This window comes from Papaver somniferum, chromosome 1 (assembly GCF_003573695.1).
Source record: "Papaver somniferum cultivar HN1 chromosome 1, ASM357369v1, whole genome shotgun sequence".
NCBI lineage: Eukaryota > Viridiplantae > Streptophyta > Magnoliopsida > Ranunculales > Papaveraceae > Papaver > Papaver somniferum.
Window position 1 is genome coordinate 93353935 of NC_039358.1, and position 72089 is coordinate 93426023.

General features: G+C 36.9%; 4 protein-coding genes across 4 annotated transcripts; 1 reads left to right on the forward strand and 3 right to left on the reverse strand.

The window, feature by feature from the left end:
• Positions 1–22853: 22853 nt before the first annotated feature.
• Positions 22854–24141, forward strand: LOC113331351 (cold-regulated 413 plasma membrane protein 2-like). The gene is made up of 4 exons (XM_026578067.1): positions 22854–23194; positions 23329–23436; positions 23556–23626; positions 23718–24141. Exons 1-4 carry the CDS (start codon positions 23019–23021, stop codon positions 23969–23971), a joined length of 609 nt encoding a protein of 202 aa, XP_026433852.1. The 5' UTR covers positions 22854–23018; the 3' UTR covers positions 23972–24141.
• Positions 24142–24640: 499 nt separating this feature from the next.
• On the reverse strand, positions 24641–25986 carry LOC113294628 (putative pentatricopeptide repeat-containing protein At5g13230, mitochondrial). Its single transcript, XM_026543015.1, has one exon. The coding sequence runs from the start codon at positions 25500–25502 to the stop codon at positions 24840–24842; it is 663 nt and encodes a 220-aa protein (XP_026398800.1). The 5' UTR covers positions 25503–25986; the 3' UTR covers positions 24641–24839.
• Positions 25987–26134: 148 nt separating this feature from the next.
• Positions 26135–29173, reverse strand: LOC113294622 (replication protein A 70 kDa DNA-binding subunit C-like). Its single transcript, XM_026543009.1, has 9 exons — positions 28685–29173; positions 28295–28571; positions 28099–28198; positions 27888–28012; positions 27623–27810; positions 27362–27513; positions 27151–27271; positions 26868–27050; positions 26135–26745 (listed from the first exon to the last, which is right to left on the reverse strand). Exons 1-9 carry the CDS (start codon positions 28703–28705, stop codon positions 26611–26613), a joined length of 1302 nt encoding a protein of 433 aa, XP_026398794.1. The 5' UTR covers positions 28706–29173; the 3' UTR covers positions 26135–26610.
• Positions 29174–30187: 1014 nt separating this feature from the next.
• On the reverse strand, positions 30188–31683 carry LOC113294620 (pentatricopeptide repeat-containing protein At2g15690, mitochondrial-like). Its single transcript, XM_026543005.1, has one exon. It carries the CDS (start codon positions 31540–31542, stop codon positions 30226–30228), a length of 1317 nt encoding a protein of 438 aa, XP_026398790.1. The 5' UTR covers positions 31543–31683; the 3' UTR covers positions 30188–30225.
• Positions 31684–72089: the final 40406 nt, after the last annotated feature.

Genomic DNA, 72089 nt, shown 5'->3' on the forward strand with positions numbered 1-72089 from the left:
TTTAGATATAAAATCAAGGTAACAGGAACCAATTGATAATCCAGACTTATATTCCCGAAGAACATCCTATATTAATCAATCACATCTCTACAATCCTTCATGACTACACAAGCGGATTGTCGAGGAAGCACAAACAGTGAGACGAAGATGTTTGTGACTTCTTTATCTTGCCTATCGGAGAACTCTCACAATCTCAAGCAAGTAAATCGATTTTACTCGTACGATAGAAGATGCAAGATTAGATCACACAACTACGATAAAAGTAGTATCGGTTTGGCTTCACAATCCCAATGAAGTCTTTAAGTCGTTAACTCGATTTTAGAGAAGAAACTCAAGAGTTAATAGAGATCGACTCTAGTGAGAGCACTAGTAGCACACAGACGTGTGGGGATTAGGTTTGCTCAATGCTAGAAGTCTCCTTTATATAGCCTTCAAATCATGGTTTTGCCTTAGGTACAAAGCAAACTCTATTCACCGTTAGATGAAACCTGATTTAGATTCAAGCCAATATCTCTCAACCGTTATATCTAAAGACATAGCTTGTCACACACACTTGGATACACGTTTACTGGGTTTGAGAAAAACCATGCCCAAACGAGTACACGTATGTTGGTTCAACATGATAACCCAAAAGGTCAACCATATGAGAATCTCATATTAATCGTGTTCTTCTTCACCATAACTAGTTCAATTGACTCAAATGAACTAGTTAAGAGTTGTTTTACACAAGACACAATTGAAACAAAGATGATTCGATTCGATTAGAATCGGCTCATGAACATTATAGCCACGGTTTGCATAAAGCATTCCTTAATAATTAATGTTTCATGTTCAGAGCACATCTTTAGATCATAACCTCTTAAGCTCAAAAACAAGTTCGCAGACTTAAGTTAATCGGTTGAGTTTTCCAAACTCAGCAGAAATTCTCGGGTCGAGAATTTCCGCCAGTTCGCGGACTGAGTTCGTGGACTTAGTACACAAACGAGTTTTGGAAATCCCAGCAGCAATTCTCGGTTGAGAACTTCCGTCAGTTCGCGGACTTGGCAAGCCAATTCAACAATCCTACCGATTTCTCTTGATCAACAAAGTTCGAAAACTATGGTTCGAGGAATACATGGTTATATAATCTAAACTCTCATTTCAATCATTGAAACATTCTCAGAGGGCGATATTCAGTCGTGAAGAACAACAAACCTTTCTCGTCAGAGCAATTTCCAAAGTGATTGAAACTTTCATGACTTTCGTCACTAGGTGAAGATAAACCTGATCAAAGTGAAACGCTTTACCAACACATGATTTCGAGTAAAAGATAAGCAATGAATACTCAGCTCGAAATATCAAGTGTATATGATCTAGTCTATATAGCATACGACTTTTGTCTCATAAGAAGTAGGAGAAGAATAGATAGACTTTCGAGTGATAGATAAGTTCAAGTCTTCACATACCTTTTTTTTTATGAAGTTCCACGGTTCCTTGGTGTAGATCTTCGTCGTTGTCGTTGAATCACCATGAAGTCCTTGAGCTCAACTACACTTTTCCTATCCTAATCTGAGACTTAGCTAATAGGATAGAAATCAAGACTTTATAGTTTTGATCACTAACATTGACAAACATGCTTGATATAGCAACGCATGCGAGGTTGACTGAGCTATGATCTAACAGGAAGTACATGGTATCAGTTTCACTATGATACCTTTCGACGAAGCAATTGACTGTCACAGAATCATACTTCACATAATTTTCAACCAAACAATATAGACCAGACTCCCTTACTAATGTTTGGACCTCTTCACATTCCTTAGACAATCTCAATGAGACGCGGCTTGGTTTCGGCAAACACGCACAACCTTCTTATGATCTTACAATTAGGAGATAAAATGATTAAGAGATTTTACATAAATACAAAACAAAACATATGCACAACAAAAAATATTCTTACATAGGTTTGATAGATATTACAAGCCCACGTGTCCTTGGAGACAAATAACATTCTCGGATCGTCAGATTCACCCCAAATTCTATCACGATCAAGGTCAGGTATCATGTCATTAGTATGAGGAAGGTGCGAACCTTTAACTTTTACTTTTCCTTTTCCCTTTCCTTGTGTCGGTTTTTGACTTGGCCCACCATCTTCCTCTAAAACTTGGCTTTGGGTTGCTAATTGACTTGCATCAACCTCATTATCTTCCTCCTCACTTTCCTCTTCATCCTGCTCATCATCTGGATCATTGTGCTCAACTGTTCCAGTAGGTTCACGAATTACGAGTCGACTACAATCACCATTCTCCCATTTTCCCCTCTATTAGAGCCTGCCCCGAAACGCTTGTTGCGACCTTGTTCTTTCCCTCGAGGAGATAGAGATTGAGGAGTACCAAGACCATCCTTCTTTCTTTTCTTAATGCCAGCATCTTTAGTTTTTCCTTTGTTAGCTTCCTTTGCTCTAGCCCTACAACAAAAAACACACGAAATGAATATAAGACAACTCACTTTCATATATGATGCTGGCATAGATATACTGAAAAATGGCTTAGAATCATCATTATCAGCATTGTGTAAAATTATTCTACAATGTCGGGACCAATAAACGGCATAGTAATCTAACAAAATAACTGTGACGGGACAAGATGCCGGAATTATCGAATAATTGTAGACAATGCCGGTATTCTTAGGTAATTCCAAAGAAGTTCCTTGATACCAAATGAGCACTTCTGGCACATAGGTAAGAATTCATATCCATGCCGTAACCCAGTACCGGCATCGTATGCAACCTAAATTCTATGCCAATACTGATAACAAATTCCTAGGGTTTCCTGTATACTAAAAGTGGACTCCCGACATAATCGAATAAATTTATATCAATGCCGTGACAGACTACTGGCATTGTATTCAACCAAAAATCAATGTCGGGAAAAAACATTCAGTTTCAGGCGTTTCGGTAACTCAATACCGACATAGTATTCATACTAAAATCAATGCCATAATTGTCTACCGGTATTGCCTTCAACCTAAATTCAATGTCGTTATTAAGTACCGGCATTGTATTCATACACATTTCAATGCCGGAACTCATTGAAACTAAATTGTTTGAGTGAGGGTTCGCGATTCTAACTTAAACCCACTGTTGTGAATCGATTCAAACACTTATGAACTAGTTCAACAGCAATTACCTTCTCACAGAAGCCATGTTTACGAGAGGTTGATTGTCCGAGTTCTCTTCTTGTTCTTCTTTTTCTTCGGCAATCCGATTGATTCGTTCTTCTTATTTTTGTTGAGCAATTGATTTCGATTTTGATTGCGGGGGTTTCTGTCATGGAGGCATAATTATAGATAGATTGGGTAATCGACGAAGATATTTAATGAGGGATATGAATTTGATTTTTAGATTTTAAGTTTTAGGGGAAAGGGTAGTATAGTCTTTTCATAATATTTTTTAATTAACCAGAGGGTATTTTAGTATTTTCATACCCAAAAATCACCCCTTAGCAGACATTATTGGTTGGGGGAAGTAATTTATATCCCCAATTAGTTTTAGTATCCCAATCGCGCGTTCAATATTAATTATGTGGTGGTACATTTGAAAGTATAATATCCCGTATTAATGGGATTGTGCCGACTGAAATGCAAAATGTAACTTCAGTACGAATATTGTACATGTAATGAGTTGGTTAACTCTATTGTTTTCTATATCTGATAGGCATAGAAAGAGTATAAGTAAACCCAAACCTAGTTGGAAGGCACCAGAGAATAACAACCTTAAGATTAATATCGATGCAACTTGGGACTCATCTATAACGCCCTCAAACTATGCTTTAATTTTACGTAATGTTGTAGGTACTTTCGAAGGAGGAAGAGCAGGACCATCCATCTCAACAGACCCACAAGAAGCAGAAGCAATAGCAGTGTACCAGGCAGCTGTTTGGCCAAAGAAAAAGCGAATTGGAAATTTCAACATTGAAGGAGATTGCGAAAGCTTATTCAACTACTTAAATGGGAAGAACTCTGAGGTCTCTTGGAGAAGTAGAACTCTCTTAACAGAAGCAGCTAAAATTACTAGCGAATGTAATAATTTTTTGGGTTATCATTTTGTTCCTAGATTAGGTAATGAAGTAGATGACACACTCGCTAAGTATGCTAAAAATTTAAACTCTGTAGTGAATTGGGATAGCATCCCTCCGTCTTGTATCCTTAAAAATCTGACAGTAGATAAATCAAACATAGGGAGACCACCACAACTCTCTATATTAGATGGCTCTACTTCGGATGTACTGGTAGCGCGCCTTTTGGAGTGCTAGTTCTTTCAATGAAATGCTTTACTTTAAAAAAAAAAAAAAAGTAAGTAAGGGGGCATCAAATAAACTTACTAAGATTACACATCTAATAGTTTGACAAAACATGGTCCCAAATTCAACTGCAACGGGGATAAGGGCCGAGCTAGGATTTAAGGAAGAACCAACTTTATTTTTTGGGCACCACTAGTTTTTTGAGGGGGGCCATGATCTTCTAGGTAAGACATTAGACTTAAAGTAAAGTCGCCTCTTATCCGAACATTTATGTTAATACTCAAATTATTCTATTTAATTAAGTAAATGTAATGATTAGTAAAGTGTAATAATCAATTAGTGAAATGATTAGTTAAATTATCTAGTTAAGAAGTTAGTTTTAGTGAGGTTAAATTAATAAGTTGCGTTTTCTTAGAAGAACGATTTTTGAGGGAAGAAGAAGTTATTTTTGGAAGAATAAAATGGAGATGGATGATTTCGAAATAATGGTTTCGGGTACTCAGGTAAACATCAAATTTAGATAATGCTCGCCAATACTTCCGAAAAAATGATTTTTTTTTAAATAAATTTATTATGTCAACAAAGTTCGGCTACAATATCTGAAAAACAGGTAGCCAAACTCCTTTTTAAGTGTAGTCCATCTAGTGTATCTTCAGACACAGGTATCCGAACTGATCTTTAATGGAGTTTTTGCTTTGTTCAGATGTCAAGTTTCCTGGATAGGTAGCCGAACTTTTAGGATGAGATTTACAGAGTAATGTTCGGTTAAAAAAATTGTAATTCAACCGAACTCTTATGTTTGTAATACAGAGAAGAGTTCGGCTTTGAAAAGAAAAGTTTGCAATTTAACCGAACTCAAGAGTTGGCTGTATATAGAAGAGTTCGGCTACAATATCTGAAGAACAGGTAGCCAAACTCCTTTTTTAAGTGTAGTCCAGCTAGTGTATCTTCAGACACAGGTATCCGAACTGATCTTTAATGGAGTTTTTTCTTTGTTCAGCTATCAAGTTTCCAGGATAGGTAGCCGAACTTTTAGGCTGGGATTTACAGAGTAATGTTCGGTTAAAAAAAATTGTAATTCAACCGAACTCTTATGTTTGTAATACAGAGAAGAGTTCGGCTTTGAAAAGAAAAGTTTGCAATTTAACCGAACTCAAGAGTTGGTTGTATATAGAAGAGTTCGGCTTTGAAAATAAACGTTTACGATTTAACCGAGCTCAAGAGTTGGCTATACAGAGAAAAACTTCGATTAGGATTTTTTTTTCCGATTCAACTGAACTCTAAAGTTGGTTACATAGAGAAGAGTTTGGTTACACAATTTTTTTTGCGATCAACCAAACTCAAGAGTTCGATTAGGAACAAATTTATTTGCCTAACCGAATTGTTCTTGGTGTTCTTCGTTTCTATCAAGTTCAGTTATAAAATTAGGTTTCTTTCAAAAATCTCCTAACCGAACATGCTACTGCAACTACCGTTTTCACCATTTTTTGATGATTAACACTTGATTTCTTCAATCAAAAAGAAATTAAAAGAGATGGGTTTGCAGGAAAATATCTGTGGATGTACACTTTAGGAATTAAAAGAGAAAAGGAAGAATAAGATTATCATTTTTTTTTAACTTTTGATTTTTCCGGTGAGTTTTTTTTTTTTTTTTGTCAATGGTTTTGATTAAGATTAGATTAGTATATTTGATTAGGTTTAGGGTAATTATTAATTAGTTATAAATAAAATTAAGGAAAAGGGTGTGTAAGTCATTTCATCATTTTAGGACACCCCGTATAAGTGTGAGGTGGACATCCCGAGTAAATCACGGTCCCCCTCCAAAAAGGAGTGGTGCCCAAAGAACAATTCTTACGAAAATGAAGTGCAAAAAAATATACCACACTAGGGGTACAAACATGTGAGAAAAAATTATACCTCAACAGACAAACAAATAATTGTTATTAGGATTAGTAGCCAATTGGCCTGGGAAACATGGAAAGTCGTGGTCTTTTTTTCATAATGTTTATACGATATGCATTTGCAACAAAAGAACAATCACAATGGTTTCAATCGTATTAATAACAAAGAGCATCGAGAACTAAATACAAAAAAATAAAACGCGATATCATAAATGTACCAATTTCTTGTATCTGTTAGAATATGGAGAAATGGCATTCGGTTAACATCCAACCATTTTGATATTTAGTCTCCTTGAAAATGGAAAATCAGATATGCCGGAAAGAAACGGGTTTTACATTATGGTTTGCCAATAAATTTGTTAACACTAATCGAAGATTTCTAGCTTATCCGCACTTTCGGGTATCAATTACGTATTTGCCAGAATTTCCCTTATTTTTGTCGTATCCATTGATACGTATGAAGATAATCCGATACTAATTGATATCAAATAGAAAAGACATATAAACGTTAAGGCAAAGATAAAAAAAAAAATTATGCCATTGAATAGAAAAAATGGATCATTATTATTTCTAATACTCGCATTAGATATTTATTCTATTAAAAGTATTAGTTTGGAAACATCAAGACTTCTTACATCTATGTTAGTTTTTACTTTTTACACCTTGTTAGAGCATAGCTCGGTTGAACTCACCAAGCGTTAGTATGTCAAGTTTGGTTGTCATATTTTAGTATCATAACTCATTTAGAGTCGCTTGATTAAATACTAGAGTCAACTTCGTTTTGGTTAGACTAGAAAGTCTAGGAATGTTGAGACATACAAGTATTACTCCGAAGACCTGAAGAATGCGAAGAAGTAACGAACTAGAATGACGACATCATCCTTCCACTTGAGGTTAGTAATACCGAATCGAACTTGTTTCAGTCCTAACGTATCTTTCAAGTCGTGCATATTGAAAACATAACTGCGAAGCTGTATATACTATATATATTGTATATTATACTCTAGTGATGTGACATGATCATAATAGTATGATCATAGTGTTAAGAAATTAGACTACGTAATTGCCTCCCATGTAGCGCTTGGTTTAACGTCGTCAGCCTGACGTAATTTTTATCGTCCGTACACCAACAATCTGAAAATTTGGTAATCCTTCCAAATAACAATCTGCAGTTCAAATAACATCTTCACAAAAACATTAACATAAGATATAAATATTGAAGTTATCACTTTATTGAAGTTTCCCCCACACTTATTCCTTTCTACACTCGGAAGTGGATATAGAACATAGAATTTAAGAACTTCAAAAGGTTCCTCAGTTCGGTGAACATGCATAATACTCGAATCAAACACATCAAATGGTGGATACTTAGAAGCAAAATAATTCGTTAAAACTTTGGAAGCACACAACTCCAATCCTAAGTGAGGTATTTTCTTAAAAGCTGGGTTAACAACTCTTTCAGAAACTATTTCAATTGAATGGAAATGATCAATAGATATAGAATTATGCAAAGGATTAGACAACCCTTGAATCGGATCCTCATATTTCTTAATTAACAATGAATTATTTACCTCAAGTATATCGTGGTCCTCTATCGAACTATTATCATCTAGCTCAATTGGGTCTTTCACGACTTCAATCAATTTGGTTTCATTCTCAATCTCAATCTCTTCAACACCCTCGTTATCTGAATCAAATTCCGCTCTCAGAAACTCTTCTTCATTACAAATTTTGGGGTATTCTGTATGAGTCTCTGTCGAGGGAATAATCGGGTCTACTTCTTTCAAATCAACCGGCCTGAAAAATTATAATCTGAATATTCATTATAACGTTGATATGTATTTGAGTATGTTACCTCGTTCATAACAATGGTTCGGTCGTACCAAGGCTCCTCCTTTTGAATAGGCGAATGATCATTATTACGATCCGGAGATGGAATAACTTAATCACTGTTACAACGATTTTCAAAAGGTTGCTCATCCTTAAGAATTTCAGAATTAATTTGGTTTTGAGGCCAAATTTCTTCTTCATTCCTTGTCTCACTGAGCTGAGCAATTTGTATCTTTAAGTTGTCCACATTCCTTTGAATTTCTTGGAGCTTCTCATGTATTTTTTGTTCCATGGTATGGATCCCCTGTTGTACCAGTTTAAGACACGATTTTGCAAAACTAGAAATTTTCTTATCAAGAGCATAACTATCCTCCCATCCTTGTGATTGCTCACTTACATACCCATCATAAGGTTGTTGATATGTATGGGAATATCCATAAGGTTCCATGGGATATTGACCATAACTAAAATATTGGTTTTGATTATACCCATTTGATGGTTGGTAGTTATCATAAGATTGAGATTCAAAACCATACCGGTTATCACTTTTGTATGTGTAATCTTGTGCTCCGTACATGTTATTTCTGTAAGAAAACATGACGACTCAGAAGAAAGAGAAAATCAAATCAAAAATGAAAAAAAGCTAAACAAATAACAAATCAATTAGCAACTGCTCCCAGGAAGCCGCGCCAAAATTTGTATGGGTTGTCGCAGACTCAACAAATTTCTCACTAATTAATTGTATAGCGGTAGTAAGAGATCGTTCCCACAGAGAACTGTGTAATTGATATGTTATTTGAAATAGCAAAATAAAGTAAATAACAAAGGGGGTTTTGGTTGTAAGATAAATATAAATACAATAATAAAGAAAAGAGATGATCAAGGAATCCTTCGCCGTTACCAAGTGTTAACATGATTAGAGTACTTATAGATCTATCTTTCGTTAGAAACATTCATCACCAACCGTAGGAAAGCAGCTAGAGTAGTGTTATCCCCAAAGTTCCTTTGTAACCGGATACCTAAACGCTCGCATATCAAGTTTTATCCAACTGAACCACCAAGTAGTAGCGCAAGGTGTAACCCAATCAGAAGCTTTAAGTTATGTGAACTTAGATTGATCCTAGGTCCACTTATTAGTGTTGTCTCCGCACACGATTTCTCTACATAATCCCTCTGAGAGATCTCACGTTCTCTACTTGTGTAAGGATTATTCAACAATTACATGGATATCCTAACCCTTTACTAGCAATAGAGTTGTAGGATCAGAATTTCGCGACAACGATACGCTCGCGAAATTCTTAACAACGCATTACAAAAATGTCGCAGAGCACTTTGAGAAACGACACAATAGGTGATATTAGCTTAGACATAAGAAAAATGTAATAACTTTGCGAATATTAGAAGATCTTCGAAATTAACATTTGCAAGCTTGCGATATCTTCGCAAGCCAGATCCGAAATTAGGGGAAATCTTAGTTGTATATGAGCTGCCATCCACTAGGTAGCATCCTATATAAAGAGAAAGGTAGGAGAGAGAAAAGGAACTTGTATTATTATTATCTTCTTATTCTTACCCAAAAACCAGAGAGAGGGAGAGAGCTCCAAATACTCATTAATGGAGTCTCAATGTAATTCATATGTAATTCAATGATTATAGTAAAACCTAACCCCGTGGATGTAGATCAAATTTATCGAACCACGTAAATCTTGTGTCTTATTTTCTATTTTCATTATCTTTATCTTTATTTTCATATAAAATAAGTTTAGATCTAGAAATTATAGTCATGATAATACAAGGGGTGTGTTGTAGGATTTCCTGCAACTACATTTTTGGCGCTAGAAACAGGGACGAGTAAAGGATTTATCCTTCCTGTAACTTTTTGGTTCAAGAAATTTTCATGAAGATTAGATACTGTTCATATTTTTCTAGATCTACAAAGTTTAGGTTCAAAATAGAAATTTTATGGAAGAAATCACACTTTCAGGGAGTAAAAATCATCAACAATTCAAAGACATGAAAAGAGTGAGAGAAAAAATTAGTTGTTGTGGTGAAATTTAAGGAAAAAATGGAAGTTTCAGTAGAAGATTTTCATGTTCAGGAGATGAAGGCAAATGTGAAAGAAGTTAAGGAAGGACGAAGAAAAGATAAGAGGCAAATGCTGCAATTTCTATCACAAACAGAAATTCGCACAGATGGTTCAAAGCTGAGCGAACAACAAATAGGTCACGGGTTCGAATTCACAGAGACACATATTTTTCATTTTCTTCTCATTCGCATGGGAGAATAAAAGAATAAGGAAAAATTTATGTGCTAATTTCGCAGAGAGGTTCTTGCACAATTGGTCCATAGAGCAATATGTGTGTTCGTGGTCGCAAGTTCGAATTTGCCTGCGAACATAGTTTTCTTCTTTTTTACAGATAGCGAAAAAATGAATAATTTCGCAATATTGTTTCATTATTTCGCAAACAAGAGGCAACACAATTGTTCATCTGCGAAGTTAATGAGTTCATGGTTGTGTGATCAAGTCCCAACACCTGCGTATTTTTTCGCACATATATTTCTTTGATTATTTCACACAGAAGAGAGTTGATGATAATTTCGCAGAGATATTTCGCAAAGAAGAAGCTTGCACAGTTGGTCAGGAGGCATGAATGTAAACAGCAGGTCGCGAGATCAATTCTTGCTTCTCGCATGATTATTTTTGTTACGCGAAATTTATACATAATTGCCTCTCACACAGTTGGAATTTGATTACTTCGCAAGAACTCTGATTATTTCGCAAGAGAGGCTTAGCACAGTTGATATGGTGTAAGAATATGCAAGTAGCAGGTCGCGGGTTCAATTCTTGCCTCTCGCATCTATTTTTGCTAAGCGACATTTATACTTCATGCAAAGTATTTTTCGCGCGAGATTGCCAACAACAGCGAATCACATAAAAGCTAAGTACCACTTTCCTTGAACATTTTACTTTTACAGAAAATAAAAGATTTTTGATTTGATTTACAAAAAGCGATTCAATCGCACGATTACAAAGATTTCAAGATTTCAAAGATTATAAAGATTACTAAGATTTCAAGATTACAAAGACTTCAAAATTACAGAAATTTCAAGATTTCAAAATTACAGAAAATTGAGAAAATTCAATTTATATGTTTCTCTAGAATATTTTTTTTGCAGAGAATAAAAATATTTTTGATTTGATTTACAAAATGCGATAGAATCGCAGAATTACAAAGATTTCACAACTACAAAGATTTCAGAGTTACCATGTATTAGAATTTCTCTTGAATATTTACTTTGATTCAAATGATATGATATTATGAGAATGAAAGAATGAATGAAAGAGATGACAGAAATGAAAGAATGAATGAAAGAGATAACAAAAATGAAAAGATGAATGAGAGAATAAAGAAACGCGAACATTTCGCAGAAACAAAAGACGCAAAAATTTCGCAGAAACAAAAAGAGAAAGGGGCGAACCTTTATGGCGTACACCCTAGTTCGCGAATACAATTTCGCAAGAGGCAAATGTAAGACCTAAAGTACGTACTATATAAGTGGGTACCTGTTGCATGGCTCGGGGAAAGGCTACACCGCCACCGAAACCTGAGTCATGGAGATTTGGGGTCAATAAAGCCCATCCGGGAGAGCCACCTTGGATTCTCAGCTTAAGCTTATGACTTAGGTTGGGAGACTAAGGTAATAAGGACTCTCCAAAGGAGTGCAGAATATGATCAAGGCGCCGAGGTACACGGTTGAGTCAAGAGTGCCAGGGGCGTCTGGAGCGTACCTTGCCATTCTTCACAAGTCTTGGCTTGTATTGCACTCGGCCCGAAGAAAACCCCACTTAGGGTGCAGTCTTGTAACCATAAGCTTTATAGGTAAAAGGGACAAGAGGCTGCGAAAACAACTGGTTGTTGTTAAGACCGAGATAACCTTGTATGGTAGAAGTACGCCTCCTTGAAGGGGCAGCCATGGGGGAGATAAGGGCGGCACCCTCCATTAGGGAGCTGATAAGTGTTTTAAGACGCAAATGTCATGAGGCTTTTTACTCTCAAGGGTATTAAGGCTTGTCATATTTGTGCGACAATCCTGAAGAGGCAATAATACTAGAGAAAAAGATAAGACGACATCAATGGGTCAGTACATGAAGGTGTAAGGACGTCCTGCGATTTCGTCGCAAGGCGGCAATGTCATGGGGCTTTATTTTCGCAAGAATATTTAGGCCTGTCATATTGCCGCAACAATCCTGAAGAGGAAATAATACAAAAGAAAAAGTTAAGGCAAGATCAATGGGTTTTTGCATGAAAGTACAAAGACGTCCTGCGATTTTGTCGCAATGACAAGAGGTGGCAAAATAAGACCTTTAAATAGGAAGGAAAAATAAGACCACAGAAGAGAGTACGCAAATAAACTTGCGAAGATGATTATATGTAAGCAAATAAGCTTGCGAATATGTATATGGAAATGAAACTGAGGCAGTGAAAATACCGCAGACTTGATACTATGATCATACTGTTATGAGATACTAATAGTGCATGAAAAAGGAAAGATGAAACACAAGTAAGAACTTGTGAGGAACAATAACTACAGAAGAGGAATGCATACACTAAAGAAATGCCATAGAAATGGAGAATGAAGGCAATTTAAAGCTACATCAATTTTAGCGTACAAAATGAGCTAAGTAACACAAACATTAGCTATACATTGCAATAGGTAAGCATTATTTCCTCTTCAGGCAATTTAAAGCTACATCATACAAGCATCATAAAAGCATTGCATAAGCATTTCATAGCATAAACATCGCATACACATTTCATAACATAATCATCACATAACATATTCGCACAAGTACTTTACAAAACTGTACGTAATAATATTGCAGAGCTTCGCAATAATGTCGTAGAATTTAGCAGAATTATTCAGGATTACTCAGAATTTGACAGGATTATTCAGAATTTCGCAAGATTATTCAGAATTTCGCAAGATTATTCAGAACTTCGCAGAATGATTCGAAATTTCGTAGAATGTGTCAGAATTTCGCAGAATGTGATTATTTAGAATGATGTGATTATCTCGCCAATTATTTCGCACAATTATAAACAACTTGAAGAGATTATACTATCGCATGAGCACAAAACATGAGACAGAGGCAAGATAAGAATGAAGAAACAATTCGCACATTCAACATTTTCTCGAGGATTCTACCCTCATAGATAAAGAACAGAGGCAACTGTGGATTACCAAGAAAACATTTTATGTTCTTTATCTTCTCGGCAAGAATCACCAAAAATGGAGTAATAATTTCGCATGAATAGAGGCAATACTTATTATTCTCATTCAAGGACGGATACTTCTTATATTTCGAGGATTGAATACTTCTTATACTTCTCAAAGGACACTTCATACTTCTTATATATTTCGAGGATTGAATACTTCTTATACTTCTTCAAGGATACTTCATACTTCGCATACTTCAAGAGATGATACTTCTTATTTACTTCGAAATGCTCTGGAACTTCACAAAAGAATAGAGGCAAGTACGTACTTTTCAAGTCCAGTATTCTTTCGATCGTTCCTTCATCAACAAAGATCAAAGACTACTCCAACAACACGTATCTCTCTCCAACAACTACAACAATGGATTTTTTCCTGAAGATCGCTCTTCAAGCAATATTCAAGAAAAAAGAGGCAAGATGTAGGATCAGAATTTCGCGACAACGATACGCTCGCGAAATTCTTAACAACGCATTACAAAAATGTCGCGGAGCACTTTGATAAACGACACAATAGGTGATATTAGCTTAAACATAAGAAAAATGTAATAACTTTGCGAAGATTAGAAGATCTGCGAAATTAACATTTGTAAGCTTGTAATATCATCGCAAGCCAGATCCGAAATTAGGGGAAATCTTAGCTGTATATGAGCTGTCATCCACTAGGTAGCATCCTATATAAAGAGAAAGGTAGGAGAGAGAAAAGGAACTTGTATTATTATTATCTTCTTATTCTTACCCAAAAACCAGAGAGAGGGAGGGAGCTCCAAATACTCACTAATGGAGTCTCAATGTAATTCATATGTAATTCAATGATCATAGTGAAACCTAAACCCGTGGATGTAGATCAAATTGATCGAACCACGTAAATCTTGTGTCTTATTTTCTATTTTCATTATCTTTATCTTTATTTTCATATCAAATAAGTTTAGATCTAGAAATTATAGTCATGATAATACAAGGGGTGTGTTGTAGGATTTCCTGAAACTACAAGAGTTTAATCCAATTGTACAATTGAACGATCTAGAAATCAATCATAAACCCTAAACATAGTGAAAACAAACGATGATGATTAAAAAACTTAATAGATTTGTATTAATAATAAAGTTTCACGCTTAGAACATTGAATGCATCCTTAATCAACGAAAGATTTAGCTACTCATATTACAAAGAAGATGAACAATGGTGGTTTCCCACTAAAGGGGTAAACCCTAGGTTTTGATGTAGAATAAATCCTAGCTTGTGATATGAGTGTTGATGGTGGATTTTCATTTAAGGATAAAATTGTAAAAGCCGATATTATGCGCTGACATCTTGCAAAGGATAAAGCCATTAATGAGTGATGAATACTTCTTCACTATACTAATTCACCTAGAATGGAGCATGTGGCAACAATCGCAGTATTCTGTGAATTAAATACACAAAATTCATCCAGGATGGAGCATGTAGCAACAATCCCATATACCCTGTGAATTTACATCATTATTAATTAATGCATGACCAGCCTTGTATTTCCTGTGTTGTTCCCGTTGAACTCTCATTATTAGTGCAGCATGATGACTGAGTGTTGCTCTCAGCAGAGTAACACGAATCTCCAACTATTAATAGTGAGGCATGCACGAAATACCCGTACAGGCTACATCTCTCGGTGTGTTATACTAGCCCGATTGAGCATACATCTCTCGGTGTGTTATACTAGCCCGATTGAGCATCTGGACTGTCCATATCAGTCTCAGAAAAAATCACGACCATCCAACTTCACCAGCATGATTGGATGGCTTAGGTTGGATCCATAACCCTCAAGCAGGTATTGGAGCATTCAACAACGGACCAATGCGTACCCCGCATGGTTGGCCTCCCCAAAAGGGTAGCATGGCTTGCCAATACGTCCAGCCAAAGCAGCGTGGACGAGAAACCCTAAATTAGGGTCTGCGGCACATTATATGTGTTGCAAATCAGTCTCAACCATCCATCTTCGCAGGCATAGATGGACGGTGTAGATGTAGATTCAAAGGGGCCATAGCATATCAACACAATCACCATGGGCCCGCCTACATACATGACCAATCGGTCAAGACCAACCATAGTTGGTCGTCCCAATTCGTGCGCCCAAACAAGGCATGACGCACGACCGGCAAAACCCTAATTAGGGTTTGTATCGATCACGAGCGTCCATTTTCACCTGATCGAATGAAGGGTCTAGGAGTCGATTAAGCAGGTCCAGTAAGTTTCAACACGATCACTGTGGTCCCACCTATCTCCACACCCGATCGGTCAAGGCATACCATGCCCAGTCGTCTCGATTCGCACGCCCAAACTAGGCGTGGCCACACTTCTCAATCGCAAACTGATATCGACCACTCAACTTCACCGGACAAATTGAGTGGCTTAGATCACGTTTCTATGGGGCAGTAAGGTATAGGCGTGTATACCAGCCCGCCGTCTGCACGCCAGACTAATCGGCCAAGACCAACCAAGCTTGGTCATCTTGAAACGCGCGCCCTAAGTAGGCTTGTCGCGCGGCCTTTGTGGCACAAAGCTTCTGTCGCAAATCGATCCTATCCGCTCCTATTTACCAGATAGATTAAGCGGTCTAGATCACACATTCATGGGGCAGCAAGGTATAGGCGCTTACACCGGCATGCCGTCTTCACGCATGCACAATCGGCCCTGCCAAAAAGTGTTCCCAAGCTTGGTTTCGACCAAGCTGAAGATTGATGCTTGCGCACCTCTTCACAAACCCTAATTCCACTAACGGTCGCAGATGAGTGTCTCAGAGATCATCTCATCCGTTCAACTTCACCTGCTTGGTTATACAACCCTGGTCAGGAGTTAACTGGTCAATGAGGTGTCGTGGTGATTACCATCTGCCACTCTACCACACTATGTGGTCGGCCAAGGGAGGACTTGCTTGCGCAACCTCCAAACCATCACATGAAGTAGGCTGGACATGATGCTTTAAAACGCTCAATAGCGATGCTTCATACATGCTGAATATATTCGATGCAGTACCTGCATAGAATACACACGATATTTCATAAATATCGACTTCCTAAATAACTTAGTTATTTAATCCAGCATCACATGCTACTTTCTGTGGGTCCACGATCCACACACTCGAGCATCAATCATGTCACAAACTGGGGGATACATACTGGGGTATTGGTCTGGCAGTTTACAGCGTGCAGCGCACAACGCGCCATCACAAGAACGTGTCAGGAAGTCATGGATGGTTAGTGATGATGGGAGAAGTGGGCAAGACTGGTCGTGTGACACCAACACACAACTCCACTACTCCATCACTCCACTTTCTCCACTTCCCACGAGATACGAGGGTTAGGCTTAAAGACTTGTATAAATAGGTTCTCCTCCCTATTTTCCAAACAAGACAAGACAACAAAAACCAAGTGTTGATACAATCGTATTCAAACACCAGAACTAATAGCTTACACTCTGCAATCCAGTTCGGTCTTCCGATACAAGTCATACATAGACAACACCTTCACAATCTCAACACCTTCTTCGCTTCCCTCCCTAAGACCAACCCCATCTCCTTTACTTTGTGACCGAAATAAGTCTGGAACGACCATTTTTTGGTTTAGGCCGGACTTGCACAGATTGATTTCTCGAATCACAAGCACTCCCGTGCAGTGCATTTGTTTAGGGTTTAGATTCATTTCTCATCCACACACCCCAAATTACCAAAACTGGCAGAAATAGTTTTCACCCATAAACAATGTGATTATGATAATCTTTGGAAGGCCTATACCTATTTATATAGGTTTACAATACTTGGCCTCCAAGTATCCTAGTCGGTTAAGGAACCCGACCCTAAATTACGAAAGAAAGACCTTAACGCCGGTTCTTATCCTTCAACAGTTTGCGTACCAGTTTGAAAACTTAAATCTTGTAAGAAAATACAAGAAAATAAGTTTGCATACCAGTTTGCAAACTTATTTTTCAGTTACTCCCATTTGTTAACTTTTATGACTTCAATTTTCGATAAAACATGTTTTGCCCACAACTTCTTCCCCCGAACTCGGAATGACCTCATTCTTTTTGAATTATTTTCCTATTTCAATTCTATTAAATATGGTGATAAGAAATTCTTAATTTTAATAAATTAATCTCAGTCTTTGACCCGTCTCTTGATTTTGAGCGTTTTGCTCCTTTTCGTCGCACTTCTTCAACTTCTCTTGGACTTGGGCACTTGGATACTTGGAATACTTCTCTTCTTAGATATTTTTAGCACTTTGTAGCTCCTTTTTGGATGATTCACCTAATTGAGAAAAATAAGAGAAAACAAGAGTAGTAATAAGAAAATATGCAAGAATAATAGCTAAAGCAAGTTTGGAATGGACACTAAAATCATATGAAATATGCACTTATCAAGCATATTAAGCCAAAATATGAAATAGAGGACGTTGAAAGTGAAATAAGAAAATACAGTTGGTGGCATAGTCAAGTTTGCTGTTGAGAGTTATGTGGAAGTGCGACGACATTTGGCACCAATATCATGGAGTAACGCAGCAAGAATGAAGATGTAAGTTCATCAAGTATATGAGTTAAGAGTAACTCATAGTTAGGAAGAACATGATGATGTTTTTCCATTACATTAAAGCCTACCAGTTTGAAAGAACAACGAGGCATGTTAGTTTCAAAGGCGCGTGAAGAGGATACCTTGTCCAAAGTGATGGTGGAATGTCCAGGATTATCCTAAGTCATGACTATACCAAATTCATGTATTTCAATCAAGGTGTTGTGGGAATGCAAGCAAAGAACATAAAGGCGTTGGTTATTTGGCATAGTGCAAGTCTTAGAAGGTGAAGTTTGCAATATGATTTGGAGGCTAAATCTAGTGAAAGTACTGATGTTTGCAAAGTGCAGCAAAGGCTATAGGTTATGGCGCATTCCAAGAGTGGTATGGAAGCATAAGGTCATACCTTAAGGCATGGCATGTATTGGTGAATGCGCAACATGATTGGAGAATTAGGCCAAGTCTTATATAATTCATGTTGACTTGCGTGGTGCAGTTAAAGTCGTAAAATGAAGGAAAAACACAATGGAACTGATCAATGTGATCAATTTGGGAGAATCATTACGTCCGTATACTTAGGCGCAAATGATTCAAGTGAAATTCAAGCCCAATTCAGGTAATTGGCAAGAGGAATTTTCGGGTTACATTTGGGTGTTGTTATGCGATTGTAGTGGGATTTGGAGCATAGGCCAATATGAAAACAACAATACAAGTTAGTAGGATCAATGACAAGACAATAAGCTAAGTGATGGCATATGGTACTAGGCTGAAAAATTTTAGCAAGGAAAAAGCCCAAGCAAGTTTTCTGATTTCTGAGATACCTCAGAAGCGTACAAGTCCAAAGAATAAGTATAGCGAGTATACTTGGTTGCGTTCAACGAGGACGTTAAAAAGATTAGGTGGGGGAGGTCTATGACCGGTTAGGCTAGTGATGCACAATGATTGCGCGTCACAGTATAGCCGGACAAGTCAGTGTCCGACAATGATTGCGCGACACTCCATAGACTATCAAATGCTAAAATGGCAAGGCCCTGTAGGGCCAGTAAAGTGCAAAGGTGGCACTACACTGTAGAGTCATTGGCCAAGTAATGAAGCTTATCGGCTGACATAATAAAGCTTCATTGAGGAAGACAAGGCAGGCCAAGTTGACAAATGAAACATGTGATGTTGGCATTGATGCATATCCATGGAATTGAGTTGTCCCAAACTCAAGGATGATTCAAAAGTGAAGAATAGGCCAAGATTTGGCTTATGCATTAGTCTAAGGATGGCCAAAGCTTGGACAGTGCAAACAAGCTAGTGATGCAAGAGTATGCATCACTATTGTCGAGCAATTGGCTAAGTAAAGCAAGAATAACGCATATGATCATATGGCACATACTGTCCTCAGTTGGAAATCATATTGGCATTTATTTGGACTAACCAAAACGTTTTTTTGCAAGTTCATATCAAGGCCATATGCAGTGGTGCACAAAACTGGCGTAAAAGTGGCACATTATAGCTCAAGTGTTGGTTATTGGCTTTGCGAGCACGCCAATGAAGTGAGACAAGTTGGAACGGTTATAAAGTGGGTTTATAACCTTATTTAGAGTGTCCACAACCGTTTGGGACATGTGTTCCTTGATTGTCACAAGTTGGTAAAGCCTAGTCAGTTCTGTACACTTTAGGCAGTTACGGAAACTACTTGGACACTTGGCTGTCCAAAGCTTGTGCAGGTGGTTGCACAGAAGTTTCGGCCTAATCCTAGTAGTATAAATAGTCTAGGAATCAATAATGGTGGTGTTATTCAATGGAGAGAATAACTACTGATTGTAGGGAGAGTTTGGCATTCACCAAAGAGGGTGAATGGTCTGTTTTTGGTCCATGAGATGGGCTATTGTATGTAATCTTCCTTAATGCAATAAAATGGGTTTATTGTGATATATATTTATGTTCTTATATTGCTGATTTGCGTGAGTTGATCAATCAGTTTGATGCATGGAAAACCTCTTATGCTTATAGGGGTATAAATAGTTAGAGAGAAAGAAGATGAAGACTTTCGTTGAGTAAAGCCTTAAGAGTGGAGGCAGATATATAATTTGATGCTAGTATGCAAGGCTGAGTACTTGTGGGTGAACGTAATTAACTAAACCACAGAGTATTTCCGGTCATGTCACGTGGAAATTGTATGCCATTAAATGGCCATGTGACACAAGATGTGGCCGTTAATGTCATTTGTCATAGCATGGGCCATTTGGTATGAGAGGAATAGAAGAGTTACGGGTAAGAAAATAGGCAGGGAGGAAGACGAAATAATAATCGAGATCAAAAGATGGATATTTCAAGAAAGACTGTCCAAACAATATTTGTTGAGGGATCTAATGTGGGAGTCAGTTATGAATTGTAGATGAATTTGGATTGTATTTGGGTCATTTAATCCAGTTGCTGGTTGCTTTCTCTTTTTACTTTAATAAAGCTTTATCATTTATTTGCAATAGGAACACGTTATAGTCTCGGAATGTGCTCATTTTTAGTAGGTATATAAATATTTGCAAGAGGAACACGTCCCAAAATATTAGCTTCAAATCCTCTACCATTTCGATTTTATTAAAGGAAAAAAAAGCATCTAAAGTGTTAGATAATATAAGAATTATGATGTGAGCGGATCCATCCTCAAGAAAGAAACAAACTTGTGAAAACTACAGGGAGACCCACTTTTTAGATTTTTTCCACTTTAAAACCCACGCCCAAATATCTGAAGGCGCACACCCATTTTTTAGGGAAAAATTATTTTCGAACCCAAAATTATTGAAACTAAATTTTATCGTACTCTTCTTTCTTCTTCTTCTTCTTCTCTCTTTCTCTTCCATCTCCAGATCCGATCTAATTTCATAAAAATCCGAAATTTCTTCATTGAAAACAAGTTTTAGCTGTAGATCTATGATTATCAAACCTTGTTTTACAAACCCATTTAAGGATTTTCTCTGAAAAAGAGAAACATGGTGATTTTAGCCTAATTTGGGTTACCCTTTGTGGATGAAATTGAACGAACATCTACCGTCCAAACCATGTTTTGATTATATCATCGAATGAAAGCTCAAGAACAAGTTCAATTAAATCATATTTGAAGCTCACGTAATTAAGATCTTCTCATCTTATTTTCGCGATTAATTTTCTTGATTTTGAATGGTTTGAATCGCTAATTGAGACTATTTCGATCACTAGGGTGATTTCTGTATAGAGAAAGTTGTGAATATGTGTCACTTTATGTGACTTGGGATGTATAAATACATCAACAATCCGTCGTACAATTGTAGGCTCAAAAAGAATAGAATCACATACACGTCTCACTCTTTTTTGTGCTTTCTTCCTGACCAGAAAATCAAACCCAGGCCAACACTTTAACGGCCATCGACTTGATTAAGGCAAGTGTTTCATAAATCAATTTCTCAATCTCAATTTCGTCAAAAACGAGTAAAAACCGAAAATATACGTATTTTATTTTCCATGAGATTGCATCCGTCTTATGTTTATCCAAAACATCCACTTTTTTTTTTGAATAAATATAAATTGATGGATGTTTAAATTGTATTAACCTTCCATAACCTTCTTTTCTGTTCTGAAAATGGATGCATAACCTGTTACGCAGCTATGAAAATAGATGCATAACCTGTTATGCATCTTGAAAAGTTGTTGCATAACTTGTTATGCAGTTCAGAAAACGGTTGCATAACACGTTATGCAACTACTTTTTTCTTAGTATTGAAACCAATAAAAAATAAGGCTACATAACTTGTCATGCACCTACAATAATATCTACATAACATGTTATGCAGTCGTGAAAATGGATGCATAACCTGTTATGCATCCAAAAATATGACTGCATAACGCATTATGCATTGAGAAAATTGTTGCACAATCTTTTATGCATCGACAAAATAGATGCATAACTTGATATGCATCCGTAAATATGGATGCATACTGCATTATACATCAATTTTTTATGTACGCACCAAAATCAACCAAAACAATGGTTACATAACTTGTTATAGATGCATAACTTTGTTATCCAAATGCATAATTTGTTATGCAGTGGAGAAAAATGGTTGCATTATTCGTTATGCGTCTGCAGAATGTGTTACGCATCTTTTTTGGTGGTTGCATAATGGTTATGTATCAAGTTTTCAAAAAAAAAAAATGCCTAAAATGATGATCACCTCCGATTTTTTCGTGAAAAACAAAAATTTGATATTCTTGTTTGTACTCGTTGGTAACTCTCTTAAAAAGATTTCCAACGATATAAAATTTGTAAAATTCCAAGGCGCGGATTTTTAGATATGTTATATCTAAGTTGTGTTGCCAATTATACCCCTAATGCATAACCCGTCATGCGGATGCACAATCCGTCGTGCAGACATTTTTAATAATTTCATATAATTATGGGTGTCACGGAACTAAAAATTAATTGTGGGATTGACAATGAGAATATTATTTTTCTTGGACCTGCGCCTAATTTTCTCAACAAACTTTAACATTTATGGGGTTTTCGGGGTAAGCCCATCAAGGCCCAAATGGTCCTCCAGAGGAAACTTTCCCGGACGAGATGGTCTTCTAGGTAAAGGTGGTGGGAAGGCTGCAAGACCTCTGTTCTTGGTGTTGAAGGCTCAATTCCCACATGCCTTGTAGAAAGTCTGCGTCAAGAATGGTGGAATTTTTTTTCCACTAATTTTTTTTCTCTTTTTGTCTTTGTTATACACCTACCTACCACTAACCAAGATGAAAGCTTCTCAGAGAAATGGGACCTAAGAGGCCAACTGAAACTTAAATAAATCGTGAAGGTGGAACAACACCTTTATAATAAATGGCAATTATTGGCATTAATAATCTCATGACTCTTATCAGTGTTGCATTATATTCGTTTGATGTGGATTTGCGCATATCTCTAGACCAGAGGCACTATACCACCAACTATGGAGCAGTACCAGTACCAAATAAAAATAAAAAAACATCTCGCGACCTCGTCAAGAAAGGAGGGAATTCGGTAGGCAGATTTGATTAATGAATAATGATTTCCATTGCGAACACCTTATAAATAACTGGCATTTGAGTTGCATCTTCGTACACCAAAACCAGCTTACAAAGAAGATTACATACAATTCTAGCGTCTAGTCTTATTCTTGTAAGGTTGGTTTTTAAACTTCAAACGGGTAGAGAAATGGTGAGGACCGAGTATTTGGCAATGAAAACTGATCAAATTGCAGCTGAAGCACTTAATTCTGATATGAAAGAACTTGGGATAGTAGCAAAGAAGCTTGCTAGCCATGCAATGAAATTGGGAGGACTAGCTATTGGAACTGCCGTCCTGCAATGGGTTGCTGTTGCTGCCGCTGTGTAAGTTTTCTTCCATCATATATTTTTTTCACTTAGTTGCTGGGCTAACTGCAGCCACTTCCCAATTTCAAAATGTTCAGACAAAATCCAATATGTATCATCTAATTTGTTTCTTAATTGTATAATCTGCGCAGCTTTTTGATGGTTTCGGCCGAAACAAAGTACAAGCCGAATATCCTGACTGCGCTTCTAGTGCCTTATATTTTCTTCACTCTTCCTTCAACATTGTTTATCATTCTAAGGTAATTGATCAGCATGCATAACTCGTTTGCCGTTCATTACTGTTTCGGTTGCATTTTATTGTTTCCTTCCATATAATACCAATTGAAATCTGAACCGAAACATTTCTCTTCTGATGCAGCGGAGAAATTTCAAAAGGAATCTCTCTACTTTCGGTCTTGTTGCAACTATTTTTCCCACAACACGTTCCAAGTATGTGATTTACCGTTTAACCAAGTGTGTGACTGAAACTTGAGCTGCTGGTGGTTCTTGGTGACTAACGGTTGTTATTGTGGTTTTGCAGATTGGCCTGGTAAGATTGGATCAACATTTCTTGTACTAGCGCTCGCTCCTCATATAATTGGTGAATCTTTAAGAGGAAATTGGATTGGTGATCTCATCTCTATTGTCATCGCCTGTTACCATTTGCAAGAACATATTAGGAAATCTGGCGGGTTCAAACAGTCATTCACCACACTCATTGGTTTGGCTCATATAAGTGGAATCATTCTAATGATTGTTTATCCTATTTGGTCTCTTGTGCTACATTTCAACTAGAGCTTCATTCCTCTCTTTATCTTCAGCAACAACAGCTTGTTGTTTAAATTTCTGTTAAATTTTTTTGTGTAATTAAAATATTATCATGTACTTGCTCCATTTCATAAGATCAATGGGGCTGCTATTTTGCTTCAATACAAAATAAACTTTTAATCCTGCAGGTTCTACAATTTCTATTTTGCAACCTTTTGTAGCTTAATGTACGTGAGTCTGTCTCCTAGTTAGTAAGCATTTCTCCAGGGAGTTAACCAATTATTCACGAACGAAGAAATTGAAATGCCCCACATATGTTTTAAAGATCCATTCTTGTTTTCAGGATTTGGTGAGATCACTTGCAATGGCATTTTGCATCTCTTCGTCACTTTTCTTCGTGCACTCAAGATCCATGCTTGTTTCCAGGATTTTGTGATATCACTGCATTTGCATTTTGTATCTCTTCATTACTTTTCTTCGTGCGCTCCACTCATGACCAACTAGTTCTGAGTGGGGATGCCTACAGACTGATAATGGTATATGAGCTAGACAGTGCATAAATGGACCAACAGCCTAGCATGCCCAGTTAAGACAATTGACAGGAATTTAATACAGCATAGCAGAACATGACCAGTTCTTTCAGTACTTTTTTTGGGCATTCTGGAAAATCTTAATGCCAACTAAAAAACAAGCCTATAGCAAAGTAACATCTTGGATTGTCAAACATTTTACCATGAAGAACAACAAGAACACAGAAGTACAAAGGACTGCTGTCTGCTAGCTAGTCTTAAACAAAATATTGCAGAGAAGAATCAGAAGATGCAGTATTTTTAGCTTCAAGCGCTTAGGTTACAAAATGTATGCCAATGAGATCAATCTTCCTTTGTTTCGTCACTCAGCCTTTACGGGATTTAGCATCTCTGGTTTTTCCACTATGTCCCCGGTAAGTACGAGTAGGCGCAAATTCTCCCAATTTGTGACCCACCATACGCTCCATGATATGAATAGGCAAATGTTCCCTTCCATTGTGAACAGCGATGGTATGGCCGACCATTGTGGGTATAATGGTAGATGCCCGGGACCAAGTTACTACCGTTTCTTTTTTCCCCTTCATGTTGAGATTGTGAATTCTTTTAAACAATTTGTAAGCAACAAAGGGAATTTTCGGTACTGACGAAGTCTCGCTGTTTTGCTTCGAGCCCAGGTTGTTCTTTGATTTCTTCTTTCTCCAATTCAAACCAGAATCAGATGCAGCAGAACTCGTATCAGTCGATTGATTTGAGCCAGTTGTAGAGTACTTTCTTAGAGTCTCCCACAATATGTTACTTTCTTCACTTGGCACTACCACATTGATAAAAGCCTCCGCTTCGTCGATCTTTCCCAATGTTCCAAGAAGCTCAACAATGATTACATAGTGTTCCAATAGAGGAGTAATCCCATAATCCTTCTCCATTGATTCCAAATATGTTATTCCTTCTGCCAATGCTCCTATGCTTTGGCAACCAAGCAAAACTCCTGTAAAAGTTAACTCATCCGGCTCAAACCCACTTTTCTTCATCTCATCAAACACGCTAAAAACCTCTTCAGCTCTCCCACTTTCAGCAAAAACTCATAATCACATTATTCCAAGAATCCAAATTTCGTTCAGGCATTTCCTCAAGCACTCTAAGAGCATCATCAACACTACCCAATACACTAAACATTTCAAGTAACTCCACAAAGACAACATTACTTATACTAGATTTTCTTGAAGAACCCATAACGTAATCAAAGATTCGTCTTCCAGATGCTAATGAATCAGATACAACACATGCTTGAATGATTGATATTAAGCTATCATTGTCTAAACACTCACCCTATCATCGATAACATCGATGATTCTTCCCTCTTCCCAAACTTCAGTGGAATCATCATCACTGTGAGTATCCGGATGGTGTGATTCTGTGTTAGAGGCTTTAGGAACCAAACCAAGTAAATCTCTCTTGTAATTAGCTTGCAATTCTCTCTTAAAACCAGGGAAAACACAATAAACTGAGTGAAACTTCAACCTATTGAATAAACACGGGACGTTATTGTTAGGAAACTGGGTTAGATTTTTATAAGTTGAGATGCAGAAATTTGTAGATCTAGGTGATATTTTAGCAGTATGTTGCATCATCATTGCTTAAACTAAGAAATGGAGAAAGAGTATGATTGAATTTTTTTTCAATGTAAATCGGTTTTGGTTAGACTGTTATCTAAAGAGTCTTTGGGGTTCAGAGTCGACTTGGGGTGGCCTTGTCCCGTGGGAGGACAAATATATACTGTCAAAATCGGGGGCTTATATCGGCCGCCCAAAATTTCTTAAGAAATGACTGAAAGCAAGAAGAAGTACAACATAGTATAAGAAAAAATGCAACCAAATAGAGAAGGGTTGTATGCTCATTCTTCAGCTTTTATCATTTTTTGGTCAGTAGTTACTCCAATCTGTCTCACGCATAGCCTTTTTGGTGGGTTCCCTTCACATTCAGGGCTCTTTTGTTCGGTCTTGATAGTATTGAGTTAACGTAATATACAAGTACTTGTTATGTATAACTTGTAGAGTTTGGAGTTCCTAAGATACAAGAAATCTATTGAAAGGAAACTCTACAACTTATACATAACAAGTACTTGTATATTACGTTAACTCAATAGATAGTACTGAGAATATGTTTGTAGGTCTGGGAATTCTTTGGTTCAGTGCTTTCTGCATCACTAGTTGTCACCCTTTTCCCTTTGGTTTCCGTTTCTTCAACGCTGATCCCGTCAGTGTCCTTCATTTCCTTTAACCAATATGAAATGAGGTTAATCAGTAACTTAGTAACTTGTGGATACAAATTGTAGTGGTTCATCGAGTAATTGGAGTTGCCACTATGTATTGAACAATTATCTAGAAAGATAGTACCTGAAAATTTGGTCCAGAGTTCATCATTTCTGCACCTTTAGCTTCACCATTATGTATTTGGAACATCTTTTGGGCAGTGAAGGTTTTGACATGCTGTTTCATGTTAAATTCAGTAAGCTTGATCTGGAATTCCAGCTGATGGTGCAGATAAAGGGTTTCAAATTCCTTTGCAGGATGATCTCCCTGTATTATCATATACAATAGTTTAGAATTTCAAAACCTGTATCGAGTGACTAAGTGTAAAAAACAGTATATACTCGAAAATGGATGGATGAATGTTGACCTGCTCTATCTTTGACATGCCTGTGGTGGGGGCGGCCAGGATCAAGTTTTCCACCTCTCTGTCGAATGCTACAAAGCTAGTCCTGCCTGTGGAGTCCTGCACCTCCATTTCTAGATGGTACCTTATATATTTTTTATGTTGTTCGTCAAGCACATTTCAATTATCATAAAGAATTTGTGGATAGTTCATTGATTTGTTCGGAATTACTTACCTAGGCACCGCTGTGACCTCCATTTGACATGTTGTGCACCAAGTCTTATTGCCACGTATCTCTACCTTCTTGCTGCACTTTTCACAGGATGAGTAGGACCGTAGGTCAAGGATACTTTGGATAGTAGCTCTGCAACTGAAGATGTTGTTCTCCTGAATGCATTCATTTTCAGATAACCAAAAAGAATTGTGAAGCCATGATTAAGTTGCCGCAGCTATAGGTACTACTAATTTGTTTAACAATGAGTAATTTAACTATTACCTGTTTTTTGGGATCCCATACAGCATCCTGTAATTCCAAAATACTTTTTCGGTTTTGAATTGCCGATTCGCCCACCATGGATCTTCCCCTTATCGGTACAATTGACCTCTTTGTCAATTGCTCGACTTCGGGGATAGATAAGTTGTAGTAGAGCTTTGTCGCATTTGTGGAAGCAAGTGAGTACTTGCCTGTCAATGTCGCAAACACACTTTAGTTAGAAATATTATAATTATCCAATTGAACTTATTGGGAAGCCAGATTTTACCTCTAAATTCATTGACGTAGGTTGAAACTGCTATCAAGATGACTGGCTTCGAGTGGCTCTGGATAATTTCTCTACTGATTAGGGCAGTTGAATTTTCCCACAACGTGATTTTTATCACCTTGCCCCTGTCATAAGATTGTTTCATGTCAATAAGGCAGGTAATATATGGTTTAGGATTAATTTTCTCTGTAGATAAATAACAAGTTCTTACCTCATGTTTTCAATGCTGATTTCCCGCTTTGTTATTTTCTTTCCATCGTACCGAGTTACAACTTTGACAGGGGCGATAGACGACAGTTTTCCGACAACATCTGCAATACATGTTCAGATTTTAAATAAGAACAACCTACAAAGGTACTCAAATTCATATATGTTCTTTTTTGTTTGATACAGGTATAATACCGGACCTGTCAGGGTTGAGTTTCCGGATTCCAATTGTTTTGGAAGGGATTCAAACTCTACAAATGTGTATTTGTAGTCAGGAATGGAGACCCGAGTTGCATCCAGTACCCTGACTTCTGTGCTTGGTGTGAACACAATTATGCGCTTGGTGTCCACAGGGCGATAAGTTTGTTTTGCCCCTCTGACGTCGTAATTTTCAATCGAGAAGATTCTTCCGTGCTGAAATAGGGAGCCAAATTTCCCTATCATGTTCTTCGGTACAGATGCAGATAAAGTTGCTCCCTGCATTTTTTTTTATTAGGCATGGGTCAGCTCTGTTGTCATTCAGTTTCACAATAAACAAAAATACTGCGCACATATTTAATTTGTCTAAGAGATAAAAACTTGTTGCTTACATTGCTGTCGATGAGTAGCATATCGAGACTCAAAATTTCACTGGTGTAGAAAGAGAGTTCTTCCCAACTCCTCACAATCCTTGCTTGGATTTTCGGGTTTCCCACATCAACAAAATTTGTTGGGGTAATTTGCGTTACCTCCCCTGGAGAAGATCATAATTTGAGTTACCTCCCCTACAGAACAAATATTAGTAAAACCTCCTCTCGTCACTTTTTATATCCAAACCCGGTTAGCCGAGTCAGCTGCTTCGTACAGCTGGATGCTCTTAGGGGAGGTAACTCAAATTATGATCTTCTCTAGGGGAGGTAATTCAAATTATGATCTTCTCAGCTAACCGGGTTTGGATGGAAAAAGTGACGAGAGGAGGTTTTACTAATATTTGTTCCGTAGGGGAGGTAACTCAAATTATGATCTTCTTCAGGGGAGGTAACGCAAATTAACCCAAATTTGTTTGTTGCACGAAGTTGCAGTTACTTTGTCCTTCCATGTCTTTGTTACCTGCAAAGTATGTACAAAGCTAGAATTAGTTGGAATGAGGCCATTGTTGGAGAAAATGTAAGAAAAATAATGCGTATTATGAGTTTTATGTTAGTGAAGAGGGATTGCTTACCTTGTATACTGTACTGGTATAGCCTGAAACAGGGGTTTGTAGGTGTGGCGAGAAGGGGAGGAGTTTGGGTGATTTAAATAGTGATGAGCTCATTAAGAGGATTATTGATGGCTTGGTTAATGTCACAATTATTTTTCAGTTACATTTTAATCTAATCTGGCGTCTATATGTCTCACTACCGTTTTGGAAGATCTGAAGACTTGTCAAGAATTTGGGTGGGCATGCATAGGAGGGTATATTTTAAATCTAATCTGGAATGAACTTCTGATTCTTTTAAAGTTGCACAAACTCTCAGACTTCGAACTGCTCTGCATTATATTTTTAAGCATAGTGTTAGGTATATGCGCCTGTCTCTGTATAGGCGTTCATTCAATGACAGAGAAAGAACTTCCATTAAAGGATAAACATGTTCAGAATTTGCTTTGAAGATTCATTCCTGTTTTAAGGATATTTGGGCTAGTTTGCTTTTGCAGTTTGTATTACTCAGTCACTTTTTTTTCTATTCATATTCTTGCTCATAAAAATGCCTTAGTGAAAGAAGATATAAGATACTATTCTCTTATACTCAAATTAGCAACTCTAACTAAGAAACCAGAAAACACTCAAAGAATGCAAATACCAGGAGTTGTATTGTTTGGTATTGCTTGGTTTTATCTGCAGCAACAATCGTATTCCCTACTGACAAATAAGCTGGGTCATATTTCTAGTTTTATCAGTTTCAGCCAAAAATGAACCATTTTGTTTTCGTTATTGCCTGGGATTTTCTATTGGCCTAGTTCCTTGTAAGGTTTGAGTAAGAAATGAGAGCAAGTAAGAAGAATAAACAAGACTCAAAATTGTATAAAAATTAAAACATACCGTAATAATGAAGAATCAAGAGGGTGACGCAAGATTTTAAGATTAAACTCGTGTTTGGATTTATAATTGTCTCTACCAATAATCTCCACAAGAACATTTTCCATCCTTGAAATGATGAAACCTTTTGTTATCTCTCACAATAATCTCCCTTTCAACAATTTTAGATATGATCTTAATAGCGTTGTGACAATCCCCGCATATTCTGAGGTTCTTGATTATTCTCAATGTAGTTCCTTCTGGTGTACTAATAAGCCCATATGCAATGGCTAACCTCTCACTATGATACATCAATGCCTTCTCTTTAGCTTCTTCATCGATATCATGAAGTACATATTTGGTATCCGGCACATAACCAGCTGCCTTCATTTCCTCACCTAACGACTTTAGCTTCACATAAGCCTCACTCTTCTTAGGAATCTCTCTCTTTTGGTTTGAGATCAGGTTATTCTTTGATCTCTTTTTATTGCTACAATTCAAACCAGAAGCAGATGCAATAGAATTTTCAGCCAATCGCTGATTCGTCCCAGTTGAAGAGTACTTTCTTAGGGTCTCCCATAATATAGAATTTTGTCCAATTGGCATCACCTTATTTATAAAAGCCTCAGCTTCACTGATCTTTCTCAATTTTCCAAGAAGCTCAACAATGCTTACATAATGTTCCGTCAAAGGAGTAATGCCGTAATCCTTCTCCATCGATTCCAAATGTGCCATGCCTTCCTCCAATGCTCCTAAGCTTCGGCAAGCCATCAAAACTCCAGTAAAAGTTGACTCGTTTGGTGTAAACCCCTTTTTCTTCATCTCGCTGAAAACTCTAAGAGCCTCTTCACATTTCCCGCTTTTAGCAAAACCCATAATCACATTGTTCCACGAATCCAAATTAGACTGAGGCATTTCTTCAAGCACTTTAAGGGCATCATTTACACTACCCAATTTACTAAACATTTCAAGTAATTTCTTGCAGATAAAACTGCTTATACTAAATTTTTTTGATGAACCCATTATGTAATCATGGATTCTTCTTCCAGATACCAACGAATTTGAATCAATACATGCTTGAATGATTAAAATTAAGCTATTCTGATCTAAAGACTCACCATGCTTCTCTATATCTTCAATAACATCAATAATTCTTCCTTCTTTGCACAATTCATCATAATAGTCATTCCCTTGAGTAGTATGAGGAAGTAATTCTCTGTTGGAGACCAAACCCAGTAAACCTCTCCTGCAATTAGGTTGTAAACGTGTCTCATAACCACTGAAAACAGAGTAAAATGAAGCAAACTTTAATTTGTTGAAGCTACTGTTAATCATTATGGTTGTTTTTGGACTTGATAGCTTGGGTAATGAAGGTTTATTTGTAAAATTAACTGTAGTACTATGTTGATTCATCTCTTCCAATTTTAAAATAAAATAAAATAATTCACGCTTCAAGATTTATTTCCTTTGAAAGATTGTTCAAGAGAGGTTAGAGTTAATTTTTTTAAATTGAAAACTTCATGTTGGAGAGAAACCAGTTTTCAGGTTTGAAGATAGTGTAGTACTATCACAGTGATTTTAGTGGTGCCATACTGGCAGTATATATATCCTTATCCTAAACTGAAGCAGAGCATATCATTTGGGCTGCGGCCTGTGACTCCTGTGAAGGGTCTCTGACTCTCTGGGGAGATGCTCGGTCCGAGCGACCAATAGCTTTCTAAGAAACCTGTTTTGCATACAAAACCATTTTCCTATATAGGGTGGGTTTATAAGGGGTGTCCTAACAATGGGTATATTACTAAGTTACCCTTAATCATTTTAAATTACTTAAATACCTTTCACCTAAATTTAAAACATAAATCTAAACTAGATGACCGCTGCCACGGTGGGACGGCCGACCGAAGAAATCGGCGTAAAAGTATCATTTTTCCTGACACGGTGCGAAAGTATCATTTTTCTGACACGACGCGAAAGTATCATTTTTCTTGACACGGGGTGAAAGTATCATTTTTCTTGAAACGGAAAATTAGTCGATGCATAAACCAAAATATGGCTGCATAATGAGTTATGCATCCTCTGTGGTGATTTGCATAACGGTTATGCATTCAATTTTCGAAAATTGTGCCTAAAGTGAAAGTATCACTTTTCTTGAAACGGAGGGAGTACATCGTTTTATTAGTTGCAACGGAAAATAAGTTGATGCATTAACCAAAATATGACTACATAAAGTATTATGTATCCTTTGTGGTGGTTTGTATAATGGATATACATTTAATTTTCGAAAATTGTGCCTAAAATGATAAACACTTCCGAATTTTTCGTAAAACCTCTAAATTTGATATTGTTGTTTATACTTATTGCGTAGATTTTTTTTAAAACCATTCCAGCGAGATAAAATTTGTAAAATTCCAAGGCACGGATTTTTATATATGTTATATTAAAGTTTGGTTGCCAATTATACCCCTAAAAATAGGATAATAAGGAGTTATAGTAATTGAATTAAAAGGGAGGGACAATTTTGTCCAGTGAAAAACGACCACCAAAAGTTTGGTAACACCAAATCCAATCTTTTTGCGTCAAACTGGAAAAAAAAAAGTCATGCTTCACATTGACACAAAGTCATCATATATAGAGTCCTCCCTCACTTCGCTCGGTCGACCTAACTAACAAAAATCCAAAATCTTTTTCATTCCTAATAATTTAATCATTAATCAAACCGTTTTGATTTTATTTTTCGTCGATTTTTAATTGTTGATGCATAAATTTTTGATCATTGATTAAAACCACAAGTATAAATGAGTCGTGTGAAGTGTTACACAAAGACATTTAGCTTCAGATCCGTATATTGGAACCCAGATCTTTGTTCTTCATTATTTTTTTATGTTTCAGAAGAACAGTTCGGCTGATAATTAAATATGAAAATGATAGCCGAACTTCACTTTGTTAAAAAAACACACTAAGTTCGGTTGTTCAATTTTTTATTCGAATCAGCCGAACCTAAATTCGTCAGTTACAGAGTGAAGTTCGGCTGATAACTTGTCAGACGAACCTAAATTTATTCGTTAGTTACAGAGTGAAGTTCGGCTGATGACTTGTCAGCCGAACCATTCATCTGGTCAGTAGATCTATGTTGTAAAAATTCAATGTTTTGACAAATTCAACTTATAAAAAGGACATTAAACCTCGTTTAGAAGTCTACCTCTGTATTAACAAACCTTAATTATCTATTAGTTCAGCAAATCTCAAAAGCCTAATTTCTTTATTCTTCTTCTTTAACAAACCCTAACATAACTATCTCTCCAAAAAAACAAAAACTTTGAAACTAAGACTATATAATCATTGACATTAACCAATAATCATTGACATTAACCAATAATCATTAACACTAACTACTAATCATTATTATTAGATTCTAATTAATATCATTTACACTAATGAAGTAAGGGTATTATTTTCATGGTAAAAATATGATGGATAATGGGTTGTTGATTTTACCACATAATGACTTTATTTTGTCATTACCTTGTATGCCTCAATAAAATTTAGTATGCCTCAAAACAGGATTCATAATTTCCTATCTAACGAGTGTTTTTGGGGGCTTCTTCGTTTTTAAGGATGCAAGAAGTGTGAAGGGGATTCTTCTAGAAACCTGTTTTGAGGCATACTCCTTTTTTTTGAGGCATACCTAATGGTGCCAAAATAGGTCATTAGGTAAAAAATTCCATCACCCCTTATCCACATGTAATAGGGTAAAAACTGATTCTGGAGAAAAGAGTAAAAGTGGGTAGGTTGATGAGAAACGAGTCTAGAGCCTAAACAAATGTACTGCACAGGAGTACTTTAGATTCGAGAGATTAATGTGTACAATTCTGACCTAAACCAGGAGATGGTCGTTCCAGTCTTGCTTCGGTCACGAAATGAAGGAGAATGGTTGATCTTAGGGAGGGAAGCAGAGAAGGTGTTGAGATCAGAGAGATAGACTATGTAAGTGTGATTGCTTATGACTATATATCAGAAGATGGAACTTGCTTGCAAGGTGTAAGATATATGTTCTCTATGTCTTCTGGATACTTGTGTTGATTGTCTATTCAATAGATTGAAAATTTATTTTATAGTAAGTCATAGCGAATACCCTGATCTCGTAGGAAGTGGAGTTGTGGAGTAGTGAAATAGTGGAGATCGTGTGAAGGTGGTAGAAATCTTATCCCTATTATGAAGGTAGGACTGGACGGTTGTGTACCCACTTCTCCTTTACTCATTAACTGCCCGCTTTTCCCATCACTTTGTCATAATGTGCGTATTGCACACCACACGCTATAGGCCGCCAGAACAATACCCTGGTGAACATCCCCCATTTGTGACATTGTTGATGTCTCGAGTGAAAAATTGTAGAAGAAGTCGACTTGCTCGAATAGGATGACTTGTATGACTAGGTCGACAAGTTGTGTTGTGTGGAACATGATTATTCTATCACCTCTTTTTGACTGAAAAGTAGTTATGAAAGGTGGATAAGGAGACGTGATTGTTTAATCACTAAATATGTGGTGTTGATCGTGCATGTAGGACATGCGAGTTTCGACCAATCACATGTGAGTTATGTTACATGTATATAGTGGCAATTATCTCCCATAAATTGATGGAAGTGAGGCTCTTCGCTTGGTTGTTATTAGGTTTTTGAACAAAACCGATATATGTAACGTATCATTATTAGGTTTTACTCAGAACCGATACATGTAGTGTATCAATAATAATAAAGCAATTTGAATCTGCCACAAATCCCTTAAAATTAATGTTTAAAAGATTTGACACATGCGACTTACACGGTTAGTCTTAAGTGCTTTTATATAATTTTAAGAAGCATGATCGTCCATCTTTGGTCGATCATTGGTTGACGCACATGTAAGCTATGAACAATGTGATTGGTCCATTGGCAAGAAGGACGACTGGTAGCAGTCATGGCACCTAATTGGTCTACCAAGATTAAATCTAGACCGATCAAATTAGCTAGCGAATTCGAGAGGTCGAGATGACTTTGCGACTGTCATGGTCGACTTATTTAACCTAATTAGGATTTTTGAAGTAACTCGACTAGCCTACTTTAGCTAGCTATTGGGAGCGGAGAATGTAGGCTAGGAGGGTTTCTATTGGCCGAAAAGGTAGAGGGGCGAGCGGTGATCATCATGAAGCTTTCTCGGTTACGTAAGGAAGGAGTTAAGCTAGCTTAACTGACCAGCTAAGTTGGATGGTCGTAATTTCTTCGAGACTGACTTAGGGGGTCAGGATCCAATTCCTTAATGAAGTTAACGATCTTGACTAGCCAACTTTGGCCAATCACTGGGAGCGGAGCATGTAAGCTACTGATGTAGTTTTTAAGTGGTAGTAAAGTTCGTTCAACTCGGATTGTGTAGACTCGATTTTAGACTCAAATTAAAATAGAAAACTTAAAAAGAAATTGTATTCAAGATTATAAAAAGCATTGAGACTCAGGATTCCACCAATCTCCAATTTTTATGTGATTTAATCTAGTCAATATTTATGCAACTCTTTACGTTTAAAGTGATTCTAATATTTTTGCCTATACAAGTAGATTCTCAAAACAATAGTTGTAAATCGAAAGCATGGACCATCAAAAGACTTAACCTAAGCATGACCCATCAATTGAGAACACAACCACTTAATCAAAATCATATATTCGATTTCAGTTCAGTGCAAATAATCATAAAAGAATTACAAAAATTAAATTAAATAGAATTTACCACATAATAATTGGAAAAATGGCTTCCTCCGTCGCCTCAGCAATGGGGTTTAGCTCCTCATATTAATCACTTGCTCAAAATATTTGTTTATGGTTCAAAAAGTTGATTAAAAGATAAAAACTATAACACTGATTATTTGCAACGGTTTAATGGCGTTGCAAAACAAAGGACTGACTGTTACAAAGAATTCACTGTAGCAGCGTCACAAATTTGAGACGATGTTCTTATTTGCACGTTTGTTCTTCAGCAGCAGCAGCAGAAACACGGGTTTTCCTGCAACTTGATCAATTCAGCTCTGTAGTGCTACAAACTCCTTTGCGACTGCTCCAATAACGTCGTCACCTTCCCTGGAACTCGAACACACCTTTTATACTGCTCAGAAACCTAAAAATAGCGATTAATTATCTCTTTTTCTTTTCGTGCAAGCCACGACAATAATCTTCTCTGCCAACTTCCTTACGCGTTTCTAAGACTTCCAAATCATCTGAAACTCTTCCTTAGATAGAATCTCACCTTAGGAAACAATATCACGCCTTTAGTCTCCCTGAAATTCCTAAAATAATTCCACACAGTTTCCGTATACAACTCAACCTATGTTTCCTTTTTCCGGATTATCCAGCCCAATTTGATCAATTCCAGCGCACATACCAAGCCTGTTATGCTCAATCACGTTCAGCCCAACAAATTCCAGCGATTGAATCTCTCTAAAACACCCTAGAAATCCAACCCAAAGTCTGGTATGCAACCTGGTTCTTTTTTCCGCCTTTTTCATTTTTTGAAATGTTGAAGATGACCTCCCCCTATCCTGAGCTGGTCTCCCTTTAGCAGCTGCCTGGAAATGGATGCCCCTTAGTAATTGGTTACCCCTTATCCATTTGAGGGGCCCGAATAGCAAGTGTCCTCCGGGGCAACTTTTCGAGCAGATTTTCCCAAAAATGTTTATTGGCCAAAAATACCTACACACACATAAAACACCATAATAAGTACAAAAGAGCACTATCAATATATAGAATCGAGATAAATTAGACACAAAAATGTGTCTATCAAATACCCCCAAACCTATTATTTGCTAGTCCTCGAGAAAAATAAAATAAAATAAAATAAAATCCAAACTCACTGACGCAGGCATCGTCGATTGCATTTAGCGTATGCAATAAGCCTTTAAACCCCTAAGTGTCCCTAGTGGCGGAGTGTTGTCTCCGGAGGGCTTACAAGAGGTATACCCACAAAACCTTTACTCCAGACCTTAGCTATCTACACAGAACCTTGGAAGGCACTAAAGAATATCCTTGGTTGGCATACTTATTGACTACAGGAGGAAGTACCCTGATGCGAAATTCCAATTGTTGTACACGAGTTTGCACTCAAGCATACTAAAATTCATATAAAGTGACAGAGCTCTACTCAGATAGTTGCACTATGGACATCAATATCCGGAGTCAAAAACTAATCACATGGATAGATCAAGAAGATGGATATAGAAAAACATAGATGGTTTTGATGTTTACTAAGTGAACGGCGTTTCCCATATCTGTCTGAAGGCCTCTGCCAAAATTAACCTATCCTAATGGATTGAGATACTAGTCTGACTAATATCAACACACTGGCATATACAAGGGAACCAGTGATCGATAATCCTAATTCTAGTTCAACACAACTGGCATATACAAGGGTACTAGTGGTCGACTTTATTCATTGAACATTTTTTTTCAGCTTTTTCATTTCATTCATTTTTTTTTTCTTTGTAACTCAATCACTCTAATTCACCCTAGCATTGGTAACAACTTGAATCGTGGGCCCCACCAATCACTTAGAGAAACAAAGTTTAAAAACAAAATAAAATAAAAATAGAAGTGAAAAGGATTCAACGAGATATGGTGAAACTATCATGTTATTTCTAACACCTGAGCTCTGTGCTTTTATGAATAGACTCTTCTAGATGTTTTCATCTAATCAGATTGGTTCCTCAACTCCTACGATCAAAATGCTTCCATCCACTTAGATTAGTTAGTGCAATCCTTAATAGGCATAAATTTCTAAGCTCTGGAGTTTATTTATTCATATTGCAACTAAAAAGTTTCTCCCATACCCCCAAACTTAAATCTAACATTGTCCTCAATGTTCTAAAGATAAAATTAAAAGCATGAACAAGGAGAAACTGTTATCATTTGAAGCAAAGAGATAAGGAAAGATATTACCGTGTTGCATGAGATTGGGTTACCTCCCAAGAAGTGCTAAATTTAAAGTCTTCAGCCAGACGTCAAATACAACAAAATGGCTAATTACCTTTCAAATCATATATCAATAGTCGAAACAACTGTGGGTCAACAAAAGCAAATAAAATTTCCACAATTATCAGACAACTGCACCAAATCAGAAAAATGAACAGACATAGCACATCCTCATCCAAGGTTTCCTGCAAGACAACTGGGTTTTTCTGTTGTGCCCATTTGGGCTTCATATGAGTGTCTTGAAAAATTGACTCATTCGAACAACAAGTTTTTAGAATTTCCTCCTGGACAATATCAGGAGGATCCAGTTGCGGAGTCGGAAGTGACTCAAGTAATACCTCAGGTACACTAGGCTCGAATTCCAAGTTAGGGACTTCTAATGGGGATAATTGACCATTATTACCCCCAAACTTAGGGTAGTCAGTATTCTCGGACAAACCTCTAACTATTGCTTGAATTTCTGGATCCTCAAAGTCTTTAAAATACTCAAGAGCTTCTTCTAGTTCATTACCCCCAAACTTAGGGTCAACACTACTCTCCGTAAGGCCTAGCACTATGGCTTTAATCTCAGGGTCCGTAGAGTCTTTAAAGTACTCAAGAGATTCTTCTAGTTCAAAAGTTTGGTCACCTAACTGACTTAAGAGAATTTCCTCATCAAGTTCATCTAAGGAATCACCAAATAAAGTGTAGTCCCAATTATCCTGAGTTAGATCCTGAACTAAAGTGCTAATCATATTCACTTCCTCTAAATCGTCAGAAGATTGTCTATTAACATTAAAGACATTTAGTTCAGTGGTCATATTACCAAAGGAGATGTTCATAAGTCCGGTCCTACAGTTGATGACAGCGTTAGCTGTGGCTAAAAATGGGCGACCTAAAATCTCCGGTATTTGAGCATTAGGATCCTGAACAGGCTGAGTATCTAGAACAACGAAATCCACTGGATAAATAAATTTATCAACCTCAATCAGAACATCCTCTATGACACCACGAGGTAATTTGACAGACCTATCAGCTAATTGCAATGTCATTTTAGTCGGTTTCAACTTACCAAGACCTAGCTGGTTGTATACATGATAAGGGAGTAAGTTCACACTAGCTCCTAAGTCAAGCAATGCCTTATCTACTGAATAATTACCGATCACACAAGATATGGTGGGGCATCCGGGATCTTTATACTTAGGGGTTGTTTGGTTCAGAAGGATTGAACTTACCTGACCAGCTAAAAAGGCTTTCTTATGGACATTAAGCTTACGCTTTCGTGTACAAAGGTCCTTAATGAACTTGGCATAAGCAGGCATTTTCCTAATTGCTTCTAATAAGGGGATGTTAATGTTTACCTACTTAAATATCTCTAGTATTTCGTTGAAAGTCGACTCTCTCTTTGTTGGAGGTAACAACTGTGGATATGGGGCTTTGGGTACAAAATGAGACCTGTCGGGAACCACATTGGCATCACTAGAAATTTTATCGGTTTCTTCAGTTAGTGGCTCCTTCTAGGGCTCATCTTGGGAACTAGAAGGTGTGGATCTACAGTATGTCCACTATTAGGCTTGGCTACCTTATTGTCTACCGTTTTACCACTCCTAAGGGTTTTGACAGAATTCACTTGATTAAATGTTTTATCTCCTCTAGGATTGGGTATCGGTTGACTAGGGAATTTACCTTTTTCTCTTAGAGACTCATTTATCAGACTAACATGGTCTTTCAATTCAGAAATGGCCTGACTATGTTCTTGTCCTATCCTATTACTAGCTTCTATGCTTTGTGAAAGCAATTGACGCATATTTTCAGTATTTTGAATAAACGAGGTGAGAGTTTCCTCTAGACTTAAGATTTTCTTATCAGACTGATTCTGAAACTGAGCTGATCCTGAAGTATTCTTAGTATAGCCAAAACCTGGGGGAACATTAGAATTACTAAACTGACCTTGGTCCTTAGACCACGAAAGGTTCAGATGGTTTCTCCAACCAGGATTATAGGTTTCTGAATATGGGTAAAACTTTTGACGGTGATCAAGTCTAGTGTCATTATTATAAAGAGCATTGGCTCGCTCTTCAATAGTCTGGACTTCCCAAAAAGGCTCTACTCTACCACTAGTGTGACCCAATTCTAAGGCTTTTAACCTTTTTGATATAGCAACAATTTTGGCATCTGATTCATAGCCTCCTTCTACCCTATTAACGTTTCCTCTACCTAGAAGAATTGTTCTCTTGGGGTCCCTACAATATTCCCATTGCTGGGTCTTTTCGGCGATTTCATTCAAAAATTCCATCGCCGCATCAACAGTTTGGTTTTCAAAACCACCAGTGCATAGAGACTCAACCATGGTTGTTGTCGAATAATCTAAACCCTCATAAAGGATTTGAACTAGCCTAACATTTTCTAAACCATGATGAGGACATTGGGCTAATAAGTCATTGAACCTTTCCAAATACCTATATAACGATTCTCCCTCCTGTTGAGAAAATGTGCAGATTTGCGTCCTAATAGACGATGCTTTGTGCCTAGGAAAAAACTTGTTCAAAAAGGCAGATGTAAGTTGTTCATATGTTTTTATTGAACCGGAAGCCAAACTATATATCCATGATTTGGCTTTATCTTTCAGGGAAAAAGGAAATAACCTAAGTTTCAAAGCATCATCATCAAGGTCTCTAATCTTTAGGGTATTACAAATTTCCTCAAAGTCCCTAACATGGAAATATGGGTTTTCATTTTCTTTCCCTAAAAAGATTGGGAGCATCTGTAGGGTTCCAGGCCTAGGTTCATAATTTGCTTCAGTTTCAGCTAACCTGATACAAGAGGGACGAGTAGTCCTAGTAGGATTCAACAAAGCTTTTAAAGTTGCCATTTTTGGCTCTACCGGAATATTTGAGATTCTATGCAATCACAAAACAAGGCTGACTCAACCAAATCAAACCTAATTTTCTAGCAAACAAAAAGCATGATGGTTCCACTTAGATTGTTTCTAGACCAGCTTCTATTCTTTCGAAAAGGAACTCGTTACAATCTGAGCAAACCCCTCTGGAATCAATCCGAGTCAAAGTAAGTTGAATCGAGGCGAGGGAAGCTCAGTGGAGCTTTGATACCCAAGGCCTCACCGGTTACAAGGCGGAGCAGTCACGCATTCAACTCACAGAAACCATCATGAACTTCGAAATATGCTCAAAAGAGTAACCAATATTTTTAGGCTTAGGTTCGCGTTTGGTTTTGTTTTCCTAAGGCGGGCAAGAAGAGAACGGTGATGAAATCCGAACCCTTATCTTGTATGGCCAGTCCTTGCCCTTTACTAGGAAATTAAAGCAGCCGTTTTCAAGTCCTCAGCATATATGCAAACGAAGGAATACAGTAAACCTACTGACAGGGGATTCGCGGGTGTTTCGAAAAACTTACCTCCCGTACCAGACGGGCGAAGAACCGCTGAAGTCAACTCGGGCCACGACTCTTATGTCATGTACGAACCCGAGGGGCCGAGGCGATATCGTAATCACCGTCCTTCTCTGCACACAATTTTTATTTAAACCAACCCTTCTGTAGGGTTTAAAAATAATAATGTCCCAGTCCAAAAATAAAGTCCAAAAAGTGTCCAAAAATAAAAAGAAAAATTACAAAAAATAAAACCCTATTTACAGTTTCTAAAAATAAAACAAAATAACTATATACAAAATCTTCTTCTTCACTCCTTTTGGATTCCTCTTTGCTTTCCTTCTTTGGCGATGCTTTCCTTTTATAACACTTTTTCTTCCCTTGTAGCTTCGCTCCAAATCTGAAAAGAATCGAAAAATACCAAAACGCGTAAAAAAGAACAAAAAATAAAAAGAAACCTAATACAAATCTAAATACAAGTCCGCGTCGGCGGTGCCAAAAATTAATGTAGTTTTTAAGTGGTAGTAAAGTTCGTTCAACTCGGATTGTGTACACTCGATTTTAGACTCAAATTAAAATAGAAAACTTAAAAAGAAATTGTATTCAAGATTATAAAAAGCACCGAGACTCAGGATTCCACCAATCTCCAATTTTTATGTGATTTAATCTAGTCAATATTTATGCAACTCTTTACGTTTAAAGTGATTCTAATATTTTTGCCTAGACAAGTAGATTCTCAAAACAATAGTTGTAAATTGAAAGCATGGACCATCAAAAGACTTAACCTAAGCATGACCCATCAATTGAGAACATTACCACTTAATCAAAATCATATATTCGATTTCAGTTCAGTGCAAATAATCATAAAAGAATTACAAAAATTAAATTAAATAGAATTTACCACATAATAATTGGAAAAATGGCTTCCTCCGTCGCCTCAGCAATGGGGTTTAGCTCCTCATATTAATCACTTGCTCAAAATATTTGTTTATGGTTCAAAAGTTGATTAAAAGATGAAAAACTATAACACTGATTATTTGCAATGGTGTAATGGCGTTGAAAAACAAAGGACTGACTGTTACAAAGAAGTCACTGTAGCAACGTTACAAATTTGAGACGATGTTCTTATTTGCACGTTTGTTCTTCAGCAGCAGCAGCAGAAACACGGGTTTTCTTGCAACTTGATCAATTCAGCTCTGTAGTGCTACAAACTCCTCGGCGAATGCTCCAATAACTTCGTCACCTTCCCTGAAACTCGAACACACCTTTTATACTGCTCAGAAACCTAAAAATAGCGATTAATTCTCTCTTTTTCTTTTCGTGCAAGCCACGGCAATAATCTTCTCTTCCAACTTCCTTACGCGTTTCTAAGACTTCCAAATCATCCGAAACTCTTCCTTAGATAGAATCTCACCTTAGGAAACAATATCACGCCTTTAGTCTCCCTGAAATTCCTAATATAATTCCACACAGTTTCCGTATACAACTCAACCTCTGTTTCCTTTTTCCGGATTATCCAGCTCAATTTGATCGATTCCAGCGCACATACCAAGCCTGTTATGCTCAATCATGTTCGGCCCAACAAATTCCAGCGATTGAATCTCTCTAAAACACCCTAGAAATCCAACCCAAAGTCTGGTATGCAACCTGGTTCTTTTTTCCGCCTTTTTGATTTTTTGAAATGTTGAAGATGACCTCCCCCTATCCTGTGCTGATCTCCCTTTAGCAGCTGCCTGGAAATGGATGCCCCTTAGTAATTGGTTACCCCTTATCCATTTGAGGGGTCCGAATAGCAAGTGTCCTCCGGGGGTGCCCCGCGCAACTTTTCGAGCAGATTTTTCCAAAAATGTTTATTGGCCAAAAATACCTACACACATAAAACACCATAATAAGTACAAAAATGAGCACTATCAATATATAGAATCGAGATAAATTAGACACAAAAATGTGTCTATCAGCTACTAGCAATCCGATTGGCTAGAATAATAGACGAGCGACAAGTAGTCACTATGGCTTCTGACTGGTCGACCATAAGGAGACCTAAGATATCCAAACTGACCGGCAAAGATGGATGGTTGTGACTTCTTTGCGACTTTTTTGGGCCGTCAGGATTAAATTTCAAATATAAATGGGAAGTTCGACTAACCTGCTTCCGTCGGCGATTTAGAGCTGAGCATATAGGCTACGAGCATTCTGATAGGTCGGAATAATAGGTGGGTGAATGATAGTCATAATGGCACCTTGTTTACCGAGCATGTAAGGATTTAGATTAAATAAATCAACCATCCAATTTGGGTGGTCGTGATCAGTTTGCAACTGGCTTGGGCGGTCAAGATTTAATCCTTAAGAAAATTAAGCAGTTCGACCGGCTTACTTTGGTCGATGATTTATGGCGGAACATATAGACTAGGAGCGATCTGATTGGTCGATAAAAAGAGCAGCACTAGATAGCAAACATGGAACATGGCTGGTCGGCCATGGGAGGCGCGAGATAGGGTAAATCAACCGGACAAGTGGCGTAGTCGTGTTCCTTCTCGTGACTGACCTGGTCAGTCATTGTTTCTTTTTTATTTGATTTTCCATTTCCTGCTAGGATTTTTATCCCACCAGCCATATGATAGGCTAATTCCTAGCCTTCCTTGTTTTGGCCTCGATCAATAGGGATCAAGATATTGTGCATGCTCCGGTTTTAGGGCAAAAAATCAAATTTTGTGAGTTGACACAAAATTAGATCAAATAATTGAATTTTGTGTCATTGACACAAAATTGAGTAAATTAGGTAAATTATATGAATTTTGCACGTTAGCACAAAATCATTAATTTTTTGGATTCGTGATCTTTTCCGCACGACTTGCAATGCTTTTGATCAGGTACCTTTCATGCATATTTTAATCCAGACACTCCGGGAAATCCATGTTATTCATCTAAAAATGAACATGAATGTCATGTATTGAGAGTTCATCTGGGAACACAACATAAAATAAATACTCAATCCTCTCTATACTAGTCAGCAATTCATCTGAGAGCTTGAGTTTTCGTTATAAAATATTAGAGCACCTGGAATTATTGTAACATGCATCGGTACTCTTCTAATAATTTTATATAAGTACTGCATAATGCAGTAAGTATTGTTACACATATACATATATTTCTGAGTTCAGCCAGGCGAAGCTCATAGACATAGTTATATGTATACAAGAAGAGAGGCATACACTCCCCAAATTTTGATATATTCCTTAAATTCCTTATTGAATATAGAGACATCAAGGCCTACTACTCCTGATGTCGGGTCAGGGAGACAAACTTTTATAATTTTCGCACTAAGTTAAAAATCACCATCAACACCATCCTTTTTTTATAATGGCATAACTGCTCTTACATGATTAATGTTAATGATTTTGATTAGATTTAATGAAATGATTAATTAGTTATGTTAACGATTGATGAAAATTAAAATATTAGTGGTAAATTAATAGAGAAATCTTATTTATGTGAGAGGGTTGGGATTTTTTAGAGGAAGAAGGAGAAGAAGTAAAAAAGAACTTGGATTTTGAGATTTTAGTGGTTGGAAGTGACCAAAATATGTAATTCAAATTAGATTCACATGTATAGTTGTAGACAATGTTTAATCACCATTTTTTAGGTTGAATTCTTTAAAACAAATTGAATTTTTACAAACTTTTTCGGATTTTCAGTGCTGGGTTCGGCAATAGAATTACTAGTTGAATCTTGTTGGGAAGAACCGTTCGGCTGATATTTCTAAAGGCGGACCTAAGTGTACGAAAAAATATTTGACGTTCGGCTTATTCGAACTTGAAAAAGCGGGGGTCTAACAACACCACCCAATATTTCGCTCAACAATCTGTATGGACTAACTCCGAAATACTTTCTAGAGAATCAACTAGACAGTCAGACTCAATCTAGGTAAAAGTATCTCAAGGAGTTAATATCTCTCTCTTGTTTTGATTTACTCAAGCTAATAGAAATAAGCGAGTCCTAATCAAACACAAAGATTAACTTGGACGGTACCAAAGACCAATGTCCAAGGATCAATCAATGACAATCAAACAACCAAAGGTTGGATTATATCAATTGATGATCTACACGCACAACCTGTATTATTTCAATTATAAAGATAAACAATATAATGCGGAAACTGAAATAACACAGACACCAGAAATTTTGTTAACGAGGAAACCGCAAATGCAGAAAAACCACGGGACCTAGTATTAAGCCGCTACAAACACTAGCCTACTCCAAGCTAACTTCGGACTGGATTATAGTTGAACCCCAATCAGTCTCCCACTGATCCAAGGTACAGTTGTACTCCCTACGCCTCTGATCCCAGCAGGATACTGCGCACATAATTCCCTTAGCTGATGTCACCCACCACTAAGAGTTGCTACGACCCAAAATCGCAGGCTTTAACAATAAAAAAATCTGTCTCGCACAGACAAGTCTATCAAAGGATCAATCTGTCTCCCACAGGAAAACCCTAAAGTTTTTGTTCCGTCTTTTCATAATAACCAAGGTGAACATGAACCAATTGATAATCCGGTCTTATATTCCCGAAGAACAGCCTAGATTAATCAATCACCTCACAACAATCTTCATCGTATGGTAGCGAAACAAGATGTCGTGGAATCACAAACAATGAGACGAAGATGTTTGTGATTACTTTTATATCTTGCCTATCGGAGAAATCAAACAATCTCTAGCCAATCAATATGATTGTACTATTATGATAGAAGATGCAAGATCATATCACACAACTACGATAAAGTAGTATCGGTCTGGCTTCACAATCCCAATGAAGTCTTCAAATCGTTAACCTGGTTTTAGAAGAAGAAAACCAAAGGTTAAAGGAGAACAGACTCTAGCACGCAAACTAGTAGCACACGTAAGGTGTGGGGATTAGTTTTGCATAGTTTCTAGATGTCCCCTTATATAGTCTTTTAAATCAGGGTTTTGCCTTAGTTACAAAGCAATCAATATCCACCATTAGATGAAAATCCGATTTGGATTCAAGCTAATATTTCTCAACAGTTAGTTCGAAAAGTTAGCTTGCCATACACAAATGACTGTACGCTTCTAGGTTTGTTAACCGCACCCAAACGTGTACATTGTTGGTTCAACAATAGTTTAACCAAAAAGGTTAACCATAAGAGCATTTCATACCAACCATGTTCTTCTTCACCATAACTAGTTCAAATGACTCAAATGAACTAGTTAAGAGAGTTGTTCAATTGCAAGGAAATCTTATGTAACTACACAAGACACAATTGAAGAAAAGATGATTTGATTCACAAGAATCGGTTCATGAACTTTAAAGCCACGGTTTGCAAAATCATTCCTTAGTCTTTTAAGATTAAGTTCAGAGATCATCTTTAGATATATAACCTTCTCAAGTTAGCATACTAGGTTCGCGGACTTAAGACACCGGACAGAGTTTACAAACTCCAGCAGAAATTCTCGGGTTTGAGAACTTCGCCGGTTCGCGGACTGGGTTCGCGGACTTGGCTCACGCAAGTAGTTTTTCAACTCCAGCAGAAATTCTCGGGTTTGAATACTTCGGCAGTTCGCGGACTGAGTTCGAGGATTTGGCACTTGCCATACTTCCGGTTCTCTTGATCAACAAAGTTCGAGAACTTCGGTTCAAGGAATACATTGGTTATGTAATCTAAACTCTCATTCCAACCATTGAAACATTCTTAGAGGACCTTATATAGTTGTTACACCATTTCTCGTCAAAGCAATTTTAAGAGTGATTGAAACATTCATGACTTTCGTCACTAGGTAAAGATAAACTTGGTTGAAGCGAAAATCTTACCAACACATATTTCGAGGTATAGATAGGCGGGGTATACTCGGGTCGAAATACCAAATGTGTATAATCTAGTATATATATATATATAACATACGACTTTTGTCTCAAAGAGTAGGAGATAGAATAGATAGACTTTTGAGTGACAGATAAGTTCAAGTCTCCATATACCTTTTTGTCGAGAAGTTCCACCGGTTCCTTGAGTAGTCCTTCTACTTGTATGATGAATCGTCATGAAGTCCTTGAGCTCAACTACACTTACTATCCTAGTCCGATACTTAGCTATAAAAGACTAGAAATCAAGACTTATAGTTTTGATCACTAACATTGACAAACATGCTTGAGATACCAACGCATGCGAGTTTGACCGAGCAGTGCTCTAACAGAACTGCAATAGTTGTTGGCCGAACTCGTACTTCGTTGTTTGGTTTTTTATAAGTTGCGACTTACAGAGTCATGTTCGTCTTACTATGATACAACAGAACTTAGTAGTGTAAAAACACAAATTAAAGGTTCGGCTATACAACTGCATCTCTAATATGAGCCGAACCTTGCCTTGGTGCAACATTTTATAGGTTTGTCTAGTAATCTAACTTCTCGAACTAGCCGAAAATAGATTATATCCAAAGTAAACAAGGTTCGGATGGAAATAGTGTATTAGATAATCAGCCGAACCTAAAGGTCTTCTTCATTATAACTTGGGTTCGGCTGAAAACGTGATATTTCAATATCTTTCGAGTTCTTCTTCTACATTAAAAAAAAGAACAAAAAAAAGAGAATAAAAAAAAGGAACAAAAATTTGGGTTTCAATATGCGATCTGGAGATAAATCTCTTGCGCAACGCTTCACATGACTCATTTTTATACTTGTGGTTTTAATCAATGATCAAAGATTTATGAATCGACAATTAATCAGCGACGAAAAATAAAATCAAAAAGGTTTGATAATAATTAGATTAGGTTATGAATGAGAATGATTTTTGATTAATTATGGATTTTGATTAGCTTAGGTTTATGTTTTAAATTTAATTTAATTAAAATTATTAAGGGCAACTTAGTAATCTACCCACTGCTATGACACCCCTTATAAACCCACCCAAGATAGGAAAATGGTTTGGTACGCCTCAAAACAAGTTTCTTCTTCTATATAGGTAGTGCAGCAGTGGAATTAGGATGTCTTAAGGCCTATCCCTATGCACATGCAAAATTATATAATTGGCCACTTTTGCACCCGTTATGGGCAAACATATGTGCGAAAGTGTCAAATATACCACTTAGGCATACGCGACCGAATTTCTAGCGAGCGATAGAAAGTCCATCGCTTGATGGTCATAATAACACTCGTTGGTCACTACAGTGCCAACGATAATCATGTTATCGCTCGTTGGTATGATCATTGTTCAGTAGTTCATCATCTAATATCCAGAATTTCACCCCTTATAAATACCCAACTTCAAATTCATTTCAACTCACACCATCTCAACTTCAAATGCATTTAAACATGGCTAGTGCTCGCTTCACTCAAGAAGAAAATGTGTTTCTTTGATTCAATTTAGCGACTTTCAATGTATGGGACACTGGGTTCGCGGACTTGGCTCACGCAAGTAGTTTGTCAACTCCAGCAGAAATTCTCGGGTTTGAGAACTTTGGCAGTTCGCGGACTGAGTTCGCGGACTTGGCACTTGCCATACTTCCAGTTCTCTTGATCAAAAAAGTTCAAGAACTTCGGTTCAAGGAATACATTGGTTATGTTATCTAAACTCTCATTTCAATCATTGAAACATTCTTAGAGGACGTATATAGTTGTTACACCATTTCTCGTCAAAGAAATTTTCAAAGTGATTGAAACATTCATGACTTTCGTCACTAGGTAAAGATAAAATTAGTCTAAGCGAAAAGCTTACAAACACATATTTCGAGATATAGATAGGCGAAGTATACTCGGCTCGAAATACCAAATGTGTATAATCTAGTCTATATATATAGCATACGACTTTTGTCTCAAAGAGTAGGAGATAGAATAGATAGACTTTTGAGTGACAGATAAGTTCAAGTCTCCACATACCTTTTTGTCGAGAAGTTCCACCAGTTCCTTGAGTAGTCCTTCTACTTGTATGATGAATCGCCATGAAGTCCTTGAGCTCAACTACACTTACTATCCTAGTCCGATACTTAGCTGTAAGAGACTAGAAATCAAGACTTATAGTTTTTACCACTAACATTGATAAACATGCTTGAGATAGCAACTTATGCGAGTTTGACCGAGCAATGCTCTAACAATCTCCCCCTTTGTCAATATTAGTGACAAAACTATCAATACATATGGAATATAAAAAATATAATGAAGCTTTAGTATCTCATATTCCACATGTATAATCTTCAACATTCCTCGAAATCTTCGTCACTTCCAAGTACTCCAATGATCCCAAAGGTTGTAAGTTTAGAATCACCGTTGTTGAAGATCCGTAGCTATAACAATGAGAAAGCATCGGTCCCGGTCATTGTTATACAGTGTCATAGTATTATTACACAGTGTCAAAGTTCAATTGTATCACAACTGCAACAATAATACTAAGGTGATATGTATCACTCCCCCTTAGTCAATACTCCATCTCACATGAAAACCACTCCCTTACACAATGATCCGAAAACCATATGTATTTGTAGTGTGAACTACATATTAATTCTCCCCCTTTTTGTCAATAAAATTGGCAAAGGTACAAGAACGGGTTCATAATGAAATTTCCGTAAAAGATATTTCATGACTGAGAGAAAGAAACACACACCATCTTATTTAGATGCAATCATATAGCCGAAGCTAACAACATTCATCAAGGAGTTTAAAGATACAAGATAACCCCTCTAAAATTTCACAGTCGCACACCCCTCAAGATATGATCATTAAGCACAAGTTCAAAAGAACTCTCCCCCATTTGATGTCATTCCCGAAAGAACAACAACGAGCGACCTTAATTTCAAGAGAAAAGAAGGATTTTTATTGGACACCAAAACCATGAGAATGATTTTTATATCCAAAACTCAATCAAATTAATCATAAGTAAACCCATGATTAATTTAATCGGAATGCATAATCAAATTAAACACAAAAGTGATCAATTTAATTCATTGTGCTCAACATAAGTAAACTTACGGATCAACGACTAAGTTAACCATACAAGAGAGTGATTGGCTTAATCGTTCATATACTCAACACAAGAGAAATTGTGGAGTAATAAATAAATAACCAACAAGATGATTAATTTAGTTCTAAAATGCTCAACATAAAGTATAACAACCAACAAGGCTAATAAAAAATAATCAACTTTGTCGTATCGTGCTCAACATAAGGCACATTACAGAGCCTCACGGTAATACAAAAAGGATGGATCAATGAAGATTAATACCGTGGAATACACAAGGATTCATTCTTTTGCACACGCATATACAATAGTAATAATCCTTGTATACAAAAGATTTTAACCTATCTTCCGTCAAAGATTGACAATATAGGCTTAACTTTTGTATATGTCAAAAGTCTATTCATTCTTAAACCAATAAACGAATACCGATCATGAACGACTTTACTTTTGACAAAATATGGGACAACATAGTTCACGGACGTAAACACCAATATCCCATAATAAATTGCAATATAAAAGATTAAATACTGCAAAACATCATCCTCCAAAAAGTTTTAGAATCAAAAACCTAAAAACAAGAAGATGAAAATAATAGATATGTGTAGTCACAATCATCGTTATTCAAAGCACTAGTTATTCTTACAACTAAGCCAAAAAGAAGACATACTAGGCAACAAAAGTAAACACAAGACACTTGATTTAAGACTCCTTAACACTGTCAGCAACTAGAGATTGAACATGGATAAGTTCATCGGTTGCCTTCTTTAGTTCATTTTTTGGAAAGTCAAGATTCCTTGTTGCAATCCCGAGATGCTCACGAACAACTTCAAGGTCATGAAGAAGATTTCCTACCAGTTGTGAAGACATTTGAACCGGTAGTTTGTTCTCATGATCAACAGCATGAAAGCATGTTATGGAGACATCAATTAATTCGCGGGTCTTGTCCTGCTTGACTTCATCAACCTTGTCGCTTCCATCCATTGTGCAACCACAAACAGAATTCAATAGAATCTTTTGACTATATGGAACATAAAATTTATAGAGAATTCTAAAAACCCTAGGAACCAAGGAATTCGGGTGGGTCCGGTGCGTGTACGGGAGGATGAAGGGAAGGGACAAGAGACTCGAGAAGAATAAAACCAAAAAAAAAACTCAATACACTCCTGCAAACTTTCTCAAGAAAGGTATCTTGAGAACAAAGAGCATCCTTCTTATTTAAAAGAGGTATGCAACCTTATGCAGTCATAGTGTGTTAAGATGAGCATTTGGCTCATCATCATTGACTTCTTCTCCTTTAAGAGGATCTAGAGAGGAATCACACATCATAGTTGAAGAAGGTTTAACAAGAGAGGAACTAGAAATACCTGAGCCAGTTGTTATCCAAGTCTTTTTGATGCCCCGTTTGAGTTTGTTTATGTTGACCTTAAGTTCTGTAGCTCGATTATTAATATGCATGAAGTTTAGATCAGTCTTGGAATCACATTCTTTTTCAGGACGAGACAAGGATTTTACCCTTCTTTTTCTATGCCTTTTTCTATTTTCATAGTTATTTAGGAAGTCAGTAGCTCTGCTGTTGTTCTTCCTCCTACCTTTGTTGGTGTTTTTTGATCCAACAGCACAATCAATAAAGAACTTATTATGGTGTCTTGTTTGATTGTAGAAATTGTTATTTGGCCCAACAACATGAGGGACAGGTTTAATAACTTCCTTAGACACCCATGCAAGAATGTTGTGAAGTTTTTCATTCCTAATCTGATAACGACATTTCTGCTCAGGATGTCCTTTGTTTCCGCAGTAATAGCAGTTCAAGGGTTTGCCTGTTTTTATGCGAGTCGACTTAGAGGGAGAATAATCCTTTCCTTTAGATATATTGCATGCTGCGAGCGGTTTTTCGCATGAGGAATTTTCGATAGCTTTAACCAAATTGATCTCACTTGTTCTTGGAGCGTCTATTACTTTATAGCCCAGACCACGTGTGTTATGATGTTCTTTACATGCTCCAATCATAGAAGATAATTTTGTAGAGCTCGAATTGAACCTTCTCAGATTCTCTTCCAGTGATTTTACTTTATCAAGAGTCGCAGCAAGATCAGTTTCCAAGGATTTCTCTTTGGCAAGGAGATTGAGTTCTTTGTCATTAAAACATTTTTGTTGAGAGTCATATCTTGCATCAGCATCTACAAGTTTTTCTTTCAACAAACAGAGATTTCGGAGAAGATTATCACATCCAGACCTTTTTGTGCGTAAATCTTCATCACGATCTTTAACGATAGATTTTAGGAGTCTACACCCACCATCATATCCTTTAAAGAGTTTTCTCAACTTTCTGTTTTCTTGACAAAGAGGAGCCATGTATTTTCTAAAGCAAGTTGTTGACTTCTTCTCTTTCAAAGCATGATCAAACAACTTGATATTGAGCAACTTCCTCATCAACACTTTGCCCTTCTTCTGAATCACTATCGTCTGAAAGATCATCCAATTGTTCATCAAGAGATTTTTCCCAATCGAATGAAGATTCAGACAAGGGACAAGAGACAGAGTTTCTCTTAGAGGTTTCAGGACTTTGAAACACATCAGAGTGATTCTGAACTGATGTTGCGTTCTTAGAGATAAAATCGTCCATTCTCAGATCGCCACAAACACAGACTTTTGAGGTATTGAATGTGCTTGCCTGCTCTGATACCAATTGAAAAATCGGGGGTCTAACAACACCACCCAATATTTAGCTCAGCAATCTGTATGGACTAACTCCGAAATACTTTCTAGAGACTCAGCTAGACAGTCAGACTCAATCTAGGCAAAAGTATATCAAGGAGTTAATATCTATCTCTTGTTTTGATTTACTCAAGCTAATATAAGTCAGCGAGTCCTAATCAAACACAAAGAATAACTTGGATGGTACCAAAGACCAATGTCCAATGATCAATCAATGACAATAAAACAACCAAAGATTGGATTATACCAATTGATGATCTACACGCACAACCTGTATTATTATTTAAATTATAAAGATAAAAAATATAATGCGGAAACTGAAATAACACAGACACCAGAAATTTTGTTTACGAGGAAACCGCAAATGTAGAAAAATCCCGGGACCTAGTCCAGATTGAATACACACTGTATTAAGCCTCTACAGACACTAGCCTACTCCAAGCTAACTTCAGACTGGACTATAGTTGAACCCCAATCAGTCTCCCACTGATCAAAGGTACAGTTGTACTCCCTACGCCTCTGATCCCAGCAGGATACTGCGCACTTGATTCCCTTAGATGATCTCACCCATAACTAAGAGTTGCTACGACCCAAAATCGCAGTCTTTAACAATAAACAAATCTGTCTCACACAGACAAGTCTATCAAAGGATCAATCTGTCTCCCACAGAAAAACCCTAAAGTTTGTGTTCCGTCTTTTGATAATAATCAAGGTGAACAGGAACCAATTGGTAATACGGTCTTATATTCCCGAAGAACATCCTAGATTAATCAATCACCTCACAACAATCTTAATCGTATGGTAGCGAAACAAGATGTCGTGGAATCACAAACAATGAGACGAAGATGTTTGTGATTACTTTTATATCTTGCCTGTCGGAGAAATCAAACAATCTCTAGCCAATCAATATGATTGTACTATTAGGATAGAAGATGCAAGATCAGCTCACACAACTACGATAAAAGTAGTATCGGTCTGGCTTCACAATCCCAATGAATTCTTCAAGTCGTTAACCTGGTTTTAGAAGAAGAAAACCAAAGGTTAAAGGAGAACCGACTCGAGCACGCAAACTAGTAGCACACGTAAGGTGTGGGGATTAGTTTTGCAGAGTTTATAGATGTCCCCTTATATAGTATTTCAAATCAAGGGTTTGCCTTAGTTACAAAGCAATCAATATCCATCGTTAGATGAAAACCTGATTTGTTTTCAATCTAATATTTCTCAACGGTTAGATCGAAAACTTACCTTGTCATACACAAATGACTGTACGCTTCTAGGTTTGTTAACCGCACCCAAACGTGTACATTGTTGGTTCAACAATAGTTTAACCAAAAAGGTTAACCATAAGAGAATTTGATACCAACCATGTTCTTCTTCACCATAACTAGTTCAAATGACTCAAATGAACTAGTTAAGAGACTTGTGCAATTGCAAGGAAATCTTATGTAACTACACAAGACACAATTGAGGCAAACATGATTTGATTCACAAGAATCGATTCATGAACTTTAAAGCCACGGTTTTCAAAAGAATTCCTTAGTATTTTAAGTATAAGTTCAGAGATCATCTTTAGATATATAACCTTCTCAAGTTCGCAGACTAGGTTCGCGGACTTAAGACACCGGACAGAGTTTACAAACTCCAGCAGAAATTCTCGGGTTTGAGAACTTCGCCGGTTCGCGGACTGGGTTCGCGGACTTGGCTCACGCAAGTAGTTTTTCAACTCCAGCAGAAATTCTCGGGTTTGAATACTTCGGCAGTTCGCGGACTGAGTTCGAGGATTTGGCACTTGCCATACTTCCGGTTTTCTTGATCAACAAAGTTCGAGAACTTCGGTTCAAGGAATACATTGGTTATGTAATCTAAACTCTCATTCCAACCATTGAAACATTCTTAGAGGACCTTATATAGTTGTTACACCATTTCTCGTCAAAGCAATTTTAAGAGTGATTGAAACATTCATGACTTTCGTCACTAGGTAAAGATAAACTTGGTTGAAGCGAAAATCTTACCAACACATATTTCGAGGTATAGATAGGCGGGGTATACTCGGGTCGAAATACCAAATGTGTATAATCTAGTATATATATATATAACATACGACTTTTGTCTCAAAGAGTAGGAGATAGAATAGATAGACTTTTGAGTGACAGATAAGTTCAAGTCTCCATATACCTTTTTGTCGAGAAGTTCCACCGGTTCCTTGAGTAGTCCTTCTACTTGTATGATGAATCGTCATGAAGTCCTTGAGCTCAACTACACTTACTATCCTAGTCCGATACTTAGCTATAAAAGACTAGAAATCAAGACTTATAGTTTTGATCACTAACATTGACAAACATGCTTGAGATAGCAACGCATGCGAGTTTGACCGAGCAGTGCTCTAACAGAACTGCAATAGTTGTTGGCCGAACTCGTACTTCGTTGTTTGGTTTTTTATAAGTTGCGACTTACAGAGTCATGTTCGTCTTACTATGATACAACCGAACTTAGTAGTGTAAAAACACAAATTAAAGGTTCGGCTATACAACTGCATCTCTAATATGAGCCGAACCTTGCCTTGGTGCAACATTTTATAGGTTTGTCTAGTAATCTAACTTCTCGAACTAGCCGAAAATAGATTATATCCGAAGTAAACAAGGTTCGGATGGAAATAGTGTATTAGATAATCAGCCGAACCTAAAGGTCTTCTTCATTATAACTTGGGTTCGGCTGAAAACGTGATATTTCAATATCTTTCGAGTTCTTCTTCTACATTAAAAAAAAAAGAACAAAAAAAAGAGAATAAAAAAAAGGAACAAAAATTTGGGTTTCAATATGCGATCTGGAGATAAATCTCTTGCGCAACGCTTCACATGACTCATTTTTATACTTGTGGTTTTAATCAATGATCAAAGATTTATGAATCGACAATTAATCAGCGACGAAAAATAAAATCAAAAAGGTTTGATAATAATTAGATTAGGTTATGAATGAGAATGATTTTTGATTAATTATGGATTTTGATTAGCTTAGGTTTATGTTTTAAATTTAATTTAATTAAAATTATTAAGGGTAACTTAGTAATCTACCCACTGCTATGACACCCCTTATAAACCCACCCAAGATAGGAAAATGGTTTGGTACGCCTCAAAACAAGTTTCTTCTTCTATATAGGTAGTGCAGCAGTGGAATTAGGATGTCTTAAGGCCTATCCCTATGCACATGCAAAATTATATAATTGGCCACTTTTGCACCCGTTATGGGCAAACATATGTGCGAAAGTGTCAAATATACCACTTAGGCATACGCGACCGAATTTCTAGCGAGCGATAGAAAGTCCATCGCTTGATGGTCATAATAACACTCGTTGGTCACTACAGTGCCAACGATAATCATGTTATCGCTCGTTGGTATGATCATTGTTCAGTAGTTCATCATCTAATATCCAGAATTTCACCCCTTATAAATACCCAACTTCAAATTCATTTCAACTCACACCATCTCAACTTCAAATGCATTTAAACATGGCTAGTGCTCGCTTCACTCAAGAAGAAAATGTGTTTCTTTGATTCAATTTAGCGACTTTCAATGTATGGGACACTGTGTTTCAAAGCTTTATGACGCTAAGTCATGTAAATTCAAAAAGAACCAATGAGTGTCTTCAAAAAAGATATTACTTCATCAATAAAGAAGTGAGAAAGTATGCACAAATTTTATGGGATAAAAGGGGATCATCCTGGGTTGTCAATCGATGAATTAAAAATTAGAACTCATACCAAATTTGTTGAAGACAACAGAAGACGGTTTAAGCATAATGGATGCTATGAACTCCAAGATTCATGTGCATGGAATTAATTTTGATTAAGTATTATGTAATGCAATTGCAGTTAATTTTAATTAAATGTTGGAACTTAATGAAATGTAAAACTAGTTTCGATTTTGAATATTAATTTACAGATAGTTTTCATTAATAAAATTTAGTGACTTATATTACAAATGATGATTCAGACATAATCCTACAGGATCTACACTGCAAGATTGAAAGATAAAACCTCAAACTGGCAGCAGAAACAAACACAATAAGAATTTGATAACGTTACAGGGAATGACTAAAGGGAGTGTGTCTGGATAAACATGTGACAAACACACGAGTGAGACTGAAGGCACTCAAAACATGAAGTAAGACTAATGACACTCAAGCTAGGGGCATCCTAACAGTGGAAACCCAGTCCTAATGTAAAGGGGACATGACCAGCTCTACAGCTTATCCTTTTCCTCAAGGATGAATTTGGGGAATTTGATCTGATTAATGTCGTGTCCTCCCATGAAGTATCTCCTTCAGCAATATGGGTTCATTGGACCTGCACCAGTGGAATATGTTGGCGGCCTTTGAAAATAATCCGAGACTTCAAACCTAAACAGGTATGTATTTTGAATAAACCTTCTTTATCCATGATGGGAAGCAACGTCTGTGGCAAAAGTCCTTGGCCAATCTTCTTCTTCAATTGTGATACATGGAATACAGGATGATTCCGTGAAGATGCTGGTGACTAAAGTCAATACTCAACAACTCCAATTCTTTCCAAGACTTTGTATGGGCCAAAAAACTTTGCTATAAGCTTTAGATTTTTCGCAGCTGGACATAAGTTTTCCTATATGGATGAAGAAGAATACCCGATCACCTACTTCAAACGATCTCTCAAACATTCTCTTGTCCGCTTGCTTTTTAATGCGATTTTGTGAAGCAAGAAGATTTTGTATTAACATGTCTATCATAATCCCTCTATGATATAAATAATCTTCCACCAGTGAATTGTCGTTGGTTCTTGAAAGATGTAACCCAAACTATGGTGAAGGATAGCCGTAACGAGCCTGCAAAGGGGTTAGCTTAAGGTTGGTGTTGTATGAAGTATTAAACCACCACAGCAAGAGACAACCATGAGATCCACTTAAATGGTATGTAGCTACACATTGAACGTAAATAATATTCCAAGCAAGCATTTACACATTTTGTCTGGCCATCCTCTACGGGTGATAGGCAGTACTCAAATGAAGGGAAGTACCCACTGCCTTGATCAATTCCTGACAAAACCCACTTAAAAATATTGCATCTCTGTCGGAAAAAATTATTGTAGGTATACCATGTAACTTGAGGATGGTATTGATGAAGACCTTAGCTACCGATTGAGCTGTATAAGGGTAACTCACTGCTACAAAATGAGAATATTTAGTAAAGCGTTTGACAATTGCCAATATCACGTCTCTGCCCTATGACTTCGGCAACCCTGAGATGAAGTTCATGCTTAGATATTTCCATGCTTGGTTAGGTATAGGTAGTAGTAACTCATCAGGTAATTGATGTTCCACCTTATGTTGTTGGAAAATATCGCAGTTTCTGATAAATTGCATCAAATCTCTCTTCAAGCTAGGAAATTGGAATTAGGACTTGGCTCTTTGGCAAAATCGATTGAATTTTGAAGTGGCACCCAATGTCATAAAAATGAACAGCTGCAAGAATTCTTTGTCGAACATTACATGATGTGCCAAAATAAATTCTACCATGCAACTTAAAAATTTTGTTAATGTAAATATAACCATCAGCATTCATGGGAGATAAATAAGTTTAGGAATCCAATATAACAATATAAGGTGAGCTTCATAACTAGCTACCACTTGTTCAATCTACTTAGGATGAGATGCCGATAGTGAAGAACAAGTGAGATGGGACAAAGCATCAGCTATACGATTCTCTGACCCCTTCTTGTATTAAAAGGTGTAATCATATCCCAATAATTTGGAGAGACACTTCAGCTGAAACATAGTGTGAAGCTTCTGTTCTGTAAAGTACTTCAGACTTTGATGGTTCCTAAAGATCTTGAAATGAGAACCCAACATGTATGATCTCTATTTGGGGATTGCGAACACAATTCCCAAAAATTCTTTTTCGTAAGTGGATAAAGCTTTATATCTTATGCCCAAACCTTTGATGAAGAAGGAAACAGGTCTGCGTGTTGCATCAACATTACCCCAACTCCGCCATAACTAGCGTATGTATTTACTTCAAACTCTTTAGTAAAATACGGCAGGACAAGGACATGAGTAGAAATGACCACATTTTTCCAAAGGCTGATTATGAAGCATCAGTCCAAGTAAAAGTACCATTCTTAAACAGTTCAGTAAGTGGCTGATAAATAAGCCTATAACCTCGGACAAATTTGTTGTAATACCATGTCAAACCCATAAACACACGTAAACCCTTAATAATAGTTGGTCTAGGCCATTTCACCACACATTCAATTTGGCAGGTGTAGATGGGGCAAAACGAGTTGCTGGTTTTTACGGAATTGAGGAGATGACCGTGCGGAGGAAACTCCTTGAACCGAGCAAACTGTCAAAACTCACACAGATGCACTGCAAGAAGGGAGTGCTTTGAATTCGAGAGATCAATCTGTAGTACTCTGGCCTAAACCAAGACAATGGCCGTTCCAGAGTAAATTCGGTCACAAGAGAGGATGGGTCGATCTGTAGGAGGGAAGCTGAGAAATGTGTGAGATCAATGGTGATCGAAGATTGAAGGTGTGTTGTATGTTCTGAAATAAGATAAGTTCTGAATGATTGAATTTGCTTTGTTGAGAGTAATTGCTCAGATGTTGAGTTGTTAATCTCTTGTTGTTTGTTCGATGTGAGATTGTCTTGTTTTCAACCATGATTCAGAGACTTATTTATAATGCTAGAATTATAAACACCATGATCCTATGAAGTGTGACAGTTGATGGAATCAAATAGTGTAGAAGTGGAATCGTGTTAAAACCAGTTGCTCAACGTGCGGAGACTTGGTCGATTTTCCATCCACTAATTTGTTAACTCTTTCAACTGATTGCACGACTTGCTCAAATTCTCATCGTGTGTATGAACACATGTGTCGTAGACCGCCAGACCAAAACCCTAGTTAATATCCCCCATGTGACATGATTGATGTCTCGTGATTGTGGAGTCTGCAAGGCAGACGTGTATTTAGTTAGTCAGTTGCTGACTTCATGGGACGATGAGTCCCTGCACTGTTGAGTCAAACATGATTTGAAAATGTTCTGAGACTCATGAATTGAACATGTCTGTTGAGAAAGAGGTATAATGTATGAATAAACATAGTTAACGTGAGCAAATATTGCTCATTCGATGAACTGTTGAATATTGATGGTTGAACCAATGTTCCTTGGTTTGAGCAAATATTGCTCATCTGAGCAAATGTTGCTTGTTTGATGAATTATTGGTAGCATGACCAAATAAAATATTAAATATTAATTTAAATACCGGCAACTGAACCAAGTATAATTAATAAAATGTTGACCATGAGATCATCGTAAAATTATTAGCGTTTGAATTTGGAATTATGAACCTTGGACTCAAATCAACTGATGATCAATTGATGGTTTATTGAAAATTAACCACGGAGTGAAGGAGGGACTGTCTACATGGGATCACGGGTCGACCATGTAGCGCCCATATGCTCAAGTGAGCAAAATCCAAGGTCTCTTGAAGACTTGTTAATTTGTTGACGAAAGGACGATTAAATGTTGGTTTAATCATTTATTAAAAATAATGAGCCTTAGGTGATAAAACCTAATTAATTATGAAGAGATGACGGACCGACCAAGGGCTCATGAAATCGTCCATGTGTGGTCATGTGATCGACTGACGATCATTTCATGGAATTCCAAGTTGTTTGGAAGAGTTTGAACCTAATATGAACAAATTAGGTCAAATGATGAAAATATATGGGACCGGCCTCTTGCGAGCCAAAGAGACAACCTTGGTTGGTCAAGCTAATATGCTCATAGCATTAAAGTGTTCGCGTCTCAGTCTTGAGAATTTTGATATTTTCTGATGTGCGTTTGAGCAATCATTTGAGAAAATATGAAGAAATCAGGGATTTTGCTGAAACTGAGGAAACTTCATGAGATGAAGGAAAATAATTATAAAATTAAGGAATCATGAAGTGTGGGACAGGCTACGGCCAAGGCATGGCCGGCCGGCCAATAAGCCCGGTCCCATAGCATTTTTCCTAATTTTATTATATTTTTCATGATTTTATGAAAATACCATGAAATCAAGGAGCTTGTTAAAATAAAGGAATTTTCCTTGAAGTGAAGGAGTTTCCATGAGATGAAGGAAACAAATAATATTAATAATAATAAAATAAGGGCATGTGGGACCGGCTTGGGCATGGTCGGCCGGCTAGGGCCCGGTCCCGTGAGTTTTCCCTAATTTTATGTATTATTTCCATGTTTTGAAGGAAATTTCATAATTTGAAGGAAATATCATGAAATCAAGGAATTTCATGGAATGGAGGAAACATAAAAAATAATAGTGATAAAATAAGGGGCGTGTGGGACCGGCTAAGGAGTGGTCGGCCGCCTAGAGCCCGGTCCCACGAGTTTCCCTAATTTTATATTATTTTTCATGACTTGAAGGAAATATCATGAAATTAAGGAGTTTTCATGAGATTAGGGAAATAATAATAAAATAATGAGGAATCATGAGGTGTGGGACCGTCCACGGCTAGGGCATAGCTGGCCGGCTAGTAGACACGGTCCCACAACACCTTTCCCAATTTTATATTATTTCCTTGATGCGAAGGAAACACCATGAAACTGAGGATTTTCCTTAAAACGAAGGATATCTGTTCAAATGAAGGGATTTTCATAAGATCAAGGAAAATAATAAAAATATGATAAAATATAGAATTGGGCGTGGGACTGGTCAAGGCGTGACTGGCCGGCCGGTGGGCCCAGTCCCCTAGCTTCTTGACTAATATTTTTATTATTTATCATTTTCTTCCCATTTTGCATAGGTTCATCATTCCTTCGTGTTTTGGAATGCTCGTTCGTGCATCAGATGCTAGTTAGTGAATTATTGCTGAGTACACTTGCACCATTTTGGTCGGGGCTTATTCGATGGTGCTCAGATGCCCGTGCGTTGAATATTTATTACTAACCCATGGAATTCTGCTGGGAAAAACCATGAATCGAAGTAATGAAATATTATGGAAAATATAGAATATTTTCCAGGGATTCAGTTAATGAATCTAATGATTTAGAAATAATTAATCGATGACTCTATACTAGTACGATCGTCTAGGAGCATTAATTATTCAGGAATTGAGTGATATGAGCTTGTTGAAGTGTCATATTTCTTTTTATATAGTCAGGGAAAACATTGTTACATCCTGAAGACGTTATTGATCTATACTAGCAGGCAAGTTGTCTAGGATCCGTCCAATCTTTCAATTCTATATATAATAATTACTGAAATTCCTCAGTATTCATAAGATATGTCGTTGCCTCAGCTGAGAGACTACACATATACATATACTCTGAGAGACAGTATTCTCAGTTAGAGATTCTTGTGGCATGAGCTTTCACGCTTTCGATGAGAGACATGAGCCTCAATACTCATTTGATTTCTAGATCAGGAGCATGTACAATTATGGGTTTACGATTTTATCCCTTGTCGAAAATCCACCATCTACAACAGGGTCAGCTGCTACAGTATTCTTGCTCACGTGACCTAGGTATTCTATTTGAGGATGGAAAAATGAGCATTTATTACGCATAAGAAACAGTGATTGACTTTGCATAATAGAAAGGGAAATATGCAGAGAATGACAATGTGAGTCATGTCAAGAATATATACAAGTATATCATCGAAAAAAACCAAAATAAACTCTCTGAGGTGGGGGCAAAAAATATCATTCATGAATGATTGAAAAGTCGTTGTAGCATTAGTGGGCCCGAATGGTATCACTCTAAACTTATAGTGTGTGTGATGTGTACGAAAACCAATCTTGGCAATGTCTGCAATGTGAACCCTAATATAGTGATACCCAGCACAAAGATCTAGTTTTGTGAAGATGGTAGAATCATATAACTCCTCAAGTAATTCATCGATAACTGCTGGAATATGGCACTTATCTCAATTATGATAGCATTTAACTTGCGATAGTCGACACAGAATCTCCACTCCACGTCCTTCTTCTTGATTAAGATGATCGGTGACACAAAGGGGCTATGGCTGGGTTGTATGACCTCTGCCTTTAACATTTCATGCACCAGTTGCCCAATTACCTCCTTTTGCATATACAATACTTGGTAAGGACTTATATTTGGAGGAGTAGCAATGGTAGATAAGTTGATATGATGATCATGAGATTTCTCTGGAAGAAGTGATGTAGGTGTCTAGAAAATGATGAAAAACTTCTCTAGAACTGCATCAATGGGTTCCACAATATCCTATGATGTTGTTGAGGCAGTTAGAGAAAAAAATTGACGAATGATACCTTGCTAGCCCTTCAGAATTAACCTTTGTAGCATGGTGCTCGACATTTAATACAAAAAACCTTCCTCCGAATGACCTACTAATTCAATCTCCTTCTCATGGTGCTGAAGATTGATCATCAGCTTCTTGAAATCAAAAACCGAAGGAATCTGTTTAACTATCCGGTCTACACCAAGGACCATATCATAACCACCCAAATCTAGGATATGCAAGTCATGAGAGAATGTATGTCCTTGCATACTCTAAATGAAACCAGGAATTTTGCTTGACTGAGTAATTTGTTTCCATCAACGACAGTCACTTACGGAGTTTGAGTAGGAGTAATGAGACTATCACTCTTCCTTGCAGGTGTTGAGTCCAAGAAGCTATGAGTACTGTCGTTGTCCACTAAGATAGTGAGTCCGTACTTCTTTACCAGAACCTTAATCTTAATAGTAGTATGGGAGATATTACCATCCAGAGCATGCACTGGAATCTTCATTTCTCCCACCTCTACGGAATGTAATCATTCATCATCATCAACCATTATCATGTATAACTATCGCTGGAGACATTTATGACCTTTTGTGTATAGTTCATCACAATTGTAGTAGAGTCCTTTCCCTATTTTTGTTCGCATTTCAGCATAAGTAATTTTCTTCACTGGTTGCATATTAGGACTTACGGTAGGACTAGTAACAGTTGGTGTAGTGACTAATGAGTCAAATTTGAAGTTTTCTTGGAGACTGTTAATATCTTACCCCCATAAGAAAATCTGTTTGAAAATCTTTGCTGAGTTTTAGCAGATTGGTCAAAAATACACTCTTGTCTTCTAGCCAGAAAAATAGCTTGTTGTAAAGTAGTAGGAGTAACCATCTGTATCACCATATGTAATCCATCTTTTAATCCACTAACGAAACTGTAAATAAAATAATCTTCAGTGAGTGACCTATTTTTAGTTATCATCAAGGCCTTTAGATCCTTAAATTGTTCTTGATATTCTAGAACTATACCAGTACGTGGTCTAACTTATTAAACTCCCCTATAACATTATCATGACTTAATTCTTGAAATCGAGTACACACATCTATGATAAAATCGTCCTAATAAAGACTTCCCTTACCTTCTTGATAGTCTTGGAACCAGACATCTGCCTTTCCGTCCAAATAGAGTGTATCCATGTGAACCATTTGTTCATCATTCATCTGATGCAGAAAGAAATATATCTTGCGTTTATTGATCCAAGACCTAGAACTAGCTCCATCAAAACGAGAAAAATCCACCTCCGGTCTGTAATTGGGAAAATGACCTTCACCAAACCAGTGGTTCTGAATGACCTGATGAGTAAGAAATATTCTATTTTATGCCGATTTTTTTCCAACTAGAAAATCATATCCCTCACCGCACCTTCATGATTTATAGAATGATTTGCTTCCTTTTCATGATGGGTATCCTTAATTACCGAAGACCTCTCAGGTAATAGTTGTATACTAGATTGAAGAGTGTTTAATTGACCATACAGATATTCCTTCATCATCTTCATATTTGTCTTCACAACTTGAGTGATTTAACCTCTTCACCCAATTTCTTCAATTCCAACACAATTTCTATGTGAACTCATCTAATTGCTTCAATCTAGTACCATCTTCCATGATTTCGCCAAGGAAAGACCGGTTTTGATACCACTTGTAGTAATCTACACTACAAATGACAATTCATACACTATCCTAAAATATCTACACTTCAAAACTGAAAGATAAACCCCCAAAGAGGCAGCGGAAACAAACGTAATAATAATTTGATAACGATTTAGAGTTACCGGGAAAGACTAAAAGGAGTGTGTATGGATAAACATGTGTCAGACACTCGATGAGACTAAAGGGACTCAAGAAATGTAATAAGACTAAAGTCACTCAAGCTAGGGGCACTGTTAGAGCACTTCTCGGTCGAACTCGCAAGCGTTGCTATCTCAAGCTTGTTTGTCAAGTTTACTTGATCAAAACTATATACTTGATTTCTAGTCAACTTATAGTTATGTCTTGAATTAGGATATAATATGTAGTTGAGCTTTAGACTTCACGAAGTTCATCGATTTAAGACGAAAATCTACTAAGGATATCTTGGAGGAACTTCATCAACAAAAGGTATGTGGAGAGTAAAACTTATCTATCACTCAGAAGTCTATTCTATTTTATCTTCTATGAGACTAAGTCGTATAGAAATATCGACTTTTATATTATACACAATTGATATTTCGAGATGAGGTTATCTCGCTATCTATTTCTCGAAATATGTGTTGGAAGCTTTTTGCTTTAACTATGTTCATCATTAATTATTTTTGACGAGTTTTGTTGGAAACAGTTTATTTGTTGGAAACTAAATATTAAGTCAAAAGATGATCATGTGAAAATTTCCATCTTATATGATTTGTGTGAGACAATCATTTGATGTCGACTTGGAAAGTTTTGTATTGATCATTGAATCACTTGAAAATTCCTTGAAGCTAATAGTTTGTGTGAGACAACTACTGTCATCTTCTAAGGATGTTTCAATGATTGAAATGAGAGTTTAGAATAATTAACCATGTCTAGATACAACACGATACGCATACCTAGTATGCGAACTGTATTGTTATGATTCAATTCCGGTAACCTTTTTTGCGTACCTAGTATGCGAACAGTTTTACCTGTAAAGGTCCAGGAACCTTGTTTGCGTACCTAGTATGCGAACGGTTCTCCCTGAGTTAGGTCCGGGACAGTTGTTTGCATACTTGGTTTGCGAATGGCTGGACAAGGCCAAGGTCCGGAGTTGTTTTTTACATACCTGGTTTGCGAACACAGTGGTTTAAGTTCTAAAATCGGTTAAGTATTCTCATACTCATGAACTAAACATTTATGAATTAAGGAATGCAATATTTGCTAACCGTGGCTTAATGTTCATGAATTGATTCTTGTATAAGTACTTTGTACAATAATGAATCAATACGATTTTGTTTCAATTAGTTTATATATATTTCTATGAGATTGTGAACAATTGAACAACTTTATTTGAAACACAATTAGATTCATTTTAATAATCTTTCATGATTGATTGATCATAATATTTGATCTAGAAGTGTTAGATGAATATGGTTAACAAAAAAGTGTTCATATGGCTAACTTCGGTTAACTTTTATTGATCCAACTCAATATACACATTTAGGTACGGTTACCCATATCTAAATGAAAGTATATTTCATTTGTGTTTAACAAGCTAAGACCATCTAACGATGGAGATTCATTGCTTTATTTTAAAAGCAGACTTAGCTTGAATCTTAAATGAGGAGTTCATCTAACAGTGAATATTGAATGCTTTTTTACTAAGCTATCTTAGCTTTGATTGTAAGCAAACCCTGATTGGAAATATTATATAAGGGAGAACTCTAGCAACTGGAAAACCTAATCCCGACACTTTCCTGTATCCTAGTTGCAAACCTCGTTTATTCCAAAACCCTATTAGGTTAACGAGTTGAAGACTTCATTTAGGATTCGTGAAGCCAGACCCAACTATTTTCTCTGTAGTTACATGTTCTGATCTTACTTGTTCTATCGTGTTGAGTACTACTTCTCTGAGATTTTCTCTAGATTTATCTCCGATAGGTAAGAGATAAAAAGTAGTCAAAAAGTTCTTCGTCTCAGACTTTGTGATTCCACAATAACTTCTTCTACTACCATATAGTTAAGTTATTGTGAGGTAATTGATATTTCTAGGCTTCTCTTCGGGAGTATAAGACATGATTATCAATTGGTTCCTGTTCACCATGATTTATCATAAGAAAAAATAAAACTTCATAGGTACTTTTGTGGGAGACAAATTTATCTATCAGGATAGACTTATATGTGTGAGACAGGTTTGTTTATAAGTTTTCGAATTTTGATCATAGCAACTCTTAGTTGTGGGTGAGATCATCTAAGGGAATCAAGTGCGCAGAATCCGGTGTGGTTCTAGAGGTGTAAGGAACGCGACTGTACCTTAATCAGTGCCAGACTTGGTTAGGGATCAACTACAATCCAGTCTGAAGTTAACTTGTAGTAGGATAGTGTCTGTAGCAGCTTAATGCAGTATGGTGTTCAATCTGGACTAGGTCCTGGGGTTTTTCTGTATTTGCGGTTTCCTCGTTAACAAAATTTCTGGTGTCTGTGTTATTTCTTTTCCGCATTATATTTTTATATAATTGAAATATCACAGGTTGTGTGTAGTTCAATCAGTTGGTAAATCGAGCTTGTTTATTGAATATAACTTGATTGACACTTGGGCATTGGTCTTTGGTACCGTCCAAGTTATTTCTCATATCAATCAGTCTCACATATTTCTATCTGTTCAATTGCAGATTCTATTGAGAAATTGAGATTAAGTTCTTTGATATATCTCTTGATTGATCTCGCTTTTAAGTTGGTGCTCTCGGAATTATATTGGAGTTAGTCCATACAGATTATCGAACGAATTATTGGGTGTGGTTGTTACACCAACGCTTTTTCAGGCACCTAATAGTGGCACACCAATACTAAGGTAAAGGTAACATTACATAAAAACAAAAAGATTACATTAGAATTATTTAAATTCAATTACATTCATAAACTACTCAGTTTCCTGCTATTTCCTCCCTCACCATTGAAGATCCAACTGGTCATGCTTTATGGATCAAGAGTATTGTTCAACATTTTATAGATTGAGCCGGTTTGAGACTGACCTGGTAGTTGAGTCTCTTCTGAATTTTCATAATATGATAGCAATCTTAAAATGCATGAGTTTGAAGTGTGTTAGCTTGAAATGGTTGAAATGATGATGTGTTTGAGGCAATTGTGGTATAGAGAGTAGGTTGCATAACTGCTTAATTATTCAAGCCACCACCAGGAGTCATAGTGTCAGTTGGAAATTGGTTAAACAAACGTCCAGGAGGGTACATTCTGCATATAACGACTTCTCAAACTTCTTATTTGACTTCCAAGACTTCCACGACTTTGCTGACTTCTCTAGGACTCGTACCTCTACCACGAGGACTTGAGCGCACACTAGGACTCGTACCTCTACCACCATGACTGGAGCATCCTAGACTCATCTCAAACATCATGATTTTCCTGAATATTTGCATCCCACCCAAGTGCAATATCTGAAATCTCTGTAGTAAATCATGATAATCGTTCAACTGGTTTCGATACTGCTCTGGTGTAGCATCTACCCCATGGTATGGATAAATCCGTTCGAGTACACTATTAATAATCAGAACAATAACAATATTTCCAGTCATAAATAGAGACTGTATCTCCCAAGAAAATGGTGGCATAGTCGACGACGAACCCGCTTGACTAGGATATGAAAATGACTCGTCCGTCTCTGGTGGAGGTTGTGAAAGAAGATATTCATCACCAAGTGGCATCCTATCCATAGCTGTGAAATCCACTTGATCCAAACTTTGCGGTTGAGAAGCAATATTTGGCTTGTACATAGTGTTAAACCAATAAAGGTACTCAGTTCTAGAGTTTGGCTCTTGGATCAAATTTTCAGATTCTTAACAATGTGGACCATCCCTTATCAATTTCCCTCAGTCAGCTTGAGAAATCTCTTCAATTGGATAAGGGTTGATGGGTATCGTCAATCTTCTCTGCAACCGAAGAAGTAGTCCTTCGTCGTAATACTAAACACCCTGTTCAGAAATAGGACTGTATAACACAATCCTCTTAAGGCTTAGCTCTATATTCTTAGGGCTTCCACTTCTTTGAACTCATGGATTGTTTCATATGTCATAGAGACAAGATTAAGGATTTTTCTACACAACTGTTGAATCCTCTAAACAATGGCAACATGTTCACTATCTTCAATTTGTAGTTTTTCCCAATTTTTGGCATTGTACTTCAGTATGACTGTAAAAACATTGGTGGGATTGGAAAGAGAAGGTTCACAAAGGAGGAAATATGTATACCGCCAATCCTGAAAATAATAACATTGTTGGTTAGTGCATTTACCAAGTAAAAATAATACATAAATAGTGTGAAAAATATTGGTTCTTACCTCCAACACTCCCCAAAAAGCTTTAAATATTTCTTTAGCACACGTCGAGCAATTACCGAGGGCTATGCAAAGTTCTGATAAAATTGGAGACCCTCATTCATATCTGTTAGAGCACTGCTCGGTCGAACTCGCATGCGTTGCTATCTCAAGCATGTTTGTCAATATTAGTGATCAAAACTATAGGTCTTGATTTATAGTCTACTATTAGCTAAGTCTCGGACTAGGATAGAAAGTGTAGTTGAGCTCAAGACTCCGTGGCGATCTTCATACAAATACGAAGAACTACTCAAGGAACTGGTGGAACTTCATTGACTAAAAGGTATGTGGAGACTTGAACTTATCTATCACTCAAAAGTCTATCTACTCTATCTCCTATCTTGAGACAAAAGTCGTTTTGCTATATAGACTTTGATTATACACATTTGCTATTTCGAGCCGAGTTTATCTCGCTTATCTATTTCTCGAAATATATGTTGGTAAGATTTCGCTTTGCCAAGTTCATCTTTACTAGTGACGAAAGTCATGTTAAGTTTCAATCACTTGAAAATGGCTTTGACGAAAAATGGTTTGTGAACAACAACTATATAACGTCCTCTAAGAATGTTTCAATGATTGAAATGAGAGTTTAGATTATATAACCATTGTTGGATATAAGCATTGTGTGATAACTCATACATGTATAAGTCCTTATTCCTTGAGCCAACGTATGCGTACTTTGTTGATCAAGAAAACCGGAACAGAGTCCGCGAAACCAGTTCGCGTACTGTCGGAGGTTCTCTTCCCGAGAAAACCTGCTGGAGTTTGTGAACTATTTACAAACTTATTCCGGGTACTTAAGTCCGCGTACCAGTCCGCATACTTAAGTTGGTTATTTTCTAAAAACGATTATTCGTGAACTTAAACTTATATAAACTAATGAATGCAAGTTTGCAAACCGTGGATATAAAGTTCATGAATCGATTCGAGTGAATCAAATCGTTTTCGTTTCAATTGTGTCTATTATAAAGATCTACGCAATTGAACAACTGTCTAACTAGTTCATTTGAGTCATTTGAACTAGTTGTGGTAAAGAAGAATATGGTTGATATGAAAGTGCTCATATAGCTAACCATTTAGTTAACTACTGTTGAACCAACTAGATGTACATGTTTGGGTACGATTACACGAACTTAGATAAACGTGCATTTCATTTGTGTGTAACAAGATAAGTTTCGATCTAACAATTGAAAGATATTAGCTTGAATCTAATCAGGTTTTCATCTAACGGTGAAAATTGAATTCTTTGTTACTAAGCTAACATTGATTGCAAACCCTGATTTGAAAGACTATATAAGGGAGAACTCTAGCAACTGGGAAACCAAATCCCCACACCTCCTGTGTGATACTAGTTGTATTAGCTAGAGTCGATTCTCCTTTAACCTTAGGTTTCTACCGAGAACCTGTAGTTTATCGACTTGAAGACTTCATTGGGATTATGAAGCCAGACCGATACTACTTTCTCGTAGTTGTGTGATCTGATCTTGTTGTTTCTATCGTACTAAGTACAATCATAAGGATTGACTTGAGATTGATTTCTCCGATAGGCAAGATATAAAAGTAGTCACAAACATCTTTGTCTAATCGTTTGTGATTCCACAATATCTAGTTTCGCCATCATATGATTTAGATTATTGTGAGGTGATTGATAATATTAAGTTGTTCTTAGGGAATATTAGTTTGGTTTATCAATTGGTTCATGTTCACCTTGATTTATCAAAAGACGGAACAAAAACTTGTAGGTATTTCTGTGGGAGATAGATTTATCTATTACCCTAGACTTTTCTGTGTGATACAGATTTGTTTATTTAAGTCTTCGACTTTCGGTCATAGCAACTCTTAGTTATGGGTGAGATCAGCTAAGGGAATCAAGTACGTAGTATCCTGCTGGGATCAGAGACGTAGGAGCGCAACTGTACCTTGGATCACAGGTTGTGCGTTTGAATCAATCAATTGGGAAATCCAACCTTTGGTTTTTGATTGAAATTGATTGATACTTGAACATTGGTATCTGGTACCGTTCAAGTGATTTCTCTCGTATTCAATTAGACTCGCAGATTTTTATTTGATTTACTAAGTATTGAATCGATAAAGAGAGATATAACTCTTTGATATACTTTCCTTTAGAGTGTAGCTCGTTTGAACCCACCAAGCGTTGGTATGTCAAGTTTGGTTGTCATATTTTAGTGAATCAAAACTCATTTTAAGAGTCGCTTCATTATGTACTAGAGTCAATTTCGTATAGGTTAGCTTGAAAGTATTAGGATATGAGACATTACAAGTATTGCGGAGACTTGAAGAAGTGAAGAAGTAAGAAGATACAATGACAACATCATTCTTCTGCTTGAGGTTAGTGATATTTGACTTGAACTGTTTCGTTCCATAACGTATATTTCAAGTCGTGCATATTGAAAACTGCGAACCATGAGCACTCTAGATAGACATAGTATTAAGGAATACAATATGAAGTTTATTGCCTAACCATTAAACTTTGTAGATAACACATCGACATAATCGTTTAAATGTTATTGTGATTATGTTCGGGTATG

Bases quoted from the DNA above. Each gene is read 5' to 3' on its own strand.
- LOC113331351 (XM_026578067.1), top strand. From the start codon at position 23,019: ATGGTGAGGACCGAGTATTTGGCAATGAAAACTGATCAAATTGCAGCT. The intron at 23,195-23,328 runs GTAAGTTTTCTT...TAATCTGCGCAG, and splicing joins GTTGCTGTTGCTGCCGCTGT to CTTTTTGATGGTTTCGGCCG. The intron at 23,627-23,717 runs GTATGTGATTTA...GTGGTTTTGCAG, and splicing joins TTTCCCACAACACGTTCCAA to ATTGGCCTGGTAAGATTGGA.
- LOC113294628 (XM_026543015.1), bottom strand. From the start codon at position 25,502: ATGAAGAAAAGTGGGTTTGAGCCGGATGAGTTAACTTTTACAGGAGTT.
- LOC113294622 (XM_026543009.1), bottom strand. From the start codon at position 28,705: ATGCTACTCATCGACAGCAAT. The intron at 27,811-27,887 runs GTAAAATCTGGC...CGACATTGACAG, and splicing joins CTACGTCAATGAATTTAGAG to GCAAGTACTCACTTGCTTCC. The intron at 27,272-27,361 runs GTAAGTAATTCC...AAAATATATAAG, and splicing joins GAGGTCACAGCGGTGCCTAG to GTACCATCTAGAAATGGAGG.
- LOC113294620 (XM_026543005.1), bottom strand. From the start codon at position 31,542: ATGAATCAACATAGTACTACAGTTAATTTTACAAATAAACCTTCATTA.